At 42.5% G+C, this 72,089-nt stretch overlaps 2 protein-coding genes and 1 long non-coding RNA gene across 5 annotated transcripts in view; all 3 read right to left on the reverse strand.

Moving 5' to 3' along the window:
• Nucleotides 1-11,414, reverse strand: part of LOC110516471 (laminin subunit alpha-5) — a 252,929-nt gene extending 241,515 nt beyond the window's left edge. For both annotated transcript variants that reach the window (XM_036988972.1, XM_036988971.1), the window contains exons 1-2: nucleotides 10,810-11,414; nucleotides 2,410-2,562 (exon numbers count right to left, since the gene is read on the reverse strand). In XM_036988972.1, the coding sequence (XP_036844867.1) occupies nucleotides 2,410-2,562; nucleotides 10,810-11,103 (447 nt within the window). In that variant the 5' untranslated portion in view covers nucleotides 11,104-11,414. The remainder of the gene's footprint in view (nucleotides 1-2,409; nucleotides 2,563-10,809) is intronic.
• A 20,492-nt stretch (nucleotides 11,415-31,906) lies between these two features.
• rs21 (40S ribosomal protein S21) lies at nucleotides 31,907-39,029 on the reverse strand. 2 transcript variants are annotated; one of them, XM_036986923.1, is made up of 6 exons: nucleotides 38,941-39,029; nucleotides 37,141-37,224; nucleotides 36,857-36,920; nucleotides 34,125-34,196; nucleotides 33,188-33,243; nucleotides 31,907-31,966 (listed from the first exon to the last, which is right to left on the reverse strand). In XM_036986923.1, the coding sequence occupies exons 1-6, from the start codon at nucleotides 39,012-39,014 to the stop codon at nucleotides 31,957-31,959; spliced, it is 360 nt and encodes a 119-aa protein (XP_036842818.1). In that variant the 5' UTR covers nucleotides 39,015-39,029; the 3' UTR covers nucleotides 31,907-31,956.
• A 4,717-nt stretch (nucleotides 39,030-43,746) lies between these two features.
• Nucleotides 43,747-52,966, reverse strand: LOC118966191. Its single transcript, XR_005053458.1, has 3 exons — nucleotides 52,806-52,966; nucleotides 45,817-45,992; nucleotides 43,747-44,261 (listed from the first exon to the last, which is right to left on the reverse strand). It is a non-coding gene; the product is annotated as an uncharacterized LOC118966191 (long non-coding RNA).
• Nucleotides 52,967-72,089: the final 19,123 nt, after the last annotated feature.

The raw sequence follows: 72,089 nt of genomic DNA on the forward strand, positions 1-72,089 counted from the left end.
TGATCACCCCAATCCACAAATGTGGAGACAAATTTGACCCCAATAACTACCGTGGGATATGCGTCAACAGCAACCTTGGGATAATCCTCTGCATTATCATTAACAGCAGACTCGTACATTTCCTCAGTGAAAACAATGTACTGAGCAAATGTCAAATTGGCTTTTTACCAAATTACCGTAGGACAGACCACGTATTCACCCTGCACACCCTAATTGACAAACAAACAAACCAAAACAAAGGCAAAGTCTTCTCATGCTTTGTTGATTTCAAAAAAGCTTTAGACTCAATTTGGCATGAGGGTCGGCTATATAAATTAATGGAAATTGGTGTTGGGGGGGAAAACATATGACATTATGAAATCCATGTACACAAACAACAAAAAAACACACACATTTCCTCCCACAGGGCCGTGGGGTGAGACAGGGATGCAGCTTAAGCCCCACCCTCTTCAACATGTCTATCAACGAATTGGCGAGGTCACTAGAACAGACTGCAGCACCCGGCCTCACCCTACTAGAATCTGAAGTCAAATGTCTACTGTTTGCTGATGATCTGGTGCTTCAGTCCCCAAACAAGGAGGTCCTACAGCAGCACCTAGATATTCTGCACAGATTCTGCCAGACCTGGGACCTGACAGTAAATCTCAGTAAGACCAAAATAATGGTGTTCCAAAAAAGGTCCATTCGCCAGGACCACAAATACAATTTCTATCTAGACACCGTTGCCCTAGAGCACACATAAAACTATACATACCTCGGCCTAAACATCAGCGCCACGGTTAACCTCCCTATAGCTGTGAATGATCTGAGAGACAAGGCGAGAAGGGCCTTCTATGCCATCAAAAGGAACATAAAATTTGACATACCAATTAGGATCTGGCTAAAAAATACTTGAATCAGTTATAGAACCCATTGCCCTTTATGGTTGTGAGGTCTGGGGTCCGCTCACCAACCAAGAATTCACAAAATGGGACAAACACCAAATGGAGACTCTGCACGCAGAATTCTGCAAAAATATCCCCCGTGTACAACGTAGAACACCAAATAATGCATGCAGAGCAGAATTAGGCCGATACCCGGTATTTATCAAAATCCAGAAAAGAGCCGTTAAATTCTACAACCACCTAAAAGGAAGCGATTCCCAAACCTTCCATAACAAAGCCATCACCTAAAGAGAGATGAACCTGAAGAAGAGTCCCCTAAGCAAGCTGGTCCTGGGGCTCTGTTCACAAACACAAACAGAGCCCACAGAGCAGCAACATAATTAGACCCAACCAAATCATGAGAAAACAAAAAGGTAATTACTTGACACATTGGAAAGAATTAACAAAAAAACAGAGCAAACTAGAATGCTATTTGGCCCTAAACAGAGAGTACACAGCGGCAGAATACCTGACCACTGTGGCTGACCCAAAATTAAGGAAAGCTTTGACTATGTACAGACTCAGTGAGCATAGCCTTGCTATTGAGAAAGGCCTCTGTAGGCAGACATGGCTCTCAAGAGAGGACAGGCTATGTGCTCACTGCCCACAAAATGAGGTGGAAACTGAGCTGCACTTCCTAACCTCCTGCCCAATGTATGACCATATTAGAGAGACATATTTCCCTCAGATTACACAGATCCACAAAGAATTCGAAAACAAATCCAATTTTGATAAACTCCCATATTTACTGGGTGAAATTCCAGTGTGCCATCACAGCAGCAAGATTTGTGACCAGTTGCCACGAGAAAAGGGCAACCAGTGAAGAACAAACACCATTGTAAATACAACCCATATTTATGCTTATTTATTTTATCTTGTGTCCTTTAACCATTTGTACATTGTTAAATCACTGTATATATATAATATGACATTTGTAATGTCTTTATTGTTTTGAAACTTCTGTATGTGTAATGTTTACTGTTAATTTGTATTGTTTATTTCACTTTATATATTAACTTTATATATTATCTACCTCACTTGCTTTGGCAATGTTAACACGTTTCCCATGCCAATAAAGCCCTTGAATTGAATTGAATTGAATTGAATTGAGAGAAAGAGAGAGAGAGACAGAGACAGAGAGAGAGAGAGAGAGAGAGAGAGAGAGAGAGAGAGACAGAGACAGAGAGAGAGAGAGGGAGAGAGACAGAGACACACACAGAGAGAGAGAGAGAGAGAGAGAGAGAGAGAGAGAGAGTAGAGGATAACAGAGAAGAGAAGAGCAGTTTCCTGGTGTAACTGTACACCTCCACAGAAACAACAAAAGAACACAGCTCTGTGTGGTGCATCAGATGACAGGTGGTACAGTCTAACAGTAGAATACAGTGACAATACAACACAATGACAGATACGTGAGAGAGAAAGAGGTAGAGTTGGGGGGGGATGGGAGGAGTGTGTGTGTGTGTACATGTAAAGTATAATGTCTTACCTGTCCCAGGTCCAGGGTAACGTTGACCTGGTTGAAATCAGTGCTGCGGGAGAGAGGAGGGCTCTGCCACCACCTCTCTGTCCCGTCGATGGCATTGGAGATGGGATGGGCTCTGTCACTATCCCCCATGGCGCAGGTGTCACAGTACTGACCCTGAGGACGCACAGACCACTGAGTTTAGAAGTTTAGGGGGTGGGGGGGGGGGGGGGGGTATACAGACAATGACCTCAATGGAGTATTGAGCAGAATTCTCAGGTGACCTTTAGCCTCTAAAACAACATATCTAAAGGCGCAACTCTTTCTCTCTCTCTCTCTCTCTCTCTCTCTCTCTCTCTCTCTCTCTCTCTCTCTCTCTGTCTCTCTCTCTCTCTCTCTCTCTCTGTCTCTCTCTCTCTCTCTCTCTCTCTGTCTCTCTGTCTCTCTCTCTCTCTCTCTCTCTCTCTCTCTCTCTCTCTCTGTCTCTCACTGTCTCTCTCTCTCTCTCTCTCTCTCTCTCTCTCTTTCTCGCTCTCTGTGTCTCTGTCTCTGTCTCTGTCTCTCTCTCTCTCAATTTAATTAAATTTAATTTAAGGTCAGTACAGGTCAGTACAGTTCAGTGCAGGTCAGGACAGTTCAGTACAGGTCAGGACAGGTCAGTACAGTTCAGTGCAGGTCAGTACAGGTCAGTACAGTTCAGTGCAGGTCAGGACAGTTCAGTACAGGTCAGGACAGGTCAGGACAGGTCAGCACAGGTCAGTACAGTTCAGTGCAGGTCAGTACAGGTCAGTACAGGTCAGTACAGGTCAGGACAGGTCAGAACAGGTCAGGACAGGTCAAGACAGGTCAGTACAGGTCAGTACAGGTCAGGACAGGTCAGGACAGTTCAGGACAGGTCAGGACAGGTCAGTACAGGTCAGGTTAGTACAGGTCAGGACAGGTCAGTCCTGTGAATAGGCTGGTCAGGACAGGTCAGTCCTGTGAATAGGCAGGTCAGGACAGGTCAGTCCTGTGAATAGGCTGGTCTGGAGAACCTATTAATATGGAGTGTTGGTTAAACACACCCCCCCTCTTGCTGCCATCTCCACTCTTCTGGGAAGGCTTCCCACTAGATGTTGGAACATTGCTGCTATAACGGCCTCCACTCTTCTGGGAAGGCTTCCCACTAGATGTTGGAACATTGCTGCTATAACAGTCTCCACTCTTCTGGGAAGGCTTTCCTACTAGATGTTGGAACATTGCTGCTATAACGGCCTCCACTCTTCTGGGAAGGCTTTCCACTAGATGTTGGAACATTGCTGCTATAACAGTCTCCACTCTTCTGGGAAGGCTTACCACTAGATGTTGGAACATTGCTGCTATAACAACCTCCACTCTTCTGGGAAGGCTTTCCACTAGATGTTGTAACATTTCTGCTATGACAGCCTCCACTCTTCTGGGAAGGCTTTCCACTAGATGTTGGAACATTACTGCTATAACAGCCTCCACTCTTCTGGGAAGGCTTTCCACTAGATGTTGGAACATTTCTGCTATGACAGCCTCCACTCTTCTGGGAAGGCTTTCCACTAGATGTTGGAACATTACTGCTATAACAGCCTCCACTCTTCTGGGAAGGCTTTCCACTAGATGTTGGAACATTACTGCTATAACAACCTCCACTCTTCTGGGAAGGCTTTCCACTAGATGTTGGAACATTGCTGCAGGGGACTTGCTTCCATTTAGCCACAAGAGCATTAGTGAGGTCGAGCACTGATGTTGGGCGATTAGGCCTGACTCGCAGTCAGCGTTCCAATTCATCCCAAAGGTGTTTGATGGGGTTGAGGTCAGGGCTCTGTGCAGGCCAGTCAAGTTCTTCCACAACGATCTCGACAAACCATTTCTGTAGGAACCTCGCTCTGTGCACGAGGGCATTGTCATGCTGAAACAGGACAGGGCCTTCCCCAAACTGTTACCACAAAGTTGGAAGCACAGAATCATCTAGAATTTCATTGTATGCTGTAGCGTTAAGATTTCCCTTCACTGGAACTAAGGGGCCCGAACCATGAAAAACAGTCCCAGATAATTTTTCCTCCTCCATCAAACTTTACAGTTGACACTATGCATTGGGGCAGGTAGCGTTTTCCTGGTATCCGCCAAACCCAGATTCATCTCTCAGACTGCCAGATGGTGAAGCGTGATTCATCACTCCAGAGAACACGTTGCCACTGCTCCAGAGTCCAATGGCGGCGAGCTTTACACCACCCCAGCCGACGCTCCAGAGTTCAATGGCGGCTGCTCGGCCATGGAAACCCATTTCATGAAGCTCCCGACGAACAGTTCTTGTGTCGAGGTTGATTCCAGAGGCTGTTTAGAACTCTGTTTAGAACTCTGTTTAGAACCCTGTTTAGAACTCTGTTTAGAACTCTGTTTAGAACTCTGTTTAGAACCCTGTTTAGAACCCTGTTTAGAACTCTGTTTAGAACCCTGTTTAGAACCCTGTTTAGAACTCTGTTTAGAACTCTGATGATTTTTAAGCGCTACCCGCTTCAGCACTCTGCGGTCCCGTTCGGTGAGCTTGTGGGGGCTACCACTATAACGGTGCCACGTTGAAAGTCACTGTGATCTTCAGTATGGCCAGTCTAATGCCAATGTTTGTCTATGGAGATTGCATGGCTGTGTATTTGATTTTATACACCTGTCAGCTGAAATAGCCAAATCCACACATTTGAAGCGGTGTCCACATACTTTTGTATATACAGTGCCTTGCGAAAGTATTCGGCCCCCTTGAACTTTGCGACCTTTTGCCACATTTCAGGCTTCAAACATAAAGATATAAAACTGTATTTTTTTGTGAAGAATCAACAACAAGTGGGACACAATCATGAAGTGGAACGACATTTATTGGATATTTCAAACTTTTTTAACAAATCAAAAACTGAAAAATTGGGCGTGCAAAATTATTCAGCCCCCTTAAGTTAATACTTTGTAGCGCCACCTTTTGCTGCGATTACAGCTGTAAGTCGCTTGGGGTATGTCTCTATCAGTTTTGCACATCGAGAGACTGAAATGTTTTCCCATTCCTCCTTGCAAAACAGCTCGAGCTCAGTGAGGTTGGATGGAGAGCATTTGTGAACAGCAGTTTTCAGTTCTTTCCACAGATTCTCGATTGGATTCAGGTCTGGACTTTGACTTGGCCATTCTAACACCTGGATATGTTTATTTTTGAACCATTCCATTGTAGATTTTGCTTTATGTTTTGGATCATTGTCTTGTTGGAAGACAAATCTCCGTCCCAGTCTCAGGTCTTTTGCAGACTCCATCAGGTTTTCTTCCAGAATGGTCCTGTATTTGGCTCCATCCATCTTCCCATCAATTTTAACCATCTTCCCTGTCCCTGCTGAAGAAAAGCAGGCCCAAACCATGATGCTGCCACCACCATGTTTGACAGTGGGGATGGTGTGTTCAGCTGTGTTGCTTTTACGCCAAACATAACGTTTTCCATTGTTGCCAAAAAGTTCAATTTTGGTTTCATCTGACCAGAGCACCTTCTTCCACATGTTTGGTGTGTCTCCCAGGTGGCTTGTGGCAAACTTTAAACGACACTTTTTATGGATATCTTTAAGAAATGGCTTTCTTCTTGCCACTCTTCCATAAAGGCCAGATTTGTGCAATATATGACTGATTGTTGTCCTATGGACAGAGTCTCCCACCTCAGCTGTAGATCTCTGCAGTTCATCCAGAGTGATCATGGGCCTCTTGGCTGCATCTCTGATCAGTCTTCTCCTTGTATGAGCTGAAAGTTTAGAGGGACGGCCAGGTCTTGGTAGATTTGCAGTGGTCTGATACTCCTTCCATTTCAATATTATCGCTTGCACAGTGCTCCTTGGGATGTTTAAAGCTTGGGACATCTTTTTGTATCCAAATCCGGCTTTAAACTTCTTCACAACAGTATCTCGGACCTGCCTGGTGTGTTCCTTGTTCTTCATGATGCTCTCTGCGCTTTTGACGGACCTCTGAGACTATCACAGTGCAGGTGCATTTATACGGAGACTTGATTACACACAGGTGGATTGTATTTATCATCATTAGTCATTTAGGTCAACATTGGATCATTCAGAGATCCTCACTGAACTTCTGGAGAGAGTTTGCTGCACTGAAAGTAAAGGGGCTGAATAATTTTGCACGCCCAATTTTTCAGTTTTTGATTTGTTAAAAAAGTTTGAAATATCCAATAAATGTCGTTCCACTTCATGATTGTGTCCCACTTGTTGTTGATTCTTCACAAAAAATACAGTTTTATATCTTTATGTTTGAAGCCTGAAATGTGACAAAAGGTCGCAAAGTTCAAGGGGGCCGAATACTTTCGCAAGGCACTGTATAATGTATTTCATAAAGCAGCCGTCAGTTAGTCATGTCCAGAGAGAGAGAAAGAGAGAGAAAGGGAGAGAAAGAGAGAGAGAGAAAGAGAGAGAGAGAAAGAGAGAGAAAGAGAGAGAAAGGGAGAGAAAGAGAGAGAGAGAAAGAGAGAGAGAAAGAGAGAGTAAGGGAGAGAGAGAGAGAGAAAGGGAGAGAGAGAGAAAGAGAAAGGGAGAGAGAGAGTAAGGGAGAGAGAGAGAGAAAGGGAGAGAGAGAGAGAAAGAGAGAGAGAGAGAGAGAGAGTAAGGGCGAGAGAGAGAGAGAGAGAGAGAGAGAAAGAGAGAGAAAGGGAGAGAAAGGGAGAGAGAGAGAAAGAAAGAAAGAGAGAGAAGCATCAACAACCCAGCATCAACAGCATCAACAACCCAGTTCCAATAACCCAGCATCAACAACCCAGCACCAATAACCCAGCATCAATAACCCAGCATCAACAACCCAGCACCAATAACCCAGCATCAATATCCCAGCATCAATAACCCAGCACCCAGCATCAATAGCCCAGCATCAACAACCAAGCATCAACAACCCAGCACCAATAACCCAGCATCAACAACCCAGCATCCATAACCCAGCATCAATAACCCAGCATCAATATCCCAGCATCAATAACCCAGCACCCAGCATCAATAACCCAGCATCAATATCCCAGCATCAATAACCCAGCACCCAGCATCAATAACGCAGCATCAACAACCCAGCATCCATAACCCAGCATCCATAACCCAGCACCCAGCATCAATAACCCAGCATCAATATCCCAGCATCAATAACCCAGCATCAACAACCCAGCACCAGTAACCCAACACCAATAACCCAGCATCAATAACCCAGCATCAACAACACAACATCAACAACACAATGTTGCTCTTTGTTAAAACAAAACAACCCAACTAAGTGACTCAGCGCCTGCAACCCAGCAGTTGGGTCAAACAAGCCAGTATTGTTTTTTTTAGAATGCAGGGAATTAGTTCTAGAACAGAACATTACAGGGACAGTTTCTCCATAATTTGCATATCCTTTGAATGTTCTAGAATTTAGTATAGAATGGACGTTTTAGTTCCTTACTGGTGACCGTTTCTAGAGGCAGTACGAGCACTCCCATCCCACCTCATCCCCTCCCCTTCCCAAGGCCTTTTCTCTCTATGGTAGTGCTCCAAGTGGCACCCTATTCTCTTTAAAGCACACTACTTCTGACCAGGGGCAGGGCCCATAAGGGTCTGGTTAAAAAAGTTGTTTGTTATATAGTGAAAAGGGGGCCGAAATAAGGTTACCTAATTTCCTCATGGATGAAATCCCTGCCAAAATGCTACTGCTGCGTGCTCGGATTTGACTCATGTTTGCACATTTCACTGAATACCTGTGTTCATTGTTTTTTTGATTTCATCTTTATTTAACCAGGTAGGCCAGTTAAGAACAAGTTCTCATTTACAACTGTTACCTGGCCAAGATAAAGCAAAGCTGTGCGACACAAACTACAACACAGAGTTACAGGTGGAGCTTCAGTTTCTAAGAACAGTGTTACATCTTGCCTCAACTGATTTGGGGAAATTATTCTCTGTGCAAGCTACTAACGTCCTGCCCATTTAACACTGGTCGGTTTCCACAGTCACCACCTTCTGATTCCAAATGAAGGCTACCCCAGCGATGGGTTTCACCAGGCTACCCCAGTGATGGGTTTCACCAGGCTACCCCAGTGATGGGTTTCACCAGGCTACCCCAGTGATGGGTTTCACCAGGCTACCCCAGCGATGGGTTTCACCAGGCTACCCCAGCGATGGGTTTCACCAGGCTACCCCAGTGATGGGTTTCACCAGGCTACCCCAGTGATGGGTTTCACCAGGCTACCCCAGAGATGGGTTTCACCAGGCTACCCCAGCGATGGGTTTCACCAGGCTACCCCAGTGATGGGTTTCACCAGGCTACCCCAGCGATGGGTTTCACCAGGCTACCCCAGCGATGGGTTTCACCAGGCTACCCCAGAGATGGGTTTCACCAGGCTACCCCAGCGATGGGTTTCACCAGGCTACCCCAGCGATGGGTTTCACCAGGCTACCCCAGAGATGGGTTTCACCAGGCTACCCCAGCGATGGGTTTCACCAGGCTACCCCAGTGATGGGTTTCACCAGGCTACCCCAGAGATGGGTTTCACCAGGCTACCCCAGCGATGGGTTTCACCAGGCTACCCCAGCGATGGGTTTCACCAGGCTACCCCAGCGATGGGTTTCACCAGGCTACCTCAGCGATGGGTTTCACCAGGCTACCCCAGCGATGGGTTTCACCAGGCTACCCCAGCGATGGGTTTCACCAGGCTACCCCAGTGATGGGTTTCACCAGGCTACCCCAGTGATGGGTTTCACCAGGCTACCCCAGTGATGGGTTTCACCAGGTGGGTTCCCTTACTTCTGCTTGTTCTTGGTTAGCACCCAGTTTTCATAACACTTTTACTATGGTTGTTGCAACAGTGCCTGATCTCAGATCTCATCAAGTGGTTGTGTTCTATGTACAAACATACGCAGCACACCTCGTCATACTGTACCAATACATATAGTGGTGAGGTCATCATTACACCTCCTCATACTGTACCAATACATATAGTGGTGAGGTCATCATTACACCTCCTCATACTGTACCAATACATATAGTGGTGAGGTCATCATTACACCTCCTCATACTGTACCAATACATATAGTGGTGAGGTCATCATTACACCTCCTCATACTGTACCAATACATATAGTGGTGAGGTCATCATTACACCTCCTCATACTGTACCAACACATATAGTGGTGAGGTCATCATTACACCTCCTCATACTGTACCAATACATATAGTGGTGAGGTCATCATTACACCTCGTCATACTGTACCAATACATATAGTGGTGAGGTCATCATTACACCTCGTCATACTGTACCAATACATATAGTGATGAGGTCATCATTACACCTCATACTGTACCAATACATATAGTGGTGAGGTCATCATTACACCTCGTCATACTGTACCAATACATATAGTGATGAGGTCATCATTACACCTCCTCATACTGTACCAATACATATAGTGGTGAGGTCATCATTACACCTCGTCATACTGTACCAATACATATAGTGATGAGGTCATCATTACACCTCATACTGTACCAACACATATAGTGGTGAGGTCATCATTACACCTCCTCATACTGTACCAATACATATAGTGGTGAGGTCATCATTACACCTCGTTATACTGTACCAATACATATAGTGATGAGGTCATGGTTACAACTCCTCATACCGTACCAATGCATTTGGTGATGAGGCCATTCATCATCTGTTTTCCAGGAGCATTCCTGGAGGCCATACTCCCAAACTAGTTAATAGAATGCCATGTTGCGTTCAGTCTCTGCTGTTCATTCAATTAAGCCTGTAATCGATTGAACTGTTGTACCCCATCAAACCCAAAATAGAAGCTTGTTTTACTCCATTGTCTGTACACAAAGAAAAATTTAAACAAACACTATGCAGCCTCAAAACGTGGTTAAAACTATAACGTTGATGTCAATGGACGGTCATTCTTTGCAGCCATAGTTCTTGTCTATTAATTTGAGAGCGGATTTACCAAAACAGGAGGTGGGTTACGTTTTGTTATTGTTTCTAATTCTGATTTCCCGCTTTAACGTATGTGTAGCTACCAATCTCTTTCAGAAACTACGGGTATGCTAATTACGAAGTTAATAACGAATAAGTTATAACTGATTCATAACTCATTCATAAAGTCTCCTATCTCGGCAACAACACAACTGTTGCTCTCACCGCACGGATCACTCACTCCGAGGTATGTGGAGACAGGTGTTAACGAAAGTGCAGAAAATAGCATACCTTATACTTCTTTAAATATTACACTAATAATACTAATTTAAAAGAAGGCTGGTTTAAAGTTAGTAAATACAAAATACAGGTTGCAGAAAACGTGTATTGCCCCGTTACCAATGCCTGACTTGATTTTAATGAAGCAACAAAAACTATAAACGTATTTAAAATTCTTACCTGGATGGTTTGACTCGGGTCCCCTGACACTGGCCCTCCGACCAGCTTGCAGTACAAGTCACGTATCGACCGCCCATTGTCCCCTTCTCCGCAGGTCGCTGTCGCCGTGACTTTGGTCCCTTCCGCTAGGTTAAAATAAGGTGGGTGCAGGCTGTAGCCATTCACCCGGTTGGTTGGCAGCTCCTGGCCCTGCGCCGAGAGGCCGCAGATTAGCGGACATAACAGCAGCAAAACAAGCCGCGTAGGGCCGCCAGTCGCCAGGGATAGAGTCACCAGCACCGGTCCCTTCGCCATAGTCACCTGCCGGTGCTCTGCAGCAGTTCGTTAGATAAATAGACGACTGGCCTAGAGAAAAAAACAACCGAAAAAAAAACGAATAGCAATTAACTACAATAACCGATATGATAAACTTTCCTGGTTCATTAAAAAGTAGAAATCGATGGTAAATGCGATAGAAAAGAGGTCAACGGTTAGCTCTGAAACATTGAGCGGTGGAGAGCTGTCTGTGCGCTGAAAGCCTGTTGCTGTGTTGGCTGTCTCTCGCTTGGGCGGGCACCTATCTGTGCTGAGCTCTATTCTGTCCTCTCTCTCCCTCCACTCCTCGCTCTCTTTCTGCCCGTTGTGTCTGAACCGGGGTAGCTCAATGCCACGGGTTACTGTAGGGAATATGATGCGTCAGTCTGTACAAACTCAACCTGTTCTCAGAGCATTTCTCATTATTCTGTATGTACAATCAGAGACACTTCATTTAGTATGATATGTTGCGTTTTGTGTGGTATGTATTCATTTGTGGATGTCCATCATCCATTTCGGATGATATGTTACTAATTACAAATCGTATTTTATGTCACGAATTTGAAAATTGTACAATATGTTACGAATTTGCGAAAAACGTATGTTATGTTACGAATTCTAGCTAGGTGCTAACATTAGGTAGCTCGCTAACGTTAGCTAGGCTATGGTTTAATAAAGGTTCAATTTAGGAGTTAGATTCAATTATTAAGGTTGGGGGAAGGGTTAGTTAAATGGTTAAGGTTAGGGGAAGGGTTAGCTAAATGGTTAAGGTTAGGGGAAGGGTTAGCTAAATGGTTAAGGTTAGGGGAAGGCATTTAGCTAACATGCTAAGTAGTTGAAAAAGTAGCTAAACGATTGTAAGTAGTTGAAAAGTTGCAACAACAACAAAAATAAGTAAAATTGTCCATAATTAGATTGACCTCTCAACCTTTGGGTTGTTAGATATTGGATTTATTTGCCCACACACTGGTGTAAAGTACTCAAGTATAAAAACTTTAATGTACTACTTAAGTCGTTTTTGGGGGGGTATCTGTACTTTACTATTTATATTTTTGACAATTTTTACTTTTACTTCACTACATTACTAAAGAAAATTCTGTACTTAGTTCTCAATACATTTTCCCTGACACCCAAAAGTACTCGTTACATTTTGAATGCTTAGCAGGACATGAAAATGGTCCAATTAGCACATTTATCAAGAGCACATCCCTGGTCGTCCCTACTGCCTCTGATCTGGAGGACTCACTAAACACAAATGCTTTGTTTGTAAATGATGTCCGAGTGTTGGAGTGTGCCCCATCGATAATTTTTTTAAAACTAGACAAGTCAGTTTAAGAACAAATTCTTATTTACAATGATAGCCTACCCTGGATGACACTGGGCCAATTGTGCCCACCCTATGGGACTCCCAATCGCGGCCGGTTGTGATACAGCCTGGAATCGAACCAGGGTCAGTAGTGACACCTAAGACCACCTCGCCACTCGGAAGCAATGCAGTGGTGGAAAAAGTACTCAGTTGTCATACTTGAGTAAAAGTAAAGATACTTTAACAGAAAATGACTCAAGTAAAAGTGAAAGTCACCCAGTAAAATACTACTTGAGTAAAAAGTTTTAAAGTATTTGGTTTGAAATATACTTAAGGATCAAAAATAAATGTAGTTGCTAAAATATACTTTAGTATCAAAAGTAGAAGTATAAATAAATATATAAATAGTATAAATAATTTAAAAATCCTTACGTTAAGAAAACCAGAAGGGGAGGCAGGTAACCTCGTGGTTAGAGGCAGGTAGCCTAGTGGTTAGAGCGGTGGACTAGTAACCGAAAAGTTGCAAGATGGAATCCCCCGAGCTGACAAGGTAAAAATCTGTCGTTCTGCCCCTGTACAGGGCAGTTAACCCACTGTTCCTAGGCCACCAATGAAAATAAGAATGTGTTCTTAACTGACTTGCCTAGTTAAATAAAGGTTAAATAAAAAAATCCACCCACCTTTGAGGTTTTGCCTTAAGTAACCATCTGTCTTATGTAACCATACCAAACATAACATGCTAAATGGAGCTTTGCGGATTTACGTACAGAATAATACGAAGTGCTCTGTGACCAGGTTGCAACAACTACACACACCTCTCTATTGCCCCTGGGACTGGTCTCTCTCTCTGATTGACAGATTTGGCGTGGCAAGGAATGAGATTCCATAGGGGAAATTGATATGGAACGTTGTCATAAATCTCAAAACGGAGATCAAGCGGGTCAATATGTGGTTATAATATGCAAGTTCAGATACATCTTCTCTACTGTTACAAAATAAATTAACATTTTAATCAGTTATGCCATTCTTGCGGTGTCTCCTTTTCGCTCCTATCTGTCTCGAGTTACTCAGCCCCCCCCCCAACACAACGTATAGAAGAACATCAAACAACAGTATCTCAGCTCCTCCGACAAGTCTCTGCCCTGCCTGGGATTCCCAAGATCAACCCCCCAAAAAAATGATCTGAAACAACAGGAAGATTGAGCTAGACTTGGTTTACATCCCAAAATGCCACCCTATTCCCCTACATAGTGCATTACTTTTGACCAGACCCCATTGGGTAGTGCACTATGTAGGGAATTAGGGTACAATTTGGGACGCATTCCTGGGAGTTGAAGACTGCTGGACACCGTATTCCCAGAAACACATGGGCTTTTGTCAACAGTAGTGTATGAAATAGGGAATATGGTGCCAATTCGGGGTGCAAACGGCTGGGTCGGTGTCTCGGACAGGGGGAAGGAGACTGTGCCTGAGAGACATGGGCTGTGTGTGACTGGGTGTCAGGGGAGAAATGCACCGGTGCACAAATGTACTCAGTTGTCATACTTGAGTAAAAGTAAAGATACCTTAACAGAAAATGACTCAAGTAAAAGTGAAAGTCACCCAGTAAAATACTACTTGAGTAAAAAGTTTTAAAGTATTTGGTTTGAAATACGTGTCAAAAGTAAAACTCAGGGCCCCCTTCCATCATTGGTTAGTTAGTTAGAAGGCTAGGTAAAACTCAGGGCCCCCTTCCATCATTGAGGAACATCCCCCCCCCCCCCCCCCCCCCTCACTCCACATTTTCGTATAGTGTGGCGAGAACATATTGAGTATTAAAGCAAATTTCTTGTATTATACACATTTTCCTATAGGGTAGAGATAACATAGAGTTTTAATGCTAATATATTATTATATACGCATTTTGCTATAGGGTGGAGAGAACATATTGAGTTTTAAAGCTAATTTATTGTAATATGCACATTTTGCTATAGGGTAGAGATAACATATTGAGTTTTAAATCTAATTTATTGTATTATACACATTTTGCTATACAGTGGATTTAACATATTGAGTTTTAAATCTAATTTATTGTAATATATGCCATGTTTATGTGTGTTCATCTGAATCATTCAAACGTTACAACAAAATCTATGGGCTAAAAAACTAGCTCAAAAACGTTAGCTGACCCCGGGGCTAGTTGATCTGGACATTACTGACAGGACAAGAGGAAAACGACTGATGCACTAACCCATTTCAAAATGGCACCTTGTGCATTCTACTATTGCAACTTGCAAGAGGAAATTTAGATGAGAAATACATCGGAACAGACAGTTTGGGAACCACTGGTTTAAGCCAAGGACAGACAAGTGACACCTTCTCCGATTGGTCTTTGTTCTGTGTGTATGTCTGCTTAAACCCCAGGAGAGATAGAGAGAGACAACCCTCCTTTTCCTCTCTGTCTAATCCTCAGACTCTCCCTTTGTCTCTCTTTCTCTCTCTCTCTCTCTTTCCCTCTTTTCATTTTGTAATCTCTTCTCTCACACTGGGAGCTTTCAACTGTCTGGAGGCATAAGGCATAGGCTAGCTAGGCTGTGTGTGGTTGGGTAAGACAGGGAGGAATGAAGTTAACCAACAGCTATAGCTAATTAGGACACTCAGTTTCATGGTGAGAGCTACAGGGTCCAGGCAACATGTTTCTGCTTCTGAAATCTCTTGTTGTTGGTCTCTGCTCATCCTCCTCAACTACATAGTTGTTTAACCATTTGCTTACATCAACTATAACAACTTCTCTCTCCCCCCTTCTCTCTCTCCCCTTCTCTCTCTCTCCTCTCTCTCCTTCCCTCTCTCTCCTTCTCTCTCTCCCCCTCTCTCCTTCCCTCTCTCTCCTTCTCTCTCTCCTTCTCTCTCCCCTTCTCTCTCTCTCATTCTCTCTCCCCTTCTCTCTCTCTCATTCTCTCTCTCCTTCTCTCTCTCCCCTTCCCTCTCTCCTTCTTTCTCTCTCTCCTCTCTCTCCCCTTCCCTCTCTCTCTCCCCTTCCCTCTCTCTCCTTCCCTCTTTCCCCTTCTCTCTCTCCTGTACATTCCTGTTCCTTCTACATGCCTGTTCCTTCAAGCTGTAGGGCTGTAATTGCACCCCCCCCCCCCACCCTTTTCTCTCCTCCTCCTGAAGCTTTAAATAAACTGAACAAAAATATAAACGCAACATGCAACAATTTCAAAGATTTTACTGAGATACAGTTCATATAAGAAAATTAGTTAATTTAAATAAATTCATTAGGCCCTAATCTATGGATTTCACGACTTGGAATACAGATGCATCTTTTGGTCACAGATATTAAAAAGGTAGGGGGGCGTGGATCAGAAAACCAGTCAGTATCTGGTGTGAGCACCATTTGCCTCATGCAGTGCAACACATCTCCTTCACATAGAGTTGATCAGGCTGTTGATTTTGGCCTGTGGAATGTTGCCCCACTCCTCTTCAGTACCTGTGTGAAGTTGCTGAATATTGGAGGGAACTGGAACATGCTATCGTACACGTCGATCCAGAGCATCCCAAACATGCTCAATGGGTGACATGTCTGGTGAGTATGCAGGCCATGGAAGAACTGGGACATTTTCAGCTTCCAGGAATTGTGTTACAGATCCTTGTGACATGGGGCCGTGCATTATTATGAGATGATGGCGGCAGATGAGCTTCCCTGATTTCTTCAGGTGTGCAAACCCACAGTTTCATCAGCTGTCCGGGTGGCTGGTCTCAGACAATCCCGCAGGTGAAGAAGCCGGATGTAGAGGTCCTGGGCTGGTGTGGCTACAGGTGGTCTGCTGTTGTGAGGCAGGTTGGACGTACTGCCAAATTCTCTAAAACGACGTTGGAGGCGGCTTCTGGTAGAGAAATGAACATTCAATTCTCTGTCAACAGCTCTGGTGGATATTCCTGCAGTCAGCATGCCAATTTCACGCTCCTTCAAAACTTGAGACATCTGTGGCATTGTGTTGTGTGACAAAACGGCAGACTGTAGTTTCAGCCAGGTAGACTGTAGACAGGCAGACTGTAGTTTAAGCCAGGTAGACTGTAGTTTCAGCCAGGTAGACTGTAGACAGGTAGACTGTAGACAGGTAGACTGTAGACAGGCAGACTGTAGTTTCAGCCAGGTAGACTGTAGACAGGTAGACTGTAGAGAGGCAGACTGTAGTTTCAGCCAGGTAGACTGTAGACAGGCAGACTGTAGTTTCAGACAGGTAGACTCTTGTACCTGGATCAGCTGTAATGGCTATCAGAGAAACTTTACCTGAGCCAGATAAGCAGTACAGGTAGGCAGTATAGTAGACTATAGTAGATTCTCATACCTGGACCAGTTGTTGGGTTCTCTGCCAGAGATAAATATATAATATATACCTACCACAACAACAACAACAACAACAACAAACAAACAGGATTTAGTTGACAAAGCTCTTAAAAAAGAGGGAATGTCTGTCTGAGGGTCGTCATCACCTGGCCAAGTTGTAAAGTCAGAAGCCTCGCCTAGTTCTACAATGTCTCTTCTTCAAATCGGATTCTAAACCCAACTTTAACCTTTAAGACCAAAAGGGGGAAAAAATGCATACATTTTCACAATAAAGACCATTTTGGTTTTACAGTTTGGCCATGTAGTGGGAACCCTGTCAGAGAGTAATGTTGTTCCCAGAATGACTTACGGCCAAATTCGCAGAGAGTGTCAAATCAAATAACTTTGTATTGGTTCGTATACACATACAGTGCATTCGGAAAGTATTCAGACCCCTTGACTTTTTCCACATTTTGTAACGTTACAGCCGTGTTCTAAAATGGATGAAATAAAACATTTTCCTCATCAAACTACACACAATACTCCATAATGACATCACAATACCCCGTAATGACATCACAATACCCCATAATGACATCACAATACCCCATAATGACAACGTGAAAACAGAAATACCTTGTTTAGATAAGTATTCAGACCCTTCGCTATGAGACTTGAAATTGCGCTCAGGTGCATCCTGTTTCCATTGATCATCCTTAAGATGTTTTACAAGTTGATTGGAGTCCACCTGTGGTAAATTCAATTGATTGCACATGATTTAGAAAAGGCACACACACCTGTCTATATAAAAGGTCCCACAGTTGACAATGAATGTCAGAGCAAAAACCAAGCCAGGAGGTTGAAGGAATTAAAAAATGTGCCAACATTTCTAAAAACCTGTTTTTGCTTTGTCATTATGGGATATTGTGATGTCATTATGGGATATTATGATGTCATTATGGGATATTGTGATGTCATTATGGGATATTGTGATGTCATTATGGGATATTGTGATGTCATTATGGGATATTGTGATGTCATTATGGGATATTGTTTGTAGGTTGATGATGCATTTAAATTTAAATCGATTTTAGAATAAGGCTGTAACGTAACAAAATGTGGGAAAAGTCAAGGGGTCTGAATACTTTCCGAATGCACCGTATATACGATGGTATGTACAGATGTTATGGACAGTATGTGGATAGAATATGTAGTATATCTGAAGAATACGTGGATAGAATAGTACATGTATAGCAGTAGTTATATAGGATGGACTTGACGAGAACACAGTATATACATATGAAGTCGGAGGTTTACATACACCTTAGCCAAATACATTTAAACTCAGTTTTTCCACAATTCCTGACATTTAATCCTAATAAAAATTCCCTGTTTTAGGTCAGTTAGGATCACCACTTTATTTTAAGAATGTGAAATGTCAGAATAATAGTAGAGAGAATGATTTATTTCAGCTTTTATTTCTTTCATCACATTCCCAGTGGGTCAGAAGATTACATACACTCAATTAGTATTTGGTAGCATTGCCTTTAAATTGTTTAACTTGGGTCAAACGTTTCGGGTAGTTGGGTGAATTTTGGCCCATTCCTCCTGACAGAGCTGGTGTAACTGAGTCAGGTTTGTAGGCCTCCTTGCTCGCAAACACTTTTTCAGTTCTGTCCACAAATGTTCTATGGGATTGAGGTCAGGGCTTTGTGATGGCCACTCCAATACCTTGACTTTGTTGTCCTTAAGCCATTTTTCCACAACTTTGGAAGTATGTTTGGGGTCATTGTCCATTTGGAAGACCCATTTGCGACCAAGCTTTAACTTCCTGACTGATGTCTTGAGATGTTGCTTCAATATATCCACATAATTTTCCTCCTCATGATGCCACCTATTTTGTGAAGTGCACCAGTCCCTCCTGCAGCAAAGTACCCCCACAACATGATGCTGCCACCCCCGTGCTTCACGGTTGGGGTGGTGCTGAGCGGCCTTTCAGGTTATGTCGATATAGGACTCGTTTGACTGTGGATATCGATACTTTTGTACATGTTTCCTCCAGTCCTTTGCTGTTGTTCTGGGATTGATTTGCACTTTTCGCACCAAAGTATCTCTAGGTGACAGAACGCATCTCCTTCCTGAGCTGTATGACGGCTGCGTGGTCCCATGGTGTTTATACTTGCGTACTAAAGTTTGTACAGATGAACGTGGTACCTTCAGGCGTTTGGAAATTGCTCGCAAGGATGAACCAGACTTGTGGAGGTCAACCATTTTTAAAGGATTGGCTTAATCAGCGTAATCTACCAACCAATCATCTACCCATGTGTCTTGTGCACCTCTGTCGTTTCGGTCCGACGTCTTGGCAATGAAGAGATTGTGTTTGTATCTGTTATTGGATCGTATTTTCCCAACAAACGCGACACACGTCAACCACAGATTTTAAGGGTGTAGTCTTTCTTCTTCTCGTGTGAAGCTATTAGCTAGCTAGCTATGTCCTTTGCTAATTATCTAGCTAGCCCTGTCCTTTGCTAATTAGCTAGCTAGCCATGTCCTTTGCTAATTATCTAGCTAGCTGTGTCATTTGCTAATTTTCTAGCTAGCTATGTCCTTTGCTAATTAGCTAGATAGCTATGTCCTTTGCTAATTAGCTAGCTTGCTGTGTCCTTTGCTAATTATCTAGCTAGCTATGCCCTTTGCTAATTGGCTAGCTAGTTAGCTATGTATTTTGCTAATTAGCTAGCTAGCTGTGTCCTTTGCTAATTATCTAGCTAGCTATGTCCTTTGCTAATTAGCTAGCTAGCTAGCTGTGTCCTTTGCTAATTAGCTAGCATCTAGCAGGAAGGTAGGGCCTATTGTTTTTTCTCCCTTTGAGGCCAGGGGGGGAATGTTTTTGCTAGCACACCACAAGTTCTTGCCACGCCTCGCAGTCGTTTGATTCGCAAAAATTAAACGTTGACAAATACTTTACTCAGTAAGGTCACTCCCATAGTCACTCCCATAGTCACTCCCATCCCTATGGCCACTTCCACTAAGGCCAACTCTGAATGGATAATGTTGTGCGCAATAGCCCGGGGACAAGGTTAGTCTGAGGACAGTGTGCTGCCCTGTACTATGGACTATATGGTCCATTGGAAGCTGTGGCCACATGTCTTCACTTCTCCATTCCCTACCACTTTTCACTTTCTCTTTATTGGATTTTAGACGCATTGCATTGGTGTATGCACGGGCTAAGAGAGAGCTTCCACCATATATCTTGGACCAATTAAATCATTTGAGGATGAATGAAGGAGTCGACATCTCAAGGAGAAAGGTATAGGGAGTAGGGAAGCCCCGTCTCCGCTGTCTGCCAACACACACACGCCATCTCCCATACACACGTTGACCTATGACCTCTGGCTGAGCAGTATCACAGCAGACTACCGGAGGTCAGCCAGCAGGGTTGATTTAGGAAGTTCTCTAGTCAATGTGCTAATGCAACATTGATAAACAACAACAACATTCCTGACTGGGGATGGGGGGGGCATCCCAAATGGCCCTTATATAGAGCCCTACGGGGCCCTGGTCAAAAGTAGCGCACTATATAGGGAATAAAGTGACATTCGGAACATATGTTTGAGGGAGGCACATTGGGGTTTAAGACAGAAGGTCCCGCTACACGTGGATGAGGGAAGTGTCATCCACGTGTCACAATTTACTTTAAAGGTTTAGAGAGTAAACTTCACTTCAAAAGGAGGTGGCAGGGGCGTAGGAGGAAGAATTGGAGACTGTGGCTTCCCAAACGGATCCCTATTCCCTACATGTTATCCATATGTCTCAGGTCAAAAGTAGTACACAGTGTAGGGAATAGGGTGGCATTTGGGATACGGTACCTCCTATGAGTAAGTGAAGGAAGGGAAGAAAGGAGGAAGGATGGAAGGGGAAGAAGGGAAGGAGGGAAAGGAAGGATGGAAGGGAAGGAGGGAAGGGAAGAAGGGAAGGGAAGGATGGAAGGGAAAGAGGGAAGGAGGGAAAGGAAGGATGGAAGGGAAGGAGGGAAGGAGGGAAAGGAAGGATGGAAGGGAAGAAGGGAAGGGGGGAAAGGAAGGATGGAAGGGAAGAAGGGAAGGAGGGAAAGGAAGGATGGAAGGGAAGAAGGGAAAGGAAGGATGGAAGGAGGGAAGGGAAGAAGGGAAGGGAAGGAGGGAAGGAGGGAAAGGAAGGATGGAAGGGAAGAAGGGAAGGAGGGAAAGGAAGGATGGAAGGGAAGGAGGGAGGAGAGAGCCTCTCAAGACTAGTGCCCATGTCACTTCAGAGTAGTGAGGAGCCATCTCCTCTCCAGTCGCCCTCCCCTCTCCTCTCCTCTCCAGTCTCCCTCCCCTCTCCTCTCCTCTCCAGTCGCCCTCCCCTCTCCAGTCGCCCTCCCCTCTCCTCTCCAGTCGCCCTCCCCTCTCCTCTCCAGTCGCCCTCCCCTCTCCTCTCCAGTCGCCCTCCCCTCCCCTCTCCTCTCGCCCTCCCCTCCCCTCTCCTCTCCTCTCGCCCTCCCCTCTCCTCTCCAGTCGCCCTCCCCTCTCCTCTCCAGTCGCCCTCCCCTCTCCTCTCCAGTCGCCCTCCCCTCTACTCTCCAGTCGCCCTCCAATTTCCTCTCCAGTCGCCCTCCCCTCTCTTCCATGACAGAGTGAGAAAAGAGGTAGAGAAAGACAGAGAATGAAACAGAGTGAAAGAAAAGCTGAGACAGAGTATGAAAAGAGAGAGAGCAATATAAAGGGGTGAGGGGGTCAGGAGTCAGGGGATAGTACAAGGTCCAACAGTCTCTCTCTCTCTAGAGAAAGGATCCAACAGTCTCTCTCTCTCTAGAGAAAGGATCCAACAGTCGTTCTCTCTAGAGAAAGGATCCAACAGTCTCTCTCTCTAGAGAAAGGATCCAACAGTCTCTCTCTCTAGAGAAAGGATCCAACAGCCTCTCTCTCTAGAGAAAGGATCCAACAGCCTCTCTCTCTAGAGAAAGGATCCAACAGTCTCTCTCTCTCTAGAGAAAGGATCCAACAGGCGTTCTCTCTAGAGAAAGGATCCAACAGTCTCTCTCTCTAGAGAAAGGATCCAACAGCCTCTCTCTCTAGAGAAAGGATCCAACAGCCTCTCTCTCTAGAGAAAGGATCCAACAGTCTCTCTCTAGAGAAAGGATCCAACAGAAAGGATCCAACAGTCTCTCTCTAGAGAAAGGATCCAACAGTCTCTCTCTCTCTAGAGAAAGGATCCAACAGTCTCTCTCTCTCTAGAGAAAGGATCCAACAGTCTCTCTCTCTCTAGAGAAAGGATCCAACAGTCTCTCTCTCTAGAGAAAGGATCCAACAGTCTCTCTCTAGAGAAAGGATCCAACAGTCTCTCTCTCTAGAGAAAGGATCCAACAGTCTTTCTCTCTAGAGAAAGGATCCAACAGTCTCTCTCTCTAGAGAAAGGATCCAACAGTCTCTCTCTCTCTAGAGAAAGGATCCAACAGTCTCTCTCTCTCTAGAGAAAGGATCCAACAGTCTCTCTCTCTAGAGAAAGGATCCAACAGTCTCTCTCTAGAGAAAGGATCCAACAGTCTCTCTCTCTAGAGAAAGGATCCAACAGTCTTTCTCTCTAGAGAAAGGATCCAACAGTCTCTCTCTCTAGAGAAAGGATCCAACAGTCTCTCTCTCTCTCTAGAGAAATGATCCAACAGTCTCTCTCTAGAGAAAGGATCCAACAGTCTCTCTCTCTCTAGAGAAAGGATCCAACAGTCTCTCTCTCTAGAGAAAGGATCCAACAGTCGTTCTCTCTAGAGAAAGGATCCAACAGTCTCTCTCTCTAGAGAAAGGATCCAACAGTCTCTCTCTAGAGAAAGGATCCAACAGTCTCTCTCTCTAGAGAAAGGATCCAACAGTCTTTCTCTCTAGAGAAAGGATCCAACAGTCTCTCTCTCTAGAGAAAGGATCCAACAGTCTCTCTCTCTCTAGAGAAAGGATCCAACAGTCTCTCTCTCTAAAGGATCCAACAGAAAGGATCCAACAGTCTCTCTCTCTAGAGAAAGGCTCCAACAGTCTCTCTCTCTAGAGAAAGGATCCAACAGTCTTTCTCTCTAGAGAAAGGATCCAACAGTCTCTCTCTCTAGAGAAAGGATCCAACAGTCTCTCTCTAGAGAAAGGATCCAACAGAAAGGATCCAACAGTCTCTCTCTCTAGAGAAAGGATCCAACAGTCTCTCTCTCTCTAGAGAAAGGATCCAACAGTCTCTCTCTAGAGAAAGGATCCAACAGTCTCTCTCTCTAGAGAAAGGATCCAACAGTCTCTCTCTCTAGAGAAAGGATCCAACAGTCTCTCTCTAGAGAAAGGATCCAACAGTCTCTCTCTCTCTAGAGAAAGGATCCAACAGTCTTTCTCTCTCTAGAGAAAGGATCCAACAGTCTCTCTCTCTAGAGAAAGGATCCAACAGTCTCTCTCTCTAGAGAAAGGATCCAACAGTCTCTCTCTCTCTCTAGAGAAAGGATCCAACAGTCTCTCTCTCTAAAGGATCCAACAGAAAGGATCCAACAGTCTCTCTCTCTCTAGAGAAAGGCTCCAACAGTCTCTCTCTCTAGAGAAAGGATCCAACAGTCTCTCTCTCTCTCTCTAGAGAAAGGATCCAACAGTCTCTCTCTCTAGAGAAAGGATCCAACAGTCTCTCTCTCTAAAGGATCCAACAGAAAGGATCCAACAGTCTCTCTCTCTAGAGAAAGGATCCAACAGTCTCTCTCTCTAGAGAAAGGATCCAACAGTCTCTCTCTAGAGAAAGGATCCAACAGTCTCTCTCTCTAGAGAAAGGATCCAACAGTCTCTCTCTCTAGAGAAAGGATCCAACAGTCTCTCTCTCTCTAGAGAAAGGATCCAACAGTCTCTCTCTCTCTAGAGAAAGGGAGTGAAGTAAAGGTGGAGAGAGGGAATAAAAGAGGGTGAGAAAGAGAGAATGAAAGAGCGGTAGAGTGAAAAGGAGGTCAAGAAAGAGGTAGAGAGGGAGTATCAGAGGGATGTGTAGAGGGCCATAGATCCCACCTTTCTGCGTGCCTCTCTCTCTCCCTCTCTCTTTCCCTGGGTGCATCGTGTGGTGAGCGATGCTCCATGGAAACATCCTGTCACATCAGTCAGCATGAACTGTCTCCTATCTTCTCCTCCTCTTCCATCCGTAAATAAAGACAGGATGATGTCATCCATCTCAGGCAGTGCATGCCTCAACATCTCCTTAACCCCGAGGCTTTCCCGCTGACAGGAGAATAACGCTGACGGCAATTATCAGATGACAGATAGTTTAATATAGAGAAGCTATTTTAAACCAGTGTTTTTACCCAGAATCGGTCCTGGGGGACCCCAAGGGGAAACGCTGTGTCATACAATGGTTTGAGATTGGACAGCAGAATAAGCGTAACCCTGTAGAGAACTCACTAAGTGAAGTCACTAGACAAGACATAGGAAACGTGCTTAGATAGAAGCCCGAATCAAACCACATTGTCAGACAGTATACCACTTAGCAGACACGTTTGTGTGTGTTGTGATCCCTGGGGGGAATTGAACCCACCACCTTGGCGCTCGACCACATGATCAATACCGGCAGGATGAGAAACTGAACTGAAAGTGAAGTGGAATCAATGTTTCCAGTAGAATAGAGTCAGAGTCCAGTAGAATAGAGTCAGAGTCCAGTAGAATAGAGTCAGAGTCCAGTAGAATAGAGCTAGAGTCCAGTAGAATAGAGTCCAGTAGAATAGAGTCAGAGTCCAGTAGAAGAGAGTCCAGTAGAATAGAGTCAGAGTCCAGTAGAAGAGAGTCCAGTAGAATAGAGTCAGAGTCCAGTAGAATATAGTCAGAGTCCAGTAGAATATAGTCAGAGTCCAGTAGAATAGAGTCCAGTAGAATAGAGTCAGAGTCCAGTAGAATAGAGTCAGAGTCCAGTAGAATAGAGTCAGAGTCCAGTAGAATATAGTCCAGTAGAATAGAGTCAGAGTCCAGTAGAATAGAGTCAGAGTCCAGTAGAATATAGTCAGAGTCCAGTAGAATATAGTCAGAGTCCAGTAGAATAGAGTCCAGTAGAATAGAGTCAGAGTCCAGTAGAATAGAGTCAGAGTCCAGTAGAATATAGTCAGAGTCCAGTAGAATAGAGTCCAGTAGAATAGAGTCAGAGTCCAGTAGAATAGAGTCAGAGTCCAGTAGAATAGAGTCAGAGTCCAGTAGAATAGAGTCAGAGTCCAGTAGAATACAGTCAGAGTCCAGTAGAATAGAGTCAGAGTCCAGTAGAATAGAGTCAGAGTCCAGTAGAATAGAGTCAGAGTCCAGTAGAATATAGTCAGAGTCCAGTAGAATAGAGTCCAGTAGAATATAGTCCAGTAGAATAGAGTCAGAGTCCAGTAGAATAGAGTCAGAGTCCAGTAGAATAGAGTCAGAGTCCAGTAGAATACAGTCAGAGTCCAGTAGAATACAGTCAGAGTCCAGTAGAATAGAGTCAGAGTCCAGTAGAATAGAGTCAGAGTCCAGTAGAATAGAGTCAGAGTCCAGTAGAATACAGTCAGAGTCCAGTAGAATAGAGTCCAGTAGAATATAGTCAGAGTCCAGTAGAAGAGTCAGAGTCCAGTAGAATAGAGTCAGAGTCCACTAGAATATAGTCAGAGTCCAGTAGAATATAGTCACAGTCCAGTAGAATAGAGCCAGAGTCCAGTAGAATAGAGTCAGAGTCCAGTAGAATAGAGTCCAGTAGAATAGAGTCAGAGTCCAGTAGAATAGAGTCAGAGTCCAGTAGAATACAGTCAGAGTCCAGTAGAATACAGTCAGAGTCCAGTAGAATAGAGTCAGAGTCCAGTAGAATAGAGTCAGAGTCCAGTAGAATAGAGTCAGAGTCCAGTAGAATACAGTCAGAGTCCAGTAGAATAGAGTCCAGTAGAATATAGTCAGAGTCCAGTAGAAGAGTCAGAGTCCAGTAGAATAGAGTCAGAGTCCACTAGAATATAGTCAGAGTCCAGTAGAATATAGTCACAGTCCAGTAGAATAGAGCCAGAGTCCAGTAGAATAGAGTCAGAGTCCAGTAGAATAGAGTCAGAGTCCAGTAGAATACAGTCAGAGTCCAGTAGAATAGAGTCCAGTAGAATAGAGTCAGAGTCCAGTAGAATAGAGTCAGAGTCCAGTAGAATAGAGTCCAGTAGAATAGAGTCAGAGTCCAGTAGAATAGAGTCAGAGTCCAGTAGAATAGAGTCAGAGTCCAGTAGAATATAGTTCATCTGATGCCTATGGGTAGTGTGGGAGTGTTAGACTAAATACAACTGTCTGGCCTGTCTCTGAAACCTACAGGTGCTTGGGGCCCGTCTCTGAAACCTACAGATGCCTGGGGCCTGTCTCTGAAACCTACAGATGCCTGGGGCCCGTCTCTGAAACCTACAGATGCCTGGGGCCTGTCTCTGAAACCTACAGGTGCTTGGGGCCTGTCTCCGAAACCTACAGGTGCCTGGGGCCTGTCTCTGAAACATACAGGTGCCTGGGGCCTGTCTCTGAAACCTACAGGTGCCTGGGGCCTGTCTCTGAAACCTACAGGTGCCTGGGGCCTGTCTCTGAAACATACAGGTGCCTGGGGCCTGTCTCTGAAACATACAGGTGCCTGGGGCCTGTCTCTGAAACCTACAGGTGCCTGGGGCCTGTCTCTGAAACCTACAGGTGCCTGGGGCCTGTCTCTGAAACCTACAGGTGCCTGGGGCCTGTCTCTGAAACCTACAGGTGCCTGGGGCCTGTCTCTGAAACATACAGGTGCCTGGGGTCTGTCTCTGAAACCTACAGGTGCCTGGGGCCTGTCTCTGAAACCTACAGATGCCTGGGGCCTGTCTCTGAAACATACAGGTGCCTGGGGTCTGTCTCTGAAACCTACAGATGCCTGGGGCCTGTCTCTGAAACCTACAGGTGCCTGGGGCCTGTCTCTGAAACATACAGGTGCCTGGGGCCTGTCTCTGAAACCTACAGGTGCTTGGGGCCTGTCTCTGAAACATACAGGTGCCTGGGGTCTGTCTCTGAAACCTACAGGTGCCTGGGGCCTGTCTCTGAAACATACAGGTGCCTGGGGCCTGTCTCTGAAACCTACAGGTGCTTGGGGCCTGTCTCTGAAACATACAGGTGCCTGGGGCCTGTCTCTGAAACATACAGGTGCCTGGGGCCTGTCTCTGAAACCTACAGGTGCTTGGGGCCTGTCTCTGAAACATACAGGTGCCTGGGGTCTGTCTCTGAAACCTACAGGTGCTTGGGGCCTGTCTCTGAAACCTACAGGTGAGGGTAAGGAGGGAGGGCTGAGGGAGGGGGTGAGGGGAAGGAGGGAGGGCTGAGGGGAAGGAGGGGTAGTGGCGGGAACCTTTGATGATTGACTGAGAGGGCAGGTGCCTACATGTTCCTGTTTGGTCTCTGTGAGGCTCCTCAACCACCGACCACATTATTCCACACACTCATAGTGCCTGCCTTTTCTTTATCTTGCTTCCTCTCTCTTTATCTTGCAGCTTCTCTCTCTCTCTCCCCCTCTCTCTCTGCCTCTCTCTCTCTCTGCCTCCCTCTCTCTCTGCCTCGCTCTCTCTCTGCCTCGCTCTCTCTCTGCCTCGCTCTCTCTCTGCCTCGCTCTCTCTCTGCCTCCCTCTCTCTCTGCCTCGCTCTCTCTCTGCCTCTCTCTCTCTCTGCCTCTCTCTCTCTCTCTGCCTCTCTCTCTCTCCCCCTCTCTCTCTGCCTCGCTCTCTCTCTGCCTCTCTCTCTCTCTGCCTCGCTCTCTCTCTGCCTCGCTCTCTCTCTGCCTCGCTCTCTCTCTGCCTCTCTCTCTCTCTGCCTCGCTCTCTCTCTGCCTCGCTCTCTCACTGCCTCGCTCTCTCTCTGCCTCGCTCTCTCACTGCCTCGCTCTCTCTCTGCCTCTCTCTCTCTCTGCCTCGCTCTCTCTCTGCCTCGCTCTCTCTCTGCCTCTCTCTCTCTCTGCCTCGCTCTCTCTCTGCCTCGCTCTCTCTCTGCCTCTCTCTCTCTCTGCCTCTCTCTCTCCGCCTCGCTCTCTCTCTGCCTCGCTCTCTCTCTGCCTCGCTCTCTCTGCCTCGCTCTCTCTCTGCCTCTCTCTCTCCGCCTCTCTCTCTCTCTGCCTCGCTCTCTCTCTGCCTCTCTCTCTCCGCCTCTCTCTCTCTCTGCCTCGCTCTCTCTCTGCCTCGCTCTCTCTGCCTCGCTCTCTCTCTGCCTCGCTCTCTCTCTGCCTCGCTCTCTCTGCCTCGCTCTCTCTCTGCCTCGCTCTCTCTCTGCCTCGCTCTCTCTGCCTCGCTCTCTCTCTGCCTCGCTCTCTCTCTGCCTCGCTCTCTCTCTGCCTCGCTCTCTCTCTGCCTCGCTCTCTCTCTGCCTCGCTCTCTCTCTGCCTCTCTCTCTCTCCCCCTCTCTCTCTGCCTCGCTCTCTCTCTGCCTCTCTCTCTCTCTGCCTCGCTCTCTCTCTGCCTCGCTCTCTCTCTGCCTCGCTCTCTCTCTGCCTCGCTCTCTCTCTGCCTCGCTCTCTCTCTGCCTCTCTCTCTCTGCCTCGCTCTCTCTCTGCCTCTCTCTCTCTGCCTCTCTCTCTCTCTGCCTCGCTCTCTCTCTGCCTCTCTCTCTCCGCCTCTCTCTATTTGTGAGAGGTATTGACTCAGTGGGTTGAATACTTATCTAATCAAGATATAGTGCTTTATTTATTCAAATGTTAACATTTTTCCTCCACTTTGACATTAAAGCACTTTTTGTGTAGATTGTTGACACGCAAAAAAAAAAGACAAAACGAGGACAATGTCAATGCTTTCTGAAGGCCCTGTATATCAGGGACAGGCAACCCTGCCCTGAGGCCCTGTATATCAGGGACAGGCAACCCTGCCCTAAGGCCCTGTATATCAGGGACAGGCAACCCTGCCCTAAGGCCCTGTATATCAGGGACAGGCAACCCTGCCCTAAGGCCCTGTATATCAGGGACAGGCTACCCTGCCCTAAGGCCCTGTATATCAGGGACAGGCAACCCTGCCCTAAGGCCCTGTATATCAGGGACAGGCAACCCTGCCCTAAGGCCCTGTATATCAGGGACAGGCTACCCTGCCCTGAGGCCCTGTATAGCAGTGATGACTAACTATATACTCTGTGCAGAGACAACCTGTTATCTTAACACAGCCTGAGGCCCTTGCTATGTTTCATTTTATTATTTAACCGACCTGGAAGATCAGGTGTGTTAAATTGAGGGAAATCACTGAACTGATCGATTAGCTAGAAGGGGGGGGGGGGCTTCAGGAAGACGGTTGCCTACCACTGCTCTATATAGTGGACTCCTTTTAACCAGGGCCCGGGGTGGGGCTCCAGACAATTAAAAGTAATACACTAACTAGGGAGCCATTTGGGAAGTACCCTACGTAAGGCTCTGGGGGCATGTATGGACGGATAAGATCCCACACATATCAAAGGTAGTTTTTTTAGGCCTCATTATATCCCCTAGCGCCCCTTCACCAGCCTCTGGCTGAGACAATGCTTCCTCTGTTACCTGGCGCCCAGAAGCTCACTTCAACCTCGACGCCCCTCAGACGCAGGTATGTGGGGTCCGGGTAGGGTAAGTAGACAACGGGCAGCGCAGAGCGTAGAGCTGTATGTACAGGAACAGGAAACGTTTCCACTGTTCCTCTTACTCTCCCCAGAGGCCTCTTACCCTCCCCACTGAGGCCTCTTACTCTCCCCACTGAGGCCTCTTACTCTCCCCACTGAGGCCTCTTACTCTCCCCACTGAGGCCTCTTACTCTCCCCACGAGGCCTCTTACTCTCCCCACCGAGGCCTCTTACTCTCCCCACCGAGGCCTCTTACTCTCCCCACCGAGGCCTCTTACTCTCCCCACCGAGGCCTCTTACTCTCCCCACCGAGGCCTCTTACTCTCCTCACTCCCCGTTGATATCCCTGACACAGGTCATTCCCAAATGACACCTTATTCCCTATATAGTGCACTGTGTTTGATCAGGGCCCATAAGTCAAAAGTAGTGAGCTAAACAGGGAGCCATTTGGGATCAAGACTTTAACCACCAAAACCCTCAACTGCATCTAAGCTCCATGGCTAATTGAGTCTGTTTAAACCAAACCTCAGAGATTCCAGGGGGAATTATCCCAACATCTTTAAAAGATGTCACAGGTAATATTCCTTACATAGTGAGCTACTTCTGACCAGAAGCCTTTGGGCCCTGGTAAGAATTAGTGCACTAAATAGAGAATAGGGTCCCATTTGGGACACAGGCCTGTTCTGCGAAATTGATTCCAACCAATTAAACCCCTGACTAAAAAGACAAGTATGAGACGTGAGACTGCAGGTCATGTGACCTCAGACCCATGTAGGAGGCTGTGAGAGAGCTGAGAGACAGGGACTAATGCTGTAATCAGCATTCTCAATAATGAAGGGCTTCACCAACCTAAGCTATTTCATTTCACCTGGGGGGGGGACACAGAGAGAGACAAATAGAAAGAGGCAGAGAGAGAGAAGAGAGGGTTTGGAAAAGAGCGTGGGAAACGAACAGACACCAATTTAAAATGTCATTTTACCTCAGCGAGAGATTTTAAAATCCGTCCTTTAATTTGACCTCAGCGAGAGAGATTTTAAAGCAGTCTGCTATCAGCTGTTGGGACTCCGGACCAAGTCTGTGTTTACAGTGATGACTATCTACATACTCCCTGTTATCTTAAACGTTAGTTAGGCCACACCATTCAGAATGACACTAAAACAGCTGTTCAGAGTGGTTAGGTTAGCAGTTAGCACTCTGAGATTCACTTTACACTAGTGAGGCGAAGAGACGAGATTTGGAATGATGGCTTCGCGAGACTTAAATAAACACAATCATTCCTTTTCAATTATAATTTTGAGATTAATTTAAAATGTGGAATGTTGACTATGGGACATATACACCAATCCCACGCTGACAGGTTCTGTCCAAATGTTTTCTATTTCCTGATAACACTACATTAATTGGGATAAAAATACATTTCACGGGTAAACATGTATTGACACGGAGTGCCATCTAGTGGTGAACATGTAGCACTACAGATGATTCTACAAGATGCCTCTTGCAAAGTAAAACATTGGTAATTTTTTAGTTCAATCAGTCCTGCTGACTGCAGGAATGTCCACCAGAGCTGTCATTGTCTAATTGAATGTTAATTTCTCTACCATAAGCCGCCTCCAACGTCGTTTCGGAGAACTTGGCAGTACGTCCAATCGGCAGATCAAGTGTATGGCGTCGTGTGGGTGAGCACTTAACTGATGTCAACAGAAGTAACCCCCATGGCAGTGATGGGGTTATGGTATGGGGGGCAGGCATAAGCTACAGGCAACGAACACAATCACATTTTTATCTATGGCAATTTGAATGCACAGAGATATCGTGACGAGATCCTGAGGCTCGTCGTCGTGCCATTCATCCGCCGCCATCACCTCATGTTTCAGCGTGATAATAAACAGCATCATGTCAAAACAGTCTGGACACAATTCCTGGAAGCTGAAAATGTCCCCGTTCAGGCCTCCCGGGTGGCGCAGTGGTTAAGGGCTGCGCCACCAGAGACTCTGGGCTCTGTCGTAACCGGCCGCGACCGGGAGGTCCGTGGGGCGACGCACAATTGGCCTAGCATCGTCCAGGTTAGGGAGGGTTTGGCCGGTAGGGAAATCCTTGTCTCATCGCGCACCAGCAACTCCTGTGTCGGGCCGGGCGCAGTGCGCGCTAACCAAGGTCGCCAGGTGCACGGTGTTTCCTCCGACACATTGGTGCGGCTGGCTTCCGGGTTGGATGTGCGCTGTGTTAAAGAAGCAGTGCGGCTTGGTTGGGTTGTGTATCGGAGGACGCATGACTTTCAACCTTCGTCTCTCCCGAGCCCGTACGGGAGTTGTAGCGATGAGACAAGATAGTAATTACTAAAACAATTGGATACCACGAAATTGGGGTGAAAAGGGTGTAAAATTCACACAAAAAAGAAAACGTCCCAGTTCTTCCATGCATATTCACCAGACATGTTGTTTCGTTTAATATTTTTTGTTCAAGACACCTAAAATCACTCACGTGGAGGCGGGCATCTTTCACACACAAATGTGTTTGACAACCTGCATGGAAGCAGGCATTGACAATCAGATTTTTTTTTTAAATCCAAAAGTTTGGAACTATGAACTGGGGTGAAGACCAATCATCTAGGAGTAATAATGACGCTTGAAACAAATTCTAATTCATTTTTATTTTACAAAGGGATTCCAGAGGCTCCTCTCCTAGAAGTTCCTGTTAGGAAAAAAAGAGAGGAAGAGAACGTTAGATCTGGGTGTTGCAGTAGTGGAGCCTGACCAATCACAGTTTTAATTTAGTAGAGCCTGACCAATCACAGTTTTAATTTAGTAGAGCCTGACCAATCACAGTTTAATTTAGGTAGAGCCTGACCAATCACAGTTTAATTTAGTAGAGCCTGACCAATCACAGTTTAATTTAGTAGAGCCTGACCAATCACAGTTTAATTTAGTAGAGCCTGACCAATCACAGTTTAATTTAGTAGAGCCTGACCAATCACAGTTTAATTTAGTAGGCCTGACCAATCACAGTTTAATTTAGTAGAGCCTGACCAATCACAGTTTAATTTAGTAGAGCCTGACCAATCACAGTTTAATTTAGTAGAGCCTGACCAATCACAGTTTAATTTAGTAGAGCCTGACCAATCACAGTTTAATTTAGGTAGAGCCTGACCAATCACAGTTTAATTTAGTAGAGCCTGACCAATCACAGTTTAATTTAGTAGAGCCTGAACAATCAGTTTAATTTAGTAGAGCCTGACCAATCACAGTTTAATTTAGTAGAGCCTGACCAATCACAGTTTAATTTAGTAGAGCCTGACCAATCAGTTTGAATTTAGTAGAGCCTGACCAATCACAGTTTAATTTAGTAGAGCCTGACCAATCACAGTTTAATTTAGTAGAGCCTGACCAATCCCAGTTTAATTTAGTAGAGCCTGACCAATCACAGTTTAATTTAGTAGAGCCTGACCAATCACAGTTTGAATTTTATAGCGTTATATTTGAATGTGGCGCTCTGCATTTCCCCAGGCAATTGGCCAGTTGAGACGCTAGCGTCTCCCTATCCGTAAGAGGTTATTAAAGAGACAGGCACACTTTTATATAAAGAACAGATTGAACATGAATCCACCTGTATTGTGACTAGACCGTGGCTACATCTTGATTTACCCAGTTTATCAAGAGAGACTTACCATTCAAATAAATTATTACCAATATATAATGATGTAGTTTTCTAAATAAATATTGTATGATTGATTCATTTAATGCATACATTTAAAATGTAATGATTATGAACTATGACAAATCTGTCTGAACCAAGAGCCATTCTGTGACGTTGGCTAATAGGCCTCCTTCATCTGTTGTGGTATCGAGTATCTAAGTCAAAACGTGTTGGTATCGTGACAAAACGCTGAACACAGAACAGCAGAGACTTACTTACTTTGACACGATGCTGTCGGTCTTAGCCAGCCTCAGGAGGGAGTCGTCGGCCTCGCCCTGCAGGACGGGACAGGAGGGTCCGTTAGATAGTTCCTCACACATACACACACACATATACATATATATACACACACACACAGACATACATACATATATATATACACACACACACACACACACACACACACACACACACACACATACATATACACACACATACATATACACACACACACATATACATATACACACACACACATACATGTACACACACACACATACATATACACACACACACACACACACACACACACACACACATACATATATATACACACACAAACACACCTCACATTTGTTAACACCATCACACAGAAGATAATGCACAATAGCAAATGATGCCATGGTGACTTGAGGGATAAATGTGCGAGTGGCTTCCTCTCCTGAATCTACACCGATAACGCCAGACTTTAGATAAGGGGGGGTGGGGGGGGGGGGGGGGGGGTTAGAGGTCTCTATAATTCATGTACCTGGATAACAGATAGTTGATGCCAGTGGTGTGTCTGAGGTTTAGCTATAACCTTGCTATGGAGGAGAGAGCATGGCCTCAAACCATCTCAGTTATCTGTTAACAGAGCCCACCGCAGGAGGACAGAGCCCACCGCAGGAGGACAGAGCCCACCGCAGGAGGACAGAGCCCACCGCAGGAGGACAGAGCCCACCGCAGGAGGACAGAGCCCACCGCAGGAGGACAGAGCCCACCGCAGGAGGACAGAGCCGCCGCAGGAGGACAGAGCCACCGCAGGAGGACAGAGCCCACCTCGCTGCCAACGTCCTGCAACATCGCCTTGTGTAAGGCTGCAAAATTCCAGTAACTTTTCCAAGAAATCCTGGTCGTAAATTTGCAACACACTCCTCATGAAAGCGGAGAAACCTACCATTCTGCGGATGGCACCGCAGATAGCGTAGGTCTTGAACTGGCCATTGAAGCGACCGGTTGCCTTGTCAACCTGCAATAAAAAAATGTAATTAGTACAATGGGGTTATATAAGGAGAAGAGGGCCTGTCATGCCAAATATTGACCCCCTGCCAAAGAGAACTAGCGTCCGTTGCTAGAACATGCCAAAATTCTGCAATACATTGTTTGGGGGGGGTCATTGTTACAGGTTATTTACAATATGTTTTAGCCTTAAATCTCACCATTTATTGGCAGATAACGTATAGATTCATGATCCATGGTCACTGATTTAGTTAGCATGAGCAGGCTGCAAACATAGGAAACGATGGATGACAACACCACTGGCGAGCTAAGAGCACGTCTCCAAAAACCCTCTTCATTTAGCTAGCTAGCTAGGGCTAAGCTTTGTTTTCTATTGTACTACTCGTTTTAAAAATCGCCCTCTCTCTTATACTAAGTAGCCCATGAAAAGTGCCGTCAGCTTTAAAATGTTATAAAAAAAAAAGGTTAACGCCGTTAATCGAGCGTCTTGTCAACCGAGTGATCAGATCGTACCTCGTACCCCCCCCCCACCATCCCAGGATCTACACGATTCATGTGGATAACCCATTTTAAAATTCAAACGGCGAATATCACTGGAAAGTTTACATCCCTGTATTGAAATAGCCGTTCAACAAATGTAGTTCTATTTTGTAGACGGTTTCATAATGTGCAGCCACAGGTGGTAGTCCAGCGCTTCCCAAACTCTGTCCTCGTTTTTTCCCCCAACACTACACAGCTCACTCAAACTATCAAAGCTGGCCGATTAGTTGATTATTTGAATCAGCCGTTTAGTGCTAGGGGAAAATCCAAAATGTGCACCCTTTGGGGTCCCGAGGACTGAGTTTGGGTTACCCGTGTTCTCTCTCTATAGGAGCTGATCAGTCGTCAGTATTGTGAAATAATTATAAATGTAAGATTTGAGTAGCAGAGCTGTCTTTTATTAAAATCCTATCAGATCCTGTAGAGTTTAAATGCTATCAGATCCCGTAGAGTTTAAATGCTATCAGATCCCGTAGAGGTTAAATCCTATCAGATCCCGTAGAGGTTAAATCCTATCAGATCCCGTAGAGGTTAAATCCTATCAGATCCCGTAGAGGTTAAATCCTATCAGATCCCGTAGAGGTTAAATCCTATCAGATCCCGTAGAGGTTAAATCCTATCAGATCCCGTAGAGGTTAAATCCTATCAGATCCCGTAGAGGTTAAATCCTATCAGATCCCGTAGAGGTTAAATCCTATCAGATCCCGTAGAGGTTAAATCCTATCAGATCCCGTAGAGGTTAAATCCTATCAGATCCCGTAGAGTTTAAATGCTATCAGATCCCGTAGAGTTTAAATCCTATCAGATCCCGTAGAGGTTAAATCCTATCAGATCCCGTAGAGGTTAAATCCAATCAGATCCCGTAGAGGTTAAATCCTATCAGATCCCGTAGAGGTTAAATCCTATCAGATCCCGTAGAGGTTAAATCCTATCAGATCCCGTAGAGGTTAAACCTGTTAAGCCTAGCCCCTCCTTTTTCGAACATTCTGTTAAAAATCGCGCAACTTTTCAGCGTCCTGCTACTCATGCCAGGAATATAGTATATGCATATGATTAGTATGTGTGGATAGAAAACACTCTGAAGTTTCTAAAACTGGTTAAATCACGGCTGTGACTATAACAGATCGTGTGTTTCATCGAAAAGCGCAAGAAAAACTGCTCTCTGAAAGCTAAAAATAATATCCATGCGTCACTTTCATGGATTGTTAAAAGGGCACAAAATTAATTATGGACCTGCATGCAATTCCTACAGATTCCACACGATGTCGCCATTGTCGTCATTATCCGGGGAGTTTTTTGTTGGTAAATCCAACTAACTGGATTCCATTTCTTCCGGTCTCCGCCAGGATGTTTTGAATGTGCACATTGGCAGCCATTGATTTGAAGACGAGGAGCTATTGAATACACATCGCCCCGTGATCATTTTGATAGATTATAAACATTTACTAATACCTAAAGTTGGATTACAAAATTATTTCGAAGTGTTTTGTGAAAGTTTATCGTCGACTTTTTTAATTTAAAAAAATGACGTCTGCGTCTCAAGTAGGATCAAGAAGTTAAATCCTATCAGATCCCGTAGAGGTTAAATCCTATCAGATCCCGTAGAGGTTAAATCCTATCAGATCCCGTAGAGGTTAAATCCTATCAGTATCGACATGCTCCGACAACGCACTTAGCGGCTGTTCTGTCTGTGTGCCGTTTTGGGAAAATGCGTCTTCGGGACGTTGTAGGAAAGACGCATCGTTAAACCACGCGTACGCTCAACTTCCAGCGCTTTCGGGGAAACTGGGCCCAGATCAACGAAAGACTACTGGGTGTGTTTCCGTGGAGGCTGCTGAGGGGAGGACGGCTCATAAATGGCCAGAACCGAGCAAATGGAATGACATCAAACACCTGCTAACCAATGTGTTTGATGTATTTGATACCATTCCACTGAATCCGCTCCAGTCATTACCACGAGCCCAGTCCTCCCTAATTAAGGTTCCACCAACCTCCTGTAGTGTGGCTCAAATGGAACCCGATCCCGTACGTACGTTCCATTACATAGGAAATAGGGTGTCATTTGAGACAAAGACACTAAAGTACATTATGAAGTCATAGAGTTCTATAGCTTGTGCCACTAGTTATTACCTCAGCAATGTTGATCTGGATAGAGGCGTGGTCCTTGGCTCCGATGATTCTGTTGCTTGCAGAGCTAAATGACACAGGGTCATAGCAAGTTGCATATAGAATCAGACTTACAGGAACTCTAGCTAATGTTGTTGACAGGGCAAAATTCATTTAGAGTGGATTCATCAACACAAAGTTAAATTATGTATCTAGCTATGAAACCAACTATCCATTACACAAACGTCTAACGTTGCTCGTTACCGTAGGCTTGTTTCGTTCCAGGTGTGGCGCCAGGAGGGACTCACCATTTACGTGGGACGTACAGGTCCACGAATTCACCAGCGTCGTTCTGCATTCTGTTTTTTGGTGATGATGATCGGTCACTCGATCTGTGAGTAGCAGAGAAAAAGATGAGCTATTAATCAGCTAGCTTGCACCACACAGAAGTTCAGCACCCTGCCGTCACACACCACCTTAGCGACTGCTACCCTATGTACAAAGTCATGGAACACTGGTCCCTTTAATTACCACATACCGTTTTACCCACTTCATATGTAAACACTGTATTCTAGTCAAGGCCTATGCTATTTAACTATTGCTGTACCGATACCATTCTTCAGATATAGTATATATTCTATCCATATGGTAACATAGCGGTTAGCGCGTTGGGCCAGTAACCGGAAGAATCCCGAGCTGACGAGGTAAACCCGCTGTTCCCCGGGAGCAGGTGGATGTCGATTAAGAAACATTTCAGTTGGAGAACTGACGAGGCACCCCCCTTTCCCATATAGTCTATACATCCATCAAATATAGATTTATACGCCGGACTTGCGACATTTCTCGTCCTAATATTTATTAATTATGTTCATAGGCCGTCATTGTAAATAAGAATGTTCTTAACTGACTTGCCTAGTTAAATAAAAACTTTTAAAAAATTTGTTTTTACTACATTAGCTAGTATAGAGCAATTAGCTAGCTAGCTTAATGTGTTAACGTGTTAGTTAGTCAAGCTCAACATTTCTCGTTTGCATGGCAACGTTAAGCTGGGAAAAATAATGCGCTTATTAAATATCAGAATTGATTAAACAATCTCTGGTGGAGAGGGGAGACGTTCATAAGCAAATACGAAGCCATGTGAACATTTGCGTTGACGCCGAAGCATCCAGCATGTGGCGGGCACAGCGGCCGACTTTTTTCACCATAAATGTGCCAAAATAACGACAACATTCAAAATAAATAAAGCACTGCCGTTAGCGGAGATGCTTCGCAATATATATTTTTTACCTATTGGGCCGCTATGGTTCGTGAAAGTACAGTTTTTTGTATTCGTACAACAGAGAAAATCTTTCTCTCACCTTTTATCACAAATGGCTGACAGGAAAGAGAGAACGTCGCTACCGGATGTTAAATCTTCTGCTACCGGTGTCGCAAGTAATTACTTCCGTACGGAAACATTAAAAACCAAAACTTGGCTTTTGTGCAAATATTGTTACAAAAAAAATAAATACAATGATCCACAAACTACGTTACGCGAGTAAAGTCATACCATATATATAATAAATCACAGCTGTAATGGAAACATTAAGTTTCGGTAAAATTGTATAAATGCCGACAGATAATTTGTTCGTTTGACATGGTGGGATCTTTTTGTGATGCTAAAATCAATTACGCTAGAAATGATGGTGGAAACGGATTTATGCGAAAATATTGATACAACCATCATATCAAAGTACATTTGGAGTCACGAGATGATATGGTGTGTGGTACTCCCACTAAGACTCGGGGAAACTACAGTTTATTAGGCTTTATTAGGCTACAGATGAAACAAGTTATGATGAACTTCACAGGGTGGTCAAATAAACATTTCAAATCAAATTTTATTTGCTTTGTTAACAACAGTTGTAGACTAGCAATGAAATGGTTACTTACAGGTCACAACAATGCAGAGAGAAAGAAAATATAGAAATAATTGAAACATAAAACAGGTCATAATAAATACACAATGAGTAACTTGGTAAAGTGACCGATAAACAGTAGCAGCAGTGTATGTGCTGAGACAAAAGAGTTGGTGTAAAAAGGGTTAATGCAGATAGTTAAATAGTTACCTGGACTCACTATTTAGCCATCTAATGGCTTGGAGAAGAAGCTGTTCAGGGTCCTGTTGGTTCCAGACTTCCATCAGTACAGCTTGCCATGCAGTAGCAGAGAGAACAGTCTATGACTTGGGTGGCTGGAGTCTTAAAACCTTTTTTTAGGGCTTTCCTCTGAGAACTGCCTGGCAGGGGCGCAACTTTCACTGGAGACGGGGGGACATGACCCCTCCACATTCTGAAACAGTATTTTTGCCCCCTCCCCCCAGTTTTAGAATTGCACTGTGATATAAACACGGCCGGTGTGCTTTAGGACCATGTGGACACCTCAGAGCTGTCGAGTAGGCTGTTTTCCGGTTTAAGCAGGACCACATGGACACCACATCTTGTGCAGGCAGGTTGTGTGAAGGCAAAGCTTCTGAAAGGCTGACGTATAGGACCAGCATGGGAAAGATGATCAGAGGCAGCTGCTGTCTGCGCTTTTGTTCTCCGAGTTGTAATAGCAAGCATAGCAGAAACTGGCTACTCTTTAGTTGACTGATCTAGCGGGCAAGGTAACTGCTGTTTGACAGAAGATTTTTATTTATTTATTCCCAGTGCAAATGACATGTTACGTTAGCCGTTGTTTCATCCCCTCTCGCTGTCTGTCAGGTAGCAGTATCTAACAGCTGTTGTGTGTATGGAAATGTTTTGTAGCCTTTGTTTTGTCACGTTTCAACAGAAGTACATTTGATGATGTACCAATATTAGCTAAAGCTAGCCAAATGTTGGCTAATGTTAGCTAGCTCGCTAATTTTAGCTTTTTTTTGTTGTTGTTGCCTCAAATCACACTAGACCTGAATCAAATGATGAAATGTTTTGTAGCCTTTGTTTTATCAAGTTATGTCCCCCCCCATTTCTAAAATCAAAGTTGCACCCCTGTCGCCTGATAGGTCCTGGTTGGCCCCACTTATGTACCGGCTGTATGCCCTTCGTAGCAACTTACGGATGCCAAATCAAATCAAATCAAATTTATTTATATAGCCCTTCGTACTTCAGCTGATATCTCAAAGTGCTGTACAGAAACCCAGCCTAAAACCCCAAACAGCAAGCAATGCAGGTGTAGAAGCACGATGGTTAGGAAAAACTCCCTAGAAAAGCCAAAACCTAGGAAGAAACCTAGAGAGGAACCAGGCTATGTGGGGTGGCCAGTCCTCTTCTGGCTGTGCCGAGTGGAGATTTTAACAGAACATGGCCAAGATGTTCAAATGTTCATAAATGACCAGCATGGTCAAATAATAATAATCACAGGCAGAACAGTTGAAACTGGAGCAGCAGCACGGCCAGGTGGACTGGGGACAGCAAGGAGTCATCATGTCAGGTAGTCCTGAGGCAACCAGGCGCCATACCAGGAAGTGATGCAGCCAGTCAAGATGGTCTCAAGGGTGCAGCTGTATAACTTTTTGAGGATCTGAGGACACATGCCAAATCTTTTCAGCCTTCTGAGGGGGAAGAGGTATTGTCGTGCCCTCTTCACGACTGTGTTGGTGTGTGTGGACCATGATAGATCCTTAGTGACGTGGACACAGAGGAACTTGAAGCTCTCGGACCGCACCACTAGAGATTGTGTCATCTGTGGATCTGTTTGGGCGGTATGCAAATTGGAATGGGTCCAGGGTGTCTGGGATAACGTTGTTGATGTGAGCCATGACCAGCCTTTCAAAGCATTTTATGACTACAGATGTGAGTGCTACAGGCGATAGTCATTTAGACAGGTTACCTAGGCGTTCTTGGGCACAGGGACTATAGTGGTCTGCTTGAAACATGTAGAGGTTAAAAATGTAATTGAAGACACTTGCCAGCTTGTCATGCCCTGAGTAAGGTTCTGTTCCTTGAACCGGATCCAACCCCTGGTGATCACACAGTTGTCCGGAAACAGCTGGTGCTCTCATGCATGATTCAATGTTGCTTGCTTCGAAGCTATCATAGAAGGCATTTAGCTCATCTGGTAGGCTTGCTTCACTGGGCAGCTCACGGCTGGGTTTCCCTTTGTAATCCGGGATAGTGTGCAATCCCAGCTACATCCGTTTGAGCTTTATGCTCCTTTCCAATAAATATTGAGGGTCTTATTCTGTTGACATGATGATCAATGCTTGACTGCTTAATCCGTAATAATCTCTTCATTTAGTTTACCCTGTATCTACGGAGCTGTTGGCTAGAGAGCACACGTGTCCAAGACCAGAGTAGGGACATTTGTTATTTAAACGCGACAGTTTTTTTGTGACAAAACTATTGGTTGAGTTGAAAATGCGATGGAAACACATTGACCTTCGGATTTTTATTCGGTGCATGAAATCTTAAGCGGAAAAAGTTACATTTGTATTTGCTAGATCATCGTGCATGTTTATCTGCAACAAGTCCGATTGGTGGAAACACACCACTGGTAGGGAAAATTGGTCTATTTTATTATTGAGGATTTTTTTTTTTGCACGAAAATCTGTCGCCAATTGGATGGAAACCTAGCTACTGAGAGCAACTGGTTGTCTTTTTGCCTGCAGTGAATCCCAGATAGAATATATATAATGATAACATTTAATATGCAAGAATCATGCTCCAACCAGCTGAGCCATTGGAACCTGCTTCAGAGAAGGTTAGTAAAAATGAACATGTCTCGTTCTCAACCCAACTTTTGATACAGATTCGATAAACAATTATATCAGGTAGATCTCTAATATTTTATTTAAACCAGATAACCATTCAGTTGTTGACAAACACAATACATTGTTAGACATTCAAATTGGACAAAATGCATGAATTACAATCAAATAAGACAATAAGATAATATTTCCTTAAGAAATGAAACCAATGGAAATGATTAATAAACAAAAGACATGGAATAGGTATTTAATAATTATATCACACAAGTCAAATTACATAGCTAACATTTAAGAACAATACCATTTGAAAGCAAGATACAAGAAACTCTCTACAAGAGATAAACATCTATAGAACAATACACAAGTTTTTTTAAATTTATTTTTAAAAACCAATAGTTTTTCAACCCCTCTAGAGGAGTCAAGGCTATTAAAAAAACCAGAGAAATGATTAAGCCCTTTGCTCCATTCAGTGCTAAAAAATAAATTAGGTTATTTTATATTTAAATTACACAACACTAGGTCATTTAGCAGCTGCCCCTGTGTACCGATTCTCGTCCTCCTCTTCTGAGGAGGAGAAGTAAGAAGGATCGGAGGTCCAATGCGCAGCGTGGTAAGTGTCCATATTGTATTTATTATATGAACACAAAACAAAAACAACGAGAACGAAACAGTCCTGAACGGTGAAATACAAAAACACAGAACAGAAAATAATCACCCACACTGGTGGGGAAAAGGCTACCTAAGTACGATTCTCAATCAGAGACAACTAAAAACACCTGTCTCTGATTGAGAACCATACCAGGCCAAAACGCAAAATACAACATAGAAAAACAAACATAAACCGTAATTGACCTCCACACATAGCATGACCAGGTGAATCCAGGTGAAAGCTATGATCCCTTATTGATGTCACATGTTAAATCCACTTCAATCATATATTATTTTTTTTCTCTCACAAAAGTAGTGCATTTGGGCTTTACTAGTATTAGCAGACAGATATAGATGTCTGTAGCACAGGGCACATTTGTTCAGCTTCTCAGCTTTGGCAAAACAAAAGGTAGTTGAATAATTAAGAATAGTGTCTTCCAGGATTCAATAGTTGGAATTGTAAGAGTTGTTGCGCCTGTCTTTTTCTCTGTGATTGTCATTCTAATGGAATCCAGAAAGAACACAACCCTGTCTCTTTCTCTGTGATTGTCATTCCAACGGAATCCAGAAAGAACACAACCCTGTCTCTTTCTCTGTGATTGTCATTCTAATGGAATCCAGAAAGAACACAACCCTGTCTTTTTCTCTGTGATTGTCATTCTAACGGAATCCAGAAAGAACACAACCCTGTCTCTTTCTCTGTGATTGTCATTCTAACGGAATCCAGAAAGAACACAACCCTGTCTCTTTCTCTGTGATTGTCATTCTAATGGAATCCAGAAAGAACACAACCCTGTCTCTTTCTCTGTGATTGTCATTCCAACGGAATCCAGAAAGAACACAACCCTGTCTCTTTCTCTGTGATTGTCATTCTAACGGAATCCAGAAAGAACACAACCCTGTCTCTTTCTCTGTGATTGTCATTCCAACGGAATCCAGAAAGAACTAAACTCTTGTCCTCAAAAAACGTTTTACATCAAAAGGTGAAAAAGACACAACAGATCCACATCAAATTAAATATTTTTCTTTATCAAATTATATGTTAAACAACCACTTTGTGGTGCAATATTAATTTACCATCCTTACAAACCATTTAATGTAAATGTACATTGCTATATTAGTGCGGCAGGGTAGCCTAGTTAGAGAGTTGGACTAGTAACCGGAAGGTTGCAAGTTCAAACCCCCGAGCTGACAAGGTACAAAATCTGTTGTTCTGCCCCTGAACAAGGCAGTTAACCCACTGTTCCTAGGCCGTCATTGAAAATAAGAATTTGTTCTTAACTGACTTGCCTAGTTAAATAAAGGTAAAATAGAAAATATTGTACATAGGCTTGTCAACTACATTTGTACCTGTAGACTTTCTATCGTCATGGAGATAAACAATGACCAATACAGTAATTGAGTACGTTGAGACATCAAATGGTTTGTGAGGATGTGGCTCATAGAGCATGGCACATGCAACGCTAGGGTTGTTGGGTTTGATTCCCACAGGGGACGAGCATGAAAATATGCACGTAAGTTCCTCTGGATGGGAACATCTATTATAAAGGAATGAATAGTTCAGTTTTTCATATATAAGTTTCCTTTGCAAAGTATTTCAAGAAACAGGAAAACATATATCACGTGTTTAAATAAAATAATAATTATATTCCACAAGTATTATCAGATTAATTGTTTTGTACAGAAAATTATCAGACTCAAGTTGCAAATGCTGGTAAAACCCTAAGATATATTTGTTTCTGCAGTGCACTATATAGGGAATAGGGAATCATTTGGGATGCAGGCCAATACATACTCTACTCAGGAAGATACCTATAGCAGAAATACAACACCAGTTTATTCTCTTACACACAGAGTTATTCTCTCACACAGGTGCAGCCTACATTAATCCAGCAAGGACACATACAAGGAACAAATTTATCAACACATCTTATTCTGTGAATTAAATCAATCTCATACTGAATCGGAACTGCCTTCAGCCCCTTGTCCACACAAGGCAAACAGGAAGCGTTCTTGATGTGTTGTGGTGTCCTGTTTTCTTTCGTGTCAATTCTTAAAGAGAAGGAAGTAAAAAATTAGGTAATAAGCTACCACAACAAATATCACCAACTGCTACTACGCCTTTCCTTCCAGTTCTCTGCTGCCCATGACTGGAACGAATTGCAAAAATCTCTGAAGCTGGAGACTCACATCTCCCTCACTAGATTTAAGCACCAGCTGTCAGAGCAGCTTACAGATCACTGCACCTGTACATAGCCCATCTGTAAACAGCCCATCCAACTACCTCATCCCCATACTGTATTTATTTATCTTTCTCCTTTGCACCCCAGTATCTCTACCTGCACATTCATCTTCTGCACATCTACCATTCCAATGTTTAATTGCTATATTGTAATTACTTCACCACCATGGCCTATTTATTTCCTTAACTTACCTCATGTGCACTCACTGTATATAGACTTTTTGTTTTCTTTTGTTCTACTGTATTATTGACTGTATGTTTTGTTTATTCCATGTGTAACTTCTGTGTTGTTGTATGTGTCGAATTGCTACGCTTTATCTTGGCCAGGTCGCAGTTGCAAATGAGAACTTGTTCTCAACTAGCCTACCTGGTTAAATAAAGGTTAAATAAATAAAATACAATAAAAACTCCTCCTGTTGCTCCTACTACAACTGCTGCTACTACTACTACTACTACTACTACTACTGCTACTACTACTGCTACTACTACTGCTACTGCTGCTACTACTACTACTACTACTACTACTACTACTGGTACTACTACTACTACTACTGCTGCTACTACTACTGCTGCTACTGCTACTACTGCTACTGCTATTACTACTACTACTATTACTATTACAACTACTGCTGCTACTACTGCTACTGCTACTGCTACTACTGCGACTACTACTGCTACTACTACCGCTACTGCTACTACTGTTACTACTGCTACTACTACTGCTATTGCTACTACTACTGCTACTACTGCTGCTACTACTGCTACTGCTACTACTACTGCTACTACTGCTACTACTACTGCTACTGCTACTACTGCTACTATTACTACTACTGCTACTGCTACTACTACTGCTACTACTGCTACTACTACTGCTACTATTACTACTACTGCTACTACTACTGCTACTACTACTACTACTACTGCTACTACTACTACTGCTACTGCTACTACTACTACTACTGCTACTACTGCTACTACTACTACTGCTACTGCTACTATTACTACTACTGCTACTGCTACTACTACTACTACTGCTACTGCTACTACTACTACTGCTACTACTACTGCTACTACTGCTACTACTACTGCTACTACTACTACTACTGCTGCTACTACTGCTACTGCTGCTACTACTGCTACTACTACTGCTACTGCTACTACTGCTACTACTACTACTACTACTATTGCTGATTCTACTAGTACTACTACTACTACTGCTACAACTTGCCCTTATTCAACCTTTTTTGGGGGGATGGGGGGATGGGGGGTGGGGTTGATATTACAATTCTTATGGGGGTTCTTGATTTGCTATAGGGGTGCTCAGCCCACCTAGCTCCATTGTGATTCAAACCCCAGGCTACTCACTTGTAATTCCAGGGGGCCAGTGAGATTTTCCCAAGATGAATGTTTTGCGTGGGAATTTTCAGTCGGTTCAGTGACATTCTGTTGTGCAACGGTGTGCACCTGTGACTGGCAGTACAGCATTGGTTATGAGAGCTTGTACACAGAGCGCTCCTCGCCAGACTAGACAGCAGCAAAGCCTAAATTCACAAGAACAAGGCAACATTGTCAAATCCAGAAACAGGCTGGCCATAGGACAGTTCTGGTCTATCTTTAGGCCAGTGGACTGGTCTAAATTGATGGAATTTCCGTGCAGAATCTAAGGGTTACTGCGCAGAAAATGCATCACTAGACACACCAGCAGAAAAACCCCTGAATTCACACAGCAACAAAAAAATACAAGATTGTCAAATTCAACAATGTTGTTATTAAATAGTAACAAATTAAATAATAGTAGGTCAATCCAATAGGTCAACACAGCGGATTACTAATGTAATTGGTGTTATTCCACAGCTATATAATGACCTGTCACGTTTCATTACAGGGTTATTACACAGCTATATAATGACCTGTCACGTTTAATTACAGGGTTATTACACAGCTATATAATGACCTGTCACGTTTAATTACAGGGTTATTCCACAGCTATATAATGACCTGTCACGTTTAATTACAGGGTTATTACACAGCTATATAATGACCTGTCACGTTTCATTACAGGGTTATTACACAGCTATATAATGACCTGTCACGTTTAATTACAGGGTTATTCCACAGCTATATAATGACCTGTCACGTTTAATTACAGGGTTATTACACAGCTATATAATGACCTGTCACGTTTCATTACAGGGTTATTACACAGCTATATAATGACCTGTCACGTTTAATTACAGGGTTATTCCACAGCTATATAATGACCTGTCACGTTTAATTACAGGGTTATTACACAGCTATATAATGACCTGTCACGTTTCATTACAGGGTTATTCCACAGCTATATAATGACCTGTCACGTTTCATTACAGGGTTATTCCACAGCTATATAATGACCTGTCACGTTTCATTACAGGGTTATTCCACAGCTATATAATGACCTGTCACGTTTAATTACAGGGTTATTACACAGCTATATAATGAACTGTCACGTTTCATTACAGGGTTATTACACAGCTATATAATGAACTGTCACGTTTAATTACAGGGTTATTCCACAGCTATATAATGACCTGTCAGGGTTATTACACAGCTATATAATGACCTGTCACGTTTAATTACAGGGTTATTCCACGGCTATATAATGACCTGTCACGTTTAATTACAGGGTTATTACACAGCTATATAATGACCTGTCACGTTTAATTACAGGGTTATTCCACAGCTATATAATGACCTGTCACGTTTAATTACAGGGTTATTACACAGCTATATAATGACCTGTCACGTTTAATTACAGGGTTATTCCACAGCTATATAATGACCTGTCACGTTTCATTACAGGGTTATTCCACAGCTATATAATGAACTGTCACGTTTAATTACAGGGTTATTACACAGCTATATAATGACCTGTCACGTTTCATTACAGGGTTATTACACAGCTATATAATGACCTGTCACGTTTAATTACAGGGTTATTCCACAGCTATATAATGACCTGTCACGTTTCATTACAGGGTTATTACACAGCTATATAATGAACTGTCAAGTGTAATTCCACAGCTATATAATGACCTGTCACGTTTAATTACAGGGTTATTCCACAGCTATATAATGACCTGTCACGTTTAATTACAGGGTTATTCCACAGCTATATAATGACCTGTCACGTTTAATTACAGGGTTATTACACAGCTATATAATGACCTGTCACGTTTAATTACAGGGTTATTCCACAGCTATATAATGACCTGTCACGTTTAATTACAGGGTTATTACACAGCTATATAATGAACTGTCACGTTTAATTACAGGGTTATTCCACAGCTATATAATGACCTGTCACGTTTAATTACAGGGTTATTAGACAGCGATATAATGACCTGTCACGTTTAATTACAGGGTTATTCCACAGCTATATAATGACCTGTCACGTTTAATTACAGGGTTATTAGACAGCTATATAATGACCTGTCACGTTTAATTACAGGGTTATTCCACAGCTATATAATGACCTGTCACGTTTCATTACAGGGTTATTCCACAGCTATATAATGACCTGTCACGTTTAATTACAGGGTTATTCCACAGCTATATAATGACCTGTCACGTTTAATTACAGGGTTATTAGACAGCGATATAATGACCTGTCACGTTTAATTACAGGGTTATTCCACAGCTATATAATGACCTGTCACGTTTAATTACAGGGTTATTCCACAGCTATATAATGACCTGTCACGTTTAATTACAGGGTTATTCCACAGCTATATAATGACCTGTCACGTTTAATTACAGGGTTATTCCACAGCTATATAATGACCTGTCACGTTTAATTACAGGGTTATTACACGGCTATATAATGACCTGTCACGTTTAATTACAGGGTTATTCCACAGCTATATAATGACCTGTCACGTTTCATTACAGGGTTATTCCACGGCTATATAATGACCTGTCACGTTTAATTACAGGGTTATTACACAGCTATATAATGACCTGTCACGTTTAATTACAGGGTTATTACACAGCTATATAATGACCTGTCACGTTTAATTACAGGGTTATTACTCAGCTATATAATGACCTGTCACGTTTAATTACAGGGTTATTACACAGCTATATAATGACCTGTCACGTTTCATTACAGGGTTATTACACAGCTATATAATGACCTGTCACGTTTAATTACAGGGTTATTCCACAGCTATATAATGACCTGTCACGTTTCATTACAGGGTTATTCCACAGCTATATAATGACCTGTCACGTTTAATTACAGGGTTATTCCACAGCTATATAATGACCTGTCACGTTTAATTACAGGGTTATTACACAGCTATATAATGACCTGTCACGTTTAATTACAGGGTTATTCCACAGCTATATAATGAACTGTCACGTTTCATTACAGGGTTATTACTCAGCTATATAATGACCTGTCACGTTTAATTACAGGGTTATTCCACAGCTATATAATGACCTGTCACGTTTAATTACAGGGTTATTACACAGCTATATAATGACCTGTCACGTTTAATTACAGGGTTATTCCACAGCTATATAATGAACTGTCACGTTTCATTACAGGGTTATTCCACAGCTATATAATGACCTGTCACGTTTCATTACAGGGTTATTCCACAGCTATATAATGACCTGTCACGTTTAATTACAGGGTTATTACACAGCTATATAATGACCTGTCACGTTTAATTACAGGGTTATTACACAGCTATATAATGAACTGTCACGTTTCATTACAGGGTTATTCCACAGCTATATAATGACCTGTCACGTTTCATTACAGGGTTATTACACAGCTATATAATGACCTGTCACGTTTAATTACAGGGTTATTCCACAGCTATATAATGACCTGTCACGTTTAATTACAGGGTTATTACACAGCTATATAATGACCTGTCACGTTTCATTACAGGGTTATTCCACAGCTATATAATGACCTGTCACGTTTAATTACAGGGTTATTACACAGCTATATAATGAACTGTCACGTTTCATTACAGGGTTATTCCACAGCTATATAATGACCTGTCACGTTTCATTACAGGGTTATTCCACAGCTATATAATGACCTGTCACGTTTAATTACAGGGTTATTACACAGCTATATAATGACCTGTCACGTTTAATTACAGGGTTATTACACAGCTATATAATGAACTGTCACGTTTCATTACAGGGTTATTACACAGCTATATAATGACCTGTCACGTTTAATTACAGGGTTATTACACAGCTATATAATGACCTGTCACGTTTCATTACAGGGTTATTCCACAGCTATATAATGACCTGTCACGTTTAATTACAGGGTTATTACACAGCTATATAATGAACTGTCACGTTTAATTACAGGGTTATTCCACAGCTATATAATGACCTGTCACGTTTAATTACAGGGTTATTACACAGCTATATAATGACCTGTCACGTTTAATTACAGGGTTATTACACAGCTATATAATGACCTGTCACGTTTCATTACAGGGTTATTCCACAGCTATATAATGACCTGTCACGTTTAATTACAGGGTTATTACACAGCTATATAATGAACTGTCACGTTTAATTACAGGGTTATTCCACAGCTATATAATGACCTGTCACGTTTAATTACAGGGTTATTACACAGCTATACAATGACCTGTCACGTTTAATTACAGGGTTATTCCACAGCTATATAATGACCTGTCACGTTTAATTACAGGGTTATTACACAGCTATATAATGACCTGTCACGTTTCATTACAGGGTTATTCCACAGCTATATAATGACCTGTCACGTTTAATTACAGGGTTATTACACAGCTATATAATGACCTGTCACGTTTAATTACAGGGTTATTACACAGCTATATAATGAACTGTCACGTTTCATTACAGGGTTATTCCACAGCTATATAATGACCTGTCACGTTTAATTACAGGGTTATTACACAGCTATATAATGACCTGTCACGTTTCATTACAGGGTTATTACACAGCTATATAATGACCTGTCACGTTTAATTACAGGGTTATTACACAGCTATATAATGAACTGTCACGTTTCATTACAGGGTTATTCCACAGCTATATAATGACCTGTCACGTTTCATTACAGGGTTATTACACAGCTATATAATGACCTGTCACGTTTCATTACAGGGTTATTACACAGCTATATAATGACCTGTCACGTTTAATTACAGGGTTATTACACAGCTATATAATGACCTGTCACGTTTAATTACAGGGTTATTACACAGCTATATAATGACCTGTCACGTTTCATTACAGGGTTATTACACAGCTATATAATGACCTGTCACGTTTAATTACAGGGTTATTACACAGCTATATAATGACCTGTCACGTTTCATTACAGGGTTATTCCACAGCTATATAATGACCTGTCACATTTAATTACAGGGTTATTACTCAGCTATATAATGACCTGTCACGTTTAATTACAGGGTTATTACACAGCTATATAATGACCTGTCACGTTTAATTACAGGGTTATTCCACAGCTATATAATGACCTGTCACGTTTAATTACAGGGTTATTACACAGCTATATAATGAACTGTCACGTTTCATTACAGGGTTATTACACAGCTATATAATGACCTGTCACGTTTAATTACAGGGTTATTACACAGCTATATAATGACCTGTCACGTTTAATTACAGGGTTATTACACAGCTATATAATGACCTGTCACGTTTAATTACAGGGTTATTACACAGCTATATAATGACCTGTCACGTTTCATTACAGGGTTATTCCACAGCTATATAATGACCTGTCACGTTTAATTACAGGGTTATTACTCAGCTATATAATGACCTGTCACGTTTAATTACAGGGTTATTACACAGCTATATAATGACCTGTCACGTTTAATTACAGGGTTATTCCACAGCTATATAATGACCTGTCACGTTTAATTACAGGGTTATTACACAGCTATATAATGACCTGTCACGTTTAATTACAGGGTTATTACACAGCTATATAATGACCTGTCACGTTTAATTACAGGGTTATTCCACAGCTATATAATGACCTGTCACGTTTAATTACAGGGTTATTAGACAGCTATATAATGACCTGTCACGTTTAATTACAGGGTTATTACTCAGCTATATAATGACCTGTCACGTTTAATTACAGGGTTATTACACAGCTATATAATGACCTGTCACGTTTAATTACAGGGTTATTACACAGCTATATAATGACCTGTCACGTTTAATTACAGGGTTATTACTCAGCTATATAATGACCTGTCACGTTTAATTACAGGGTTATTACTCAGCGATATAATGGCCTGTCACGTTTAATTACAGGGTTATTCCACAGCTATATAATGACCTGTCACGTTTAATTACAGGGTTATTCCACAGCTATATAATGACCTGTCACGTTTAATTACAGGGTTATTCCACAGCTATATAATGACCTGTCACGTTTCATTACAGGGTTATTACACAGCTATATAATGAACTGTCACGTTTAATTACAGGGTTATTACACAGCTATATAATGACCTGTCACGTTTAATTACAGGGTTATTACACAGCTATATAATGACCTGTCACGTTTAATTACAGGGTTATTCCACAGCTATATAATGACCTGTCACGTTTAATTACAGGGTTATTACTCAGCTATATAATGACCTGTCACGTTTAATTACAGGGTTATTACTCAGCTATATAATGACCTGTCACGTTTAATTACAGGGTTATTACACAGCTATATAATGACCTGTCACGTTTAATTACAGGGTTATTACACAGCTATATAATGACCTGTCACGTTTAATTACAGGGTTATTCCACAGCTATATAATGACCTGTCACGTTTAATTACAGGGTTATTACTCAGCTATATAATGACCTGTCACGTTTAATTACAGGGTTATTACTCAGCTATATAATGACCTGTCACGTTTAATTACAGGGTTATTACACAGCTATATAATGACCTGTCACGTTTAATTACAGGGTTATTACACAGCTATATAATGACCTGTCACGTTTAATTACAGGGTTATTCCACAGCTATATAATGACCTGTCACGTTTAATTACAGGGTTATTACACAGCTATATAATGACCTGTCACGTTTAATTACAGGGTTATTCCACAGCTATATAATGACCTGTCACGTTTAATTACAGGGTTATTACACAGCTATATAATGAACTGTCAAGTGTAATTCCACAGCTATAGGAGGAACTGTGAAGTGTAACCTCACCAAAAATTGTAATCTGCATCACACAATGTCAATGTGAAACCCCTTTCATTCAAAGCCTAATTTCACTAGTTTTACTCACCAGCAGGGTCATGGTGAACTTCATGTTGAGGCTTCAAGCAGTGTCTTCTGAAGCAGTGAAACGTGTAGGTCCAGATACTACTACTACTACTACTACTGCTACTACTACCTTGAAGCTCAGAGTAAGACTGGTCTCTTGCACCTGAAAACGTGTACCTGACTCGGCCCGTCAAGTCGTTTATTAAATGGCCAATGTGACGTCAGCAGCAGCAGCAGTTCCACGTGTTGTTCCAGCTGATCTGCGCTCGCTCAACCACAATATATTTGCATTGTTATGTGGATAACAAGCACATCAATGCATATTCTAACTTTAGTTCGGAGAGGAATTTAGCCTGAAATCCACAACCTGTTCAGATTAACATTCCACTCCTTGTGCTCGCTGTCACTGCCAGGACAATTTGTATATATTTTATTATTGGAGCAGGGAGTCCCAATGAGTTTTCTTTTTTTGCAAAGGAGCACAAATGGTACCCTGTTCTCTTCGCTAACTATTGTAGATAGTTTACTGTCATAGCTACCTTTACATAACATAAAAAGTATGGTTTGGTCTTTTTTTTTAAAATTACCATGAAGTTGTAGACATGCAGCCCTAACAATTAAAATGGGACTGTTATCAGAAATCAGTCCTTTAGATTAGCATGTTTCTCTGCGATCGCTAAATGTAGGCTTACTTTGTATCGTTGGGTCAGCTGACTCAGGAGACGACTGCAATGACTTTCGTCAGAACAGCTGCTTCACTTAAACTCATGACAATGATAATAGCATTAGCTCTACTAGCTACAGTAACTTGCTACCTAACTTTTGTTGGAAAGATTCAACATTGTGTGTGAAGTCGTGTGTGAAGTCGATAAACTGGTTGTTTAGCAGCATCGTTTCAGTGACTGGCTCAGCTAGCAAGCTGATGTTGGGCAAATGTATAGCAGTAGCTTTCGTCCCCATAACCAAACTTCAGAAATGTGATATATTATATAAATATTGATAATTATATAAATATTGATAATTATATAAATATTGATAATTGAAGGACAATAATCCTTAGCTACTGTATATTAAAAATGAGGTGACTAACACTTCCTTAGCAACAAACAAAAACGTAAACATTAGACAGATGTATTGTTTTAGCTTAGATGAATTCTGACTGTTTTGAGGGAGAAATGGGGTTCAGCAGACAATGTCACCTAGGTAGATTTAAAAATAATAATATAATGTAAGACTACTTTTGTTGGACTACAAACTACTTTTGCGTTTGTGGTCCTCATTTGATGAGTGTCATCAAATAACATAAATAGTTGTTAACCCCATTTGCTCGCTAGCCTAACAACCAGGAAGGGGTACTCGCTAGCCTAACAACCAGGAAGGGGTACTCGCTAGCCTAACAACCAGGAAGGGTACTCGCCAGCCTAACAACCAGGAAGGGTAGTTGCCAGCCTAACAACCAGGAAGGGTAGTTGCCAGCCGAACAACCAGGAAGGGTAGTTGCCAGCCTAACAACAAGGGAAGGGTAGTTGCCAGCCTAACAACAAAGGAAGGGTAGTAGCCAGCCTAACAACAAGGGAAGGGGTACTCACCAGCCTAACAACCAGGAAGGGTAGTTGCCAGCCTAACAACCAGGAAGGGTAGTTGCCAGCCTAACAACAAGGGAAGGATAGTTGCCAGCCTAACAACAAGGAAGGGTAGTTGCCAGCCTAACAACCAGGAAGGGTAGTTGCCAGCCTAACAACAAGGGAAGGGTAGTTGCCAGCCTAACAACCAGGAAAGGGTAGTTGCCAGCTGAACCCCATCCCCATTTCCTCTTTTGATCTCTATGGTGGAGGCTCTTTAGTGTGTTTACTTTACTGCATTTATACTTGGGATATCGCTTTTCAACAGGAAAATTATTATTTTTTAAATCACTGGAGGAGGTTTTTAATACAATACAATGTCATCTTTATTGATCCATTATACATAGACAACAGGAATGTGTTACTGTGCTGTGTACTGGAATTCCCTGCTTCCGGCTCCTCTCTCGAGCTCTCCGCTTGTTTGTTTACAGAACGTGTGGTTGTTTGTTTACAGAACGTGTGGGATTCGACGATGGGAGGTGCTACATGGAAAGGATTTACCTTGTGGTAACTCCCGGTAACTCCCAACCCTCGATTTACATGTGGGCTGTAAACAAACATTCCACAAGGAAACCGAGTTGACATTTTAGACACAGACTTGGGAATGACACCTAGATGACACATATAAATACACCTCCCCCTCTGTCTGAATTACACCTCTCTCTCTGTCTAAATACACCACCCTCTCTGTCTAAATACACCTCCCTCTCTGTCTAAATACACCTCTCTCTCTGTCTAAATACACCTCTCTCTCTGTCTAAATACAAATACACCTCCCTTTCTGTCTAAATACAAATACACCACCCTCTGTCTAAATACACCACCCTCTCTGTCTAAATACACCTCCCTCTCTGTCTAAATACACCTCCCTCTCTGTCTAAATACACCTCTCTCTCTGTCTAAATACACCTCCCTCTCTGTCTAAATACAGCCCTCTCTCTGTCTAAATACACCTCTCTCTCTGTCTAAATACAAATACACCTCCCTTTCTGTCTAAATACACCTCTCTCTCTGTCTAAATACACCTCCCTCTCTGTCTAAATACACCTCTCTCTCTGTCTAAATACACCTCCCTCTCTGTCTAAATACACCTCCTTCTCTGTCTAAATACACCTCCCACTCTGTCTAAATACAGCCCTCTCTCTGTCTAAATACACCTCCCTCTCTGTCTAAATACACCTCCCTCTCTGTCTAAATACACCTCCCTCTCTGTCTGAATACACCACCCTCTGTCTAAATACACCTCCCTCTGTCTGAATACACCTCACTCTCTGTCTAAATACACCACCCTCTGTCTAAATGCACCTCCCTCTCTGTCTGAATACACCTCACTCTCTGTCTAAATACACCACCCTCTCTGTCTAAATACACCTCCCTCTCTGTCTAAATACACCTCCCTCTCTGTCTAAATACACCTCCCTCTCTGTCTAAATACAAATACACCACCCTCTCTGTCTAAATACACCTCCCTCTCTGTCTAAATACACCTCCCTCTCTGTCTAAATATACCTCCCTCTCTGTCTAAATACAAATACACCTCCCTTTCTGTCTAAATACAAATACACCTCCCTCTCTGTCTAAATATACCTCCCTCTCTGTCTAAATACAAATACACCTCCCTTTCTGTCTAAATACAAATACACCTCCCTCTCTGTCTAAATACACCTCCCTCTCTGTCTGAATACACCTCACTCTCTGTCTAAATACAACACCCTCTCTGTCTAAATACACCTCCCAATCTGTCTAAATACACCTCCCTCTCTGTCTAAATACAAATACACCTCCCTCTCTGTCTAAATACACCTCCCTCTCTGTCTAAATACAAATACACCTCCCTCTCTGTCTAAATACAAATACACCTCCCTCTCTGTCTAAATACAAATACACCTCCCTCGCTGTCTAAATACACCTCCCTCTCTGTCTAAATACACCTCCCTCTCTGTCTAAATACACCTCCCTCTGTCTAAATACACCTCTCTCTCTGTCTAAATACAAATACAACTCCCTTTCTGTCTAACTACACCACCCTCTCTGTCTAAATACAAATACACCTCCCTCTCTGTCTAAATACAAATACACCTCCCTCGCTGTCTAAATACACCTCCCTTTCTGTCTAAATACAAATACACCTCCCTCTCTGTCTAAATACACCTCTCTCTCTGTCTAAATACACCTCCCTCTCTGTCTAAATACACCTCTCTCTCTGTCTAAATACAAATACACCACCCTCTCTGTCTAAATACACCTCCCTCTCTGTCTAAATACACCTCCCTCTCTTTCTAAATACACCTCCCTCTCTGTCTAAATACAAATACACCACCCTCTCTGTCTAAATACACCTCCCTCTCTGTCTAAATACAAATACACCTCCCTCTCTGTCTAAATACACCTCCCTCTCTGTCTAAATACACCTCTCTCTCTGTCTAAATACACCTCCCCCTCTGTCTAAATACACCTCCCTCTCTGCATAAATACAAATACACCACCCTTTCTGACTAAATACACCTCCCTCTCTGTCTAAATACAAATACACCTCCCTTTCTGACTAAATACACCTCCCTTTCTGTCTAAATACACCTCCCTCTCTGTCTAAATACATTTCCCTCTCTGTCTAAATACAAATACACCTCCCTCTCTGTCTAAATACACCTCCCTCTCTGTCTAAATACAAATACACCTCCCTCTCTGTCTAAATACATTTCTCTCTCTGTCTAAATACAAATACACCACCCTCTCTGTCTAAATACACCTCCCTCTCTGTCTAAATACATTTCCCTCTCTGTCTAAATACAAATACACCTCCCTTTCTGACTAAATACACCTCCCTTTCTGTCTAAATACACCTCCCTCTCTTTCTAAATACACCTCTCTCTCTGTCTAAATACAAATACACCTCCCTCTCTGTCTAAATACACCTCCCTCTCTGTCTAAATACACCTCCCTCTCTGTCTAAATACAAATACACCTCCCTCTCTGTCTAAATACAAATACACCTCCCTCTCTGTCTAAATACAAATACACCTCCCTTTCTGTCTAAATACAGAATACACCGCCCTCTCTGTCTAAATACACCTCCTTCTCTGTCTAAATACACCTCCCTATCTTTCTAAATACACCTCCCTCTCTGTCTAAATACAAATACACCTCCCTTTCTGTCTAAATACAAATACACCTCCCTCTCTGTCTAAATACACCTCCCTCTCTTTCTAAATACACCTCCCTCTCTGTCTAAATACAAATACACCTCCCTTTCTGTCTAAATACAAATACACCTCCCTTTCTGTCTAAATACAAATACACCACCCTCTCTGTCTAAATACACCTCCCTCTCTGTCTAAATACAAATACACCTCCCTCTCTGTCTAAATACACCACCCTCTCTGTCTAAATACACCACCCTCTCTGTCTGAATACACCACCCTCTCTGTCTAAATACACCACCCTCTCTGTCTAAATACACCTCTCTCTCTGTCTAAATACAAATACACCTCCCTCTCTGTCTAAATACACCTCCCTCTCTGTCTAAATACAAATACACCTCCCTCTCTGTCTAAATACACCTCCCTCTCTGTCTAAATACAAATACACCTCCCTCTCTGTCTAAATACACCTCCCCCTCTGTCTAAATACACCTCCCTCTCTGTCTAAATACAAATTCACCTCCCTTTCTGACTAAATACACCTCCCTTTCTGTCTAAATACACCTCCCTCTCTGTCTAAATACACCTCCCTCTCTGTCTAAATACACCTCCCTCTCTGTCTAAATACACCTCTCTCTCTGTCTAAATACACCTCTCTCTCTGTCTAAATACAAATACACCTCCCTTTCTGTCTAAATACAAATACACCTCCCTTTCTGTCTAAATACACCTCCCTCTCTGTCTAAATACACCTCCCTCTCTGTCTAAATACACCTCCCTCGCTGTCTAAATACACCTCCCTCTCTGTCTAAATACACCTCTCTCTCTGTCTAAATACAAATACACCTCCCTTTCTGTCTAAATACACCTCCCTCTCTGTCTAAATACACCTCCCTTTCTGTCTAAATACAGAATACACCTCCCTCTCTGTCTAAATACACCTCCCTCTCTGTCTAAATACACCTCCCTCTCTGTCTAAATACACCTCCCTCTCTGTCTAAATACACCTCCCCCTCTGTCTAAATACACCTCCCTCTCTGTCTAAATACACCTCTCTCTCTGTCTAAATACACCTCCCTCTCTGTCTAAATACACCTCCCTCTCTGTCTAAATACACCTCCCTCTCTGTCTAAATACACCTCCCTCTCTGTCTAAATACACCTCCCTCTCTGTCTAAATACACCTCCCTCTCTGTCTAAATACAGCTCCCTCTCTGTCTAAATACACCTCCCTTTCTGTCTAAATACACCTCCCTTTCTGTCTAAATACACCTCCCTCTCTGTCTAAACACAAATACACCTCCCTTTCTGTCTAAATACACCTCTCTCTCTGTCTAAACACAAATACACCTCCCTTTCTGTCTAAATACACCTCCAACTCTGTCTAAATACACCTCCCTCTCTGTCTAAATACACCTCCCTCTCTGTCTAAATACACCTTCCTGTTACTCTGGTTGTGTAAGATGCTGTTTTCACTCTGTACCTAATCCTCCTCCGCGGTGCTCATCTCGTGTTCTTACCCCCCCATCCTTTTGGAACGGGTTGCCCCTTATCCTCTCGTTCTTAGTACCGGAACACGGAGGACTATGGGTTGGTTCGACACACTGAGACAGTGGTTGTGTGTGTGTGTGTGTGTGTGTGTGTGTGTGTGTGTGTGTGTGTGTGTGTGTGTGTGTGTGTGTGTTTGTGTGTGTGTGTGTGTGTGTGTGACCTGTTACCCTTCATAATACATTTGACAAAATAAAGTTAATATCCTGATTGTTGATTGAACTGGTCACTCCTCATTATTGATTGGAATATCCACAGCACTTGTTGGGGAATCCTGTTACTAGTCCAACGCTCTAAACACTAGGCTACCCTGGAATATCCACAGCGCTTGTTGGGGAATCCTGTTACTAGTCCAACGCTCTAACCACTAGGCTACCCTGGAATATCCACAGCGCTTGTTGGGGAATCCTGTTACTAGTCCAACGCTCTAACCACTAGGCTACCCTGGAATATCCACAGCGCTTGTTGGGGAATGTAACAGGAGTAGAAAGAAAGATACATGTTCAGAAAACCCCACAATACCTGTAAAATATGTTGGTGAACCTTTTGTTATGGGGTTATTTTGTTTCCACCTGTTTATTTTAACCTTCATTTAACTCGGCAAGTCAGTTAAGAACAAATTCTTATTTTCAATGACGGCCTAGGAACAGTGGGTTAACTGCCTGTTCAGGGGCAGAACGACAGTTTTGTACCTTGTCAGCTCGGGGATAGTCTACCGCTCTAACCACTAGGCTACCCTGCCGCCCCAGTCCTGTGGCCCTTAAGGTCAGAGGCATCATAAATGTTACCGGTACATTTTTTGATTACTTGGTTACCTCTGCCAGGAGGCTTGTGGATCTTCCAGCTAGACAATAACCCCAAGCACATCAAAATCTGCAAAGAAACGGTTAATTGAGGAGAACGACAAAAAACAAAAAAAAAACAACATTTTGAAATTGCATATCAGAGTCTCTGGACTTGAATACCATTGAAAAGCTGTTGTTTGAATTGGAAAAGATCAGAGGAAGGATATCAACGATTCTGGGTAGGATATCAAGGATTCTGGGTAGGATATGAAGGATTATGGGTAGGATATCAAGGATTCTGGGTAGGATATCAAGGATTCCGGGGGAATGATTTTAAGATCCCTCCCAAAGTGTTCTCCAATCTCATAAAATATTTTAGCAGAAGGTTCAGTGCCGTTATTTCTCGTAAGGTGTTGAAAGGTGTTGAAAGGTATTGAAAGGTATTGAATGGTATTGAAAGGTGTTGAAAGGTATTGAAAGGTATTGAAAGGTGTTGAAAGGTATTGAAAGGTATTGAAAGGTGTTGAAAGGTATTGAAAGGTGTTGAAAGGTATTGAAAGGTATTGAAAGGTATTGAAAGGTGTTGAAAGGTATAGAAAGGTATTGAAAGGTGTTGAAAGGTGTTGAAAGGTATTGAAAGGTATTGAAAGGTATTGAAAGGTGTTGAAAGGTATTGAAAGGTGTTGAAAGGTATTGAAAGGTGTTGAAAGGTGTTGAAAGGTATTGAAAGGTATTGAAAGGTATTGAAAGGTGATGAAAGGTATTGAAAGGTATTGAAAGGTGTTGAAAGGTATTGAAAGGTGTTGAAAGGTATTGAAAGGTGTTGAAAGGTGTTGAAAGGTATTGAAAGGTATTGAAAGGTATTGAAAGGTGATGAAAGGTGTTGAAAGGTATTGAAAGGTGTTGAAAGGTGATGAAAGGTGTTGAAAGGTTTTGAAAGGTATTGAAAGGCATTGAAAGGTGTTGAAAGGTATTGAAAGGTATTGAAAGGTATTGAAAGGTATTGAAAGGTATTGAAAGGTGATGAAAGGTGTTGAAAGGTATTGAAAGGTATTGAAAGGTGTTGAAAGGTATTGAAAGGTGTTGAAAGGTATTGAAAGGTGTTGAAATGTGTTGAAAGGTATTGAAAGGTGATGAAAGGTGTTGAAAGGTGTTGAAAGGTGATGAAAGGTATTGAAAGGTATTGAAAGGTATTGAAAGGTGTTGAAAGGTATTGAAAGGTATTGAAAGGTATTGAAAAGTATTGAAAGGTATTGAAAAGTATTGAAAGGTATTGAAAAGTATTGAAAGGTATTGAAAGGTGTTGAAAAGTATTGAAAGGTATTGAAAGGTATTGAAAGGTATTGAAAGGTATTGAAAGGTATTGAAAAGTATTGAAAGGTATTGAAAGGTGTTGAAAAGTATTGAAAGGTATTGAAAGGTATTGAAAGGTATTGAAAGGTGTTGAAAGGTATTGAAAGGTATTGAAAGGTATTGAAAAGCATTGAAAGGTATTGAAAAGTATTGAAAGGTATTGAAAAGTATTGAAAGGTATTGAAAACGGGTGCCAATAATTGACACCTATGTTGAGAAAAGTCTTACTTGTTAAATTAAGAAATTTCTCTGGGCTAATGTATTATTCGAAAATATAATTTCACATGTGTTTTGAGCATACAACATAGCTCAGTATTTGTATATTTATTTTTTTACTCATCGTTATCAAGGGTTTTAATAATGTTTAACCTGACTACTCTTTATACCCATCACTAAATTGTGATATCTTTAGTCACATAGAACTGTTGTCCAGGTATCAACTGGACACAGAAGACATATGGTATCATGATACAGCACTGATAATGCACAATGCATTCCACAAACAGGTGTCTCTCTGTACTTTATTCAAACATAATATCACATGATGAAATTATATGACAGCTTTAGGTTATGAATTTGGTAAAAAAAAAAATATACACGGAAAATGGAAAACAAAACACTATTAACTTGAACAGACCTGGAAGGAAACGGAGGAGTCCATTCCGTAATGCATTCCACAAACAGGTGTCTCAGTTACCACTTTTTTTTTCTACTCGGCATTAGTTAGCACATGACGCAAAACACCTGACCTCTGTCTATCCATTGTCACGGTGCGGTCAGCTAGAGTGAATCCTCCTCTACTTCCACACACACACACACACACACACAACAGTCCAGATTCAATAGTTGTTTCCCCCCTCATGAATCTACACACAATACCCCATAATGGCAAAGCAAAAATAGGTTTTTTGGGAAATTTGTACAAATGTATTTAAAAAAAAAAGAAACGGAAATAATCACATTTATAATTATTCAGACCCTTTAAATCAGTACTTTGTTGAAGGACCTTTGGCAGCAATTACAGTCTCGAGGCCTCTTTGTTACGATGCTACAAGCTTGGCACACCTGTATTTGGGGAGTTCCTCTCTTCTCTGCAGATCCTCTCAAGCTCTGTCAGGTTGGATGGGGAGCGTCACTGCACAGCTATTTTCAGGTCTCTCCAGAGATGTTTTGAACAGGTTCAAGTCCGGGCTCTGGCAGGGCCACTCAATTACATTCAGAGACTTGTCCCCAAGCCACTCCTGCGTTGTCTAGACTCTGTGCTTAGGGTCGTTGTTCTGTTGGAAGGTGAACCTTCGCCCCAGTCGGAGATCCTGAGCACACAGGTTTTCATCAGGATCTCTCTTTACTTCGTTCCGTTCGTCTTTCCCTCGATCCTGACTAGTCTCCCAGTTCCTGCCGCTGAAAAACATCCCCACAGCATGATGCTGCCACCACCATGCTACACCATAGGGATGCTTGGCATTCAAGCCAAAAAAATAAATATTGGTTTCATCAGACTAGAGAATCTTGTTTCTCATGATCTGAGAGTCCTATAGGTGCCTTTTGGAAAACTCCAAGTGGACTGTCATTTTTACTGAGTGCCTTTTACTGAGGAATGGCTTGTGTCAGGCCACTCTACCATAAAGGCCTGATTGGTGGAGTGCTGCAGAGATGGTTGTCTTCCGGAAGGTTCTCCCATCTCCGCAGAGGATCTCTGGAACTCTGTCAGAGTGACCATCAGGTTCTTGGTCACCTCTCTGACCAAGGCCCTTCTCCCCCGATTGCTCAGTTTGGCCGGGCGGCCAGGTCTAGGAAGAATCTTGGTGGTTCCAAATTTCTTCCATTTAAGAATGGTGGAGACCACTGTGTTCTTGGGGACCTTCAATGCTGGAGAAATGTTTTGGTACCCTTCCCCAGATCTGTGCCTCGACACAATCCTGTCTCGGAGTTCTAAGGACAATTCCTCATGGCTTGGTTTTTGTTCTGACATGCACTGTCAACTGTGAGACCTTATATATAGACAGGTGTGTGCCTTTCCAAATCATGTCCAATCAATTGAATTTACCACAGATGGACTCCAATCAAGTTGTAGAAACATCTCAAGGATGATCAATGGAAACAGGATACACTTGACCTCAATCTGTAGTCTCATAGCAAAGGGTCTGAATCCTTATGTAGGTATATTTTATATATATATTTAAAAAATGTAAGACGTGCTTTAAAAAATAAATAAAAAACACTTTTGTTGCTTTGTCCTTATGGTGTATTGTGTGTAGATTGATGAGGGGGAAAAAAATAGGTAATATATTTTAGGATAAGGACTTAGCAGGATGACATGTCTGGTTATTTCTGTAAAGTACCGAGGACTGCTGCTTAGGGTCCTACATACACCTGTCTTAGTCGAAAACATGCCTGTCTTTTTTAACTATTGTTGATGCTCTACGGGTTTCCTTTCTCTAACATGAAACCAAACTAAACTTAGTGCAAGGCAATAAGATAACGGTGGCTAAATGCCAGAGGGGATGAGTCATTAAGAGCAGTTACTATGTAATTTCTAAATGCCAGAGGGGATGAGTCATTAAGAGCAGTTACTATGTAATTTCTAAATGCCAGAGGGGATGAGTCATTAAGAGCAGTTACTATGTAATTTCTAAATGCCAGAGGGGATGAGTCATTAAGAGCAGTTACTATGTAATTTCTAAATGCCAGAGTCATTAAGAGCAGTTACTATGTAATTACTAAATGCCAGAGGGGATGAGTCATTAAGAGCAGTTACTATGTGTGACGTAAGGAGGAAAAAGGAATAAGAAGTATGAGCCAAGACTGGAAAGTTGTTTTCATGAGCTCGGCTTTAATTATGACGTAATAAAAGCCTATTTGAACTCACAGGCTTCGGTACTTGAGAAAATATGATTGACTGTATATTTCCACGACAGGGTCTGAATACTTTCCGAAAGCAATGTATGTCTTAGTAGTTGTCACCCTGCTGGGGTCAGTCGGCGGGAATTCTCCACACAGACACATGCTGGGGTCAGTCGGCGGGAATTCTCCACACAGACACATGCTGGGGTCAGTCGGTGGGAATTCTCCACACAGACACATGCAGGCATGGCCAATGGAAATGATATGGAAATGATATGGAAATGATAATTTACAAACCCGTTTGAAAAACTAAAAACCATGAACCATCTTTTTAAAATTGATTTTGGACAAAAATCTAATGGGGTTTTCACATTTTTTATATATATAGGGTTTAAAACAAAAATTAATTAAAATGATTAAAAAAAAAACTATAATAACCTTCTTAGGAATTTGTAGGCCAGGTAAACCTTTAAACCAACTCCCTACTGTTTAACCAGGCTGCAGAGGGATTCCCAGTGAATTTGTCTCCTCCCAGTGTCTGTTGGAAAACAGACTGAACCATGTTTTCCTCTACTATTTTACCTGTGCTTATTTTTATCCTATAAAACTCCCTAGTCCTTGCCGATGACAAGCATACCCATAACATGATGCAGCCCCCACTATGCTTAAAAATAATGAAGACAACACTTTGTATTGAGGACAATTTTTTTTTCTCAGTATTACTTTAGTGCCTTGTGGCAAATAGGATGCATATTTTGGAATATTTGCATTCTGTGCAGGCTTTCTTCTTTTCACTCTTTTATTTAGGTTAGTACTGTGGACTGAAATCCCTGAGCGGTTTCCTGAGCGGTTTCCTTCCTCTCCGGAAACTGAGTTAGGAAGGATACCTGTATCTTTGTAGTGACTGGGTGTATTGATACACCATTCAAAGTTTAATTAATAACTTCACCATGCTCAAAGGGATATTCAATGTCTGCTTAAAAAAACAACAACACATTTACCAATAGGTGTTCTGCTTTGCGAGGCATTGGAAAACCTCCCTGGTCTTTGTGGTTGAATCTGTGTGTTTGAAATTCACTGCTCGACTGAAGGACCTTACAGATAATTATATGTGTAGGGTAGAGAGATCAGGTCGTTCAAAAAATTATGTTAAACACTATTATTGCACACAGAGTGAGTCTATGCAACTTAAGCTTCTTTTTTTTACTCCTGAATGTATTTAACATGCTTTTTTTTCCAGCCTGAATTTCTTTCACTTATCGGGTATTCTGTTTAGGCCAGTGACACAATATCTCAATTTAATCCATTTTAAATTCAGGCTGTAAGAAAATAAAATGTCAAGAGGGGTGAATACTTTCATGCAATGCCAAAACACCTGGTGAGAAAATAGGAGGTTGGATATTGTCATCAGAAGTACATGACTTGAGGCAATACATAATAAATCTTCCCAGCTAACAAAAAGGAGTCGTTAGGACATCCCTGGAATGCCAGGAGGTTGTGTCATGGTTCCCTGAACGTCATTTTGAAGTCCCTGTTTGCTGGCCCTATTCAAACAATCCTAAACGATTCCAATTTAAATTAAATAAATCCTATTAGAATCCAATAGAAATTCCTATCAGATTTTTTAACCTATCCTATAAGATTGTATTATCCTGTATGATAAAATCCTACAGGACTGGTTCAGTTTAGGAGCCTGTAAGATAAAATACTATAGGATAGTCCAATAGGACTGGTTCAGTTTAGGAGCCTGTAAGATAAAATACTATAGGATAGTCCAATAGGACTGGTAAGAAATTCTGATAGGATTATTTTGACTGGTCATACCACAAATACATTTGCAGCCTTGAATCATTCTCCTATTGTGGTGGTCTGTTGAAGAGGTTGAGAACCTCACTAGTTGGCATGGGTCCTCAGATCCTCAAAAGGTTCTACAGCTGCACCATCAAGAGCATCCTGACTGGTTGCATCACTGCCTGGTACGGCAACTGCTCGGCCTCCGACCGCAAGGCACTACAGAGGGTAGTGCGTACGGCCCAGTACATCACTGGGGCCAAGCTTCCTGCCATCCAGGACCTCTATATCAGGTGGTGTCAGAGGAAAGCCCTAAAAATTGTCAAAGACTCCAGTCACCCTAGTCATAGACTGTTCTCTCTGCTACCGCACGGCAAGCGGTACCGGAGCGCCAAGTCTAGGTCCAAGAGGCTTCTAAACGGCTTCTACCCCCAAGCCATAAGACTCCTGAACAGCTAATCCAAGGGCTACCCAGACCCCTCTTTAACGTTGCTGCTACTCTCTGTTATTATCAATGCATAGTCACTTTAATAACTCTAGCTACATGTACATATTACCTCAATTACCTCAACTAACTGGTACGCCCACACATTGACTCTGTACCGGTATCCCCCTCACTTGTTATTTCACTGCTGCTTTTTAATTAGTTGTTACTTTTATTTTCTATTTTTTACTTAGCACTTATTTGTATTATTATTCTTTCTTAACTTCTTAAAGCATTGTTGGTTAAGGGCTTGTAAGTAAGCATTTCACTGGGAGGTCTACACCTGTTGTATTCGGTGCATGTGACTAAGACAATTTGATTTGATTAGTGTGAGTAGGCAAACATATGGAGATTGTGCTCTGGTTACGGTCTTTCCACACTGTACGTCAGATTCAGTGTTTTACGATGATTGCATGTCACACACTGTGATATGTGACCAAATTGAAATATTGATATCAACCTGGCCAGATTGCACGATTTGCTTCGTTTCTATCGTCACATTCCTGCGATTGGCTTGCGAGGCTACGTCAACCGACGTGGCTACGTGAACTGCGACATAGAACTATACCAACTGTGACGTATGCTCCGTCATCTGGCCGTATCAAGCGTGTCATCGAAAGAACAACAAGCTGTGTCTGTGTTGATGATTAACAGACACTGCTCATCCTACGTCTGTCACGTTGCGCTCCTCGTACTGAACAGCTCTCGAATTGAAGAGACACATCACAACATGGAAACGCTATAAACCAGAACATAAACCCCATAGTTCGAATGTGATATGCGCCTCCAATTAATCGTTGCAATTACTCCATTCAAGCAAACAGAGCGATACGATCCTTGTTTCAGCAGGATGTTGTACCTTATGTCATGCCTTATTGGAATGGATTTATTGAGAATATCTGTTGGAAAAAAGTTTGGATGTTGCCACACACACACACATACCTACTTGTTAACAAAATTAAGGAAGTTTCCTTTAAAATGATTCATAAATATTATCCTGCCAACCACTATATGAAGAAGTTTAAGGAAAACATCAACTCAAATTGCTCCTTTTGTAATGACCACCCAGAAACAGTTGTGCATCTTTTTTGGCATTGTATGCATGTAAGAAAACTGTGGCAAGACATCAGTAGGTTTATAATTGAACACATTTATGAAGATTTTACACTATTGTGGAGAGATGTACTGTTTGGATTCTTTACATACAATAGAAATAAGCGGAATCATTTTTATGTAATTAATTTCATTATTCTTTTGGCCAAATTTCATATACACAAATGTAAATTTACAAACAGAAAACCACATTTTCGTGCCCTACAAAAAAATAATTTAACTGTATTTTAAGACGGTTAAATGCTCTACTAACAAAAAAGCTGTTAGAATTGTAAGTATATGCATGTCCCTTAAGGTCCTTGTGTAATTGTAATGTGATATTGTACCCCCCTAGCTCGATTGTCTATTGTTTGTAATCTATGTATGCTTGTGTTCCCTCATGTGCTTTATGTATTGATTTGTTATTAATAAAAAAATAAAAAAATAAAAAACTCCATTCAAGCGTTGCGGTGTGTTTGTTATTTGTAACTAGACACAGCACATGACTTGCATCAAGTTGTCATTGTACGGTGTGTGAATTCTATAGTCAGATAAACAACTTTTTATTTATCCAATTGTAGTGTCCATACACTGTGGTCAAAAAAACAAACACTGAATAGAATAATGTCATGGTAGTTTTGGGCATTTAAAATTCCATCAATAAAATGCAATTGTGTGTTCGTTGTCTGTAGTTTATGCCTGCCCATTTCATAATCCAACCACCACTCTGTTAACATCAACAAACTGCTCGCCCATACGAATGCCATACACATGGTCTGCGATTGTGAGGCTGGTTGGATATATTGCCAAATTCTCTAAAACGACGTTGGAGGCGGCTTATGGTAGAGAAATTAACATGACATTTTCCGACAACAGCTCTGCTGGACATTCCTGCACTCAGCAGGCCATTTTAACGTTCCCTCAGAGTGGCATTGTGTTGTGTGACAAAACATGTAACATTTTTAGAGTGGCATTTTTATTGCCCAAGGTGCACCTGTGTAATGATCATGCTGTTTAATCAGTGTTTTGATTTGCCACACCTGTCATGTGGATGGATTATCTTGGAAAAGAGGAAATGGGATTTAAACAAATTTGTGCGCATTACCTGAGAGAAATAAGCTTTTTGTGCGTATGGAAGATTTCTGTGATCTTTTATTTCAGCTCATGAAAACATGGGAACAACACTTTATATGTTGCCTTTATAATTTTGTTCAGTATAATAAGTCTCAACAATTCCTGCCATATTATGAGAGGGCAAATTTGACCAATCACTGCATTTTAACAGTCATTTTAAGGTTTCAATCAAGCAGCACGTCAGCAATTTTTGTGACAAATTCAAACAAAATCGTCAGAAATTTGCCATGGTTTTTTCTTCTTCTCCAGAATAACAGCAGCAACATGAAGCAATAGGCCTGCACCTATTTTTTAAAAACGCAACGGAGCCCTGGAGGGACTGTATAATGCTGCACCTCTAATAATGCCGTCAGCTGGAGGAAATTCTGGAGGGATAATGTTGCACCATTGATAATGTGGTCAGCTGGAGGGAATCCCGGTTGGATAATGCTGCACCATTGATAATGTGGTCAGCTGGAGGGAATGCTGGAGGGATAATGCGGCCACCCGGAGGGAATCCTGGAGGGATAATGCGGCACCATTGATAATGCGGTCAGCTGGAGGGGATTCTGGAAGGAATGAATAATGCTGCACTCAGGCAGATTCTTAGTAAACATATGCAAAACATATGATGCCTCTCCATGATTGTCACACACACACGGTGCGGTCAGCTCAAGGGAATCCTCCACACAGACGAAGCAGGCATGGCCAATGGAAATGAGATGTGAAGGATAACCTGACCACAGATATTAGTAAACCTACTCAGCACAGTTAGAAATAGACCACAGAGGGATACCTAATGGAAAGGATGTCATGAGAAAATCCCCACGCTGTTTGTTAGTCGAGTTCCCTGATCACACCATTGATAAGCAAATTTAGTATTTTGTTATTTTGTCTATCTCAGATCACAGAGCAGCATGTCTGTTCATAGTGCATTTTATATACAGTACCAGTCAAACAGTTTGGCTACCTACTCATTCAAAGGCAAAAAAAAAGGCCTTAATAAACAAGACCTGATTGGTGGAGTGCTGCAGATATGGTTGTTCTTCTGGAAGATTCTCCCATCTCCACAGAGGAACTCTGGAGCTCTGTCAGAGTGACCCTCGGGTTCTTGGTCACCAAGGCCCTTCTCCCTCGATTGCACAGTTTGGCCGGGCGGCCAGAAGAAAGGAAGAGGAAGAGTCTTGGTGGTTCCAAACTTATTCCGTTTCAGATTGAAATCCTGCTCTTGCTCTGACATGCACTGTCAACTGTGGGACCTTATATAGACAGGTGTGTGTCTTTCCAAAACATGTCTAATCAATTTAATTTACCACAGGTGGACTCCAATCAAGTTGTAGACTGGAAACAGGATGCACTTGTGCTCAGTTTCAAGTCTACTAGCAAATGGTCTGAATATCTTTTCTTATTATTACTTTTTATTTTAGTCTACTTAGTAAATATTTTATTCTAGAACTAGCATCTCTGTTTTGTCCAAGTTTAAAAGTAGAACATTTGCCACCATCCACTTCCTTGTCTGAAACACAGGCTTCAGTGGACAAACCATCCACAGAGACAAACTGATATCTTTCCGACAGATAAGATCTAATCCAGGCCAGAACTTGTCCGTGTAGACCAATTTGGGTTACCAATCTCTCCAAAAGAATGTGGTGATGGTATCAAAAGCAGCACTAAGGTCTAGGAGCACGAGGACAGATGCAGAGCCTTGATCTGACGCACTCTGTGCTATAATGGGGTCTAAAACCAGACTGAAGCATTTCGTGTACATTGTTTGTTTTCAGGAAGGCAGTGAGTTGCTCAGCAACTCAGACAAAACAGAGATGCTATTTCTAGGTCCCAAGAAACAAAGAGATCTTCTGTTGAATCTGACAATTAATCTTGATGGTTGTACAGTCATCTCAAATAAAACGAAAGGACCTCGGCGTTACTCTGGACCCTGATGTCTCTTTTGACGAACATATCAAGACTGTTTCAAGGACAGCTTTTTTCCATCTACGTAACATTGCAAAAATCAGAAACTTTCTGTCCAAAAATTATGCAGAAATATTCATCCATGGTTTTGTCTCTTCTAGGTTGCTGCGCAACTCACTCAACTGACATCTATGTAAATCTCAAGATAACTCAACTGACATCTATGTAAGTCTCAAGATAACTCAACTGACATCTATGTAAGTCTCAAGATAACTCAACTGACTTCTATGTAAATCTCAAGATAACTCAACTGACTTCTATGTAAGTCTCAAGATAACTCAACTGACTTCTATGTAAATCTCAAGATAACTCAACTGACATCTATGTAAGTCTCAAGATAACTCAACTGACTTCTATGTAAATCTCAAGATAACTCAACTGACATCTATGTAAATCTCAAGATAACTCAACTGACTTCTATGTAAGTCTCAAGATAACTCACTCAACTGACTTCTATGTAAGTCTCAAGATAACTCACTCAACTGACTTCTATGTAAATCTCAAGATAACTCAACTGACTTCTTAAGTTTATTCCAGCCAATAGCTTCGAAACAGAAAACAACATCAGTCCAGTCAGAAAATATATTAGATTTATTCTTCTGTCATACTGACAATAATACATTTACATTTTATGCTTATAACAAAGAATTCACAAACAACAAAAGGGGACAACATTTAGGGGATACCATTATAAAAACGGTCCTGCACTTTGGTCAAAAGAATGTCACAGACACGCCCACCTTCCCTGGATGTGACACGCCCACCTTCCCTTAATATGACACGCCCTCCTTCCCTTACTGTGACACGCCCTCCTTCCCTTAATGTGACACGCCCTCCTTCCCTTAATGTGACACGCCCTCCTTCCCTTAATGTGACACGCCCTCCTTCCCTTAATGTGACACGCTCTCCTTCCCTTCCCTTGATGTGACACACCCTCTTTCCCTTGATGTGACACGCCCTCCTTCCCTTGATGTGACACGCCCTCCTTCCCTTGATGTGACACGCTCTCCTTCCCTTGATGTGACACGCCCTCCTTCCCTTCCCTTGATGTGACACGCCCTCCTTCCCTTCCCTTGATGTGACACGCCCTCTTTCCCTTGATGTGACACGCCCTCCTTCCCTTGATGTGACACGCCCTCCTTCCCTTGATGTGACACAGAGTAAGTGGTATAATATCAGTAACACAGTTGGTGAGCTACACAGTTGCGACCTTGTCTCATCAACTCCAACGGGTTTCTGCTCTCTTGCCAAACTCCTTATAGAATCGTGAATATGTTTAAAACAGATCGGCACCCAGACTAGAGAAGGACTTATTGTGACTGAAGTCAGTGGTACCTGAAAAAGGTGTACTGATGGCTGTGTTTTAGACGTTGTGATGCATTGTAAGGAAATGACGACAGACTGACTGATCTATATATATATATATAAACAGGGAGTAGTTATTTAAAAAATATAATTTGCAGATCAGTCAGTGTGAAATTGATCGTGAACATGCCTTAGAAAAATCTGTGATCAGTCTCTGGGGCATTGGAAGCACTGTGGCCGGTTGCCAGAGATTCAGAAT

Source organism: Oncorhynchus mykiss, chromosome 9, assembly GCF_013265735.2.
Source record: "Oncorhynchus mykiss isolate Arlee chromosome 9, USDA_OmykA_1.1, whole genome shotgun sequence".
NCBI classification, from domain to species: Eukaryota; Metazoa; Chordata; class Actinopteri; order Salmoniformes; family Salmonidae; genus Oncorhynchus; species Oncorhynchus mykiss.

Coding starts and splice junctions, on each gene's coding strand:
- rs21 (XM_036986923.1), bottom strand. CDS start 39,014: ATGGAAGTCTGGAACCAACAGGACCCTGAACAGCTTCTTCTCCAAGCC. Junction 37,225..38,940: donor TGGCTAAATAGTGAGTCCAG/GTAACTATTTAA, acceptor TGCTACTCACAG/ATCGAGTGACCGATCATCAT. Junction 33,244..34,124: donor GCGGTGCCATCCGCAGAATG/GTAGGTTTCTCC, acceptor CCCGTCCTGCAG/GGCGAGGCCGACGACTCCCT.